Genomic DNA, 67,198 nt, shown 5'->3' on the forward strand with positions numbered 1-67,198 from the left:
TATTCCTTCATCAACTACTATCAACTCATACAAAGCCTATTCCAAATCCTAAGCTATCATGCATTCTAACATGATTAAGTTGATAGAAATAAATCATAACAAAGCCTTAAATCAATTCAAGATAGGCTAACATATCAAACAAGAATCATTGTATACAACAACAATTCAAGTCCTAAGAAATAATATACATCATCTAAAGTCTTGAGCATATAAGTAATACATCAAACTCATAGCCAACAAGTCTTAGTACATGTACCTACAACAAGATCATGTTTTTGGACTCAACTCTAACATTGACAGCACAAGACAGCACAAGAAACCATCTAAACTCGGATCATCACACTAATCTCCTCATCCCTTGTTCTTCAAGATCGCTTTTGCCCAGTTCCACTCTCGCCTATTGCCATGACACATACAACACAACAATAGCCGGATAACTCTGGTGAGAAATATATTTCCCAGTAAAAGCAACTAAGCATGCATATAAAACATATATCAAACTCATGATATACATAAAAACAATGCATGTTTTAAAACAAGGTTCACTAATCGAACTCTATCGTTTCATCGGTTGGGATCCCGAGAAGAAGATATCATAACTAACCACCGACTCTCTCGATCGAGGTGGGGCTACTTATCTTGCTTCTCTAGACTTTGAAGTCATTATATATGTAAATCAGACGCTAGGCTAAAACAACCACCCAGGCCATACATATACAATCCCTCAAATCGTCTAATCGAACGTTTCCGTTCATTTCAAAATCAAGAAATTGGTTTCTCAAGATGAATGCACATATAGAGTCAATATAGCATTCCTTAACACAATAGACTCATTCAATAAGTCATAGAAAACATATAAAATCAAAGAAGTATGTGATTTAGGAAACTCGATACAAACCATCTCGAGTTATAATCCCATTCAAATAGTAGTCCACTTTTACCTTACAAATGAGATGTTTAAGATGTCTTCTAGCTTGTCAAAATCTGTACAATACAATAACCAACCTATCTCAAAATTTGCTCAAGCTTCAACCAAACTTCAAGGCAAAAAGCTACCAACCTTGTTCTTTCTTTTATCGGTTTCGAAGTCGAGATTGTTGAGTTGAAGTGCCCTGTTTATGAACTGAAATCACAACATATAAACCAAGTAATCATCAGCTACAACCCAACAACATCTTAGTCCAAGATACAATAGCAAAACAGCCTCAAATCATAAGTTCGACGGCGTAACGGTTAAAGTCGGCAATCCCGAAACTCAAGTATAACCCTTCTATAATGATACCAGCTGAATTTCAATCAAAACCAGCAGAATATAGAATAGAAACGTTGCAATACTTGCTGAGAATTCATACAAAATGGATACAACAACCATCTTCAACCCAATTTCAACAAAACACAACATAGAAGTTCAATAACAACAATTCATACACAATTCTGATCTCTGTCATTTTTGAATTCCCAAATCATAATGAACTAAGAGAAAACTTACATCAATTCGAAGGACTTCTTGCAAGGATTTCAAAACACCTTTCGAAATCAAAATCGGATAACCGGAACTCAAGATATTGCAATTACAAGTTGAAGAAAATATTGAAGCTTTCCTTGTCCATCCCCTCGGTTCCTTCCTCTGAATATTCTGATGGAATGTGTTGTATCACACGTGAATACATATACAAATCACAATTGTCCAACAATTTTCAACTATTTGCACTTTGGCCCCTCAAGTCTTCAATAACTGCAATTCAGTTCTCAACTTCTCATTTCATTCAATTTCAATCCTAATCAATTTAAGAATATTAGAATTTAAATCAAAACTCCAATTATTCCCAAATTAATTATTCTCGGATTAAAATTAAATAATTTCGGGTATTACAATTCTCCCCCACTAAGATTAGATTTCGTCCTCGAAATCGCAAGTACGAATAGCACACAAGATATATCGGATAACAGAAAACTAAAGGAGAACTGACATCATTGAAACATCTCTGGAAATCGCTGTCGCATATCTGATTCCGTCTCCCAAGTAACTTCTTCAATACCATGACGACTCCACTGAACTTTCACAAGCGGAATAGTCTTCGTTCGAAGTTGCTTGTCCTTACGATCAAGAATCTGAATTGGCTTCTCAAAATAACTCAAAGTTTTGTCGAGTTCAGCCTCATCAGGTTGAAGCACATGAGATTCATCAGCAAGGTATTTTCGAAGCATCATGAAAGACATCATGTATTCCAGACAAGGATGGAGGCAAAGCTAATCGATAGGCAAGTTGCCTATTTTCTCCAGAATCTCATATGGACCGATATATCGTGGAGACAACTTCCCTCGCTTGCCAAATCGTACAGTACCTCTGAACGGAAAAATCTTCAAAAATACTCGATCCCCCTGTTCAAAAGACAAAGGTCGACGTCAGATATTGGCATACTTCGTTTGTCTATCCTGTGCTGTCTTCATTCGTTTCTGAATAAGCTTAACTTGTTCAGTCATATCTCGAATCATGTCAGGTCCAATGTCAGGTACTTCAGAAATATCATCCCAACACAAAGGAGAACGACATTTTCTTCCATATAAGGCTTCAAACGGAGCCATTTCAATACTCGATTGATAGCTGTTGTTGTACGAGAATTCACAAAGTGGTAGTGATTCTTGCCAACTGGTGCCAAAATCAAGCACTACAGCTCTCAACATGTCCTCCAAGGTCTGAATGGTACGTTCAGACTGTCCGTCCGTCTGTGGATGATATGCTGTGCTCAAGTGTAGCTGAGTACCCAAAGAACTCTGTAAACTGTACCAAAAATGAGATGTAAATCGAGGATCACGATCTGATACAATAGACTTCGGCACTCCATGTAGTCTGACAACTTCTCGGACATAAATCTCTGCCATCTGATCGTGTCTATATGTCATACGATAAGGAATAAAACACGCTGATTTCGTTAATCTATCGATAATCACCCAGATAGCATCACAACCTCTAGAAGATCGAGGTAACTTCGTCACAAAGTCCATGGAAATATGATCCCATTTCCATTCAGGCACTGACAAACTCTGTAACAAACCAGGAGGTTTCTTCCTTTCAGCTTTCACCTGCTGGCAATTAAGACATCGAGACACAAAAGCAGTGATATCAGACTTCATTGGTTTCCACCAATATCGAGTCTTCAAATCGTTGTACATCTTTCTCCCACCAGGATGAATACTATAACGACTACAATGCGCCTCTTTCAGTAGTTGTTGTCGCACATCAGAAATATCAGGCACTACAAGGCGATTGTGAACATAAAGAAGATCATCTCGAATCTGGTATTCAGATACATGCCCTGATCGAACTTTCTCAATCGAATTCTGCACATTCTGATCAAGTTTCTGAGCTTCTTTAATTCTCAAAAATATCTCTGGTTCAACTTGAATTTGATAAAGTCGCAGAGGTTGACAATTCATATCAAATACTAATCCCGAAAAACAACAATCTTCAATCAAATGAGATACACCAATCGTTGATAGAGATAAGCCTTTCGACTCAGTGCATCAGCTGCTGCATTCGATTTCCCCGGATAGTATTTAATCTCACAATCAAAATCTTTAAGCAAATCAAGCCATCTACGCTGTCTCATATTCAATTCTGACTGTGAAAATAAATATTTCTGACTCTTGTGATCAGAATAAATCTCAAATTGTTCCCCGTACAGATAATGTCGCCAAATCTTCAAAGCAAATACAATGGCGGCCAATTCAAGGTCATGAATCGGATATCTGGTCTCGTGAGGCTTCAACTGTCTCGAGGCATAAGCAATCACATGCCCTCGCTGCATCAAAACACACCCCAAACCTCGATGAGATGCATCACAGTAAACAGTGAAACCACCAGTACCTGAAGGGATCATCAAGACTGGTGCACTGGTCAGTCGCTTCTTCAACTCAACAAAATTGGATTCACAAGCTTCAGACTAGATAAAAGGAGCATTCTTCTGAGTTAACTGAGTAATCGGCTTCGCAATACTGGAAAAATCTTTAATAAAACGACGATAATACCCAGCCAAACCCATAATACTATGAATTTCAGGAACAGATGTAGGTCTAAACCACTTGATCACTGCCTCGACTTTACTTGGATCAACAGATATACCATCTCCGGATATGATATGTCCAAGAAACACAACCTGTTTCAGCCAAAACTCACATTTCGACAGTTTAGCATACAGTTTCTCAGATCTCAGAATCTTCAACACAGTTCTCAAATGCTCAGAATGATCAATCAGATTCTTCGAATATATCAGAATATCTTCAATAAAAATTATCACAAAATCGTCGAGATATTTCTGAAACACACGGTTCATCAAAGCCATAAACACAGCAGGAGCATTTGTCAGACCAAACGGCATAACTATAAACTCATAGTGGCCATACCTGGTTCTGAAAGCAGTTTTCAGAATATCAGAATCCCGAACTCTCAGCTGATGGTATCCAGATCTCAGATCGATCTTGGAATACATAGAAAAACCCTGTAATTGGTCAAATAAATCATCAATACGAGGCAAAGGGTATTTGTTCTTTACCGTTGCCTTGTTCAGTTGCCGGTAGTCGATGCACAATCTCATTGAACCGTCTTTCTTTCGAACAAATAATACTGGAGCTCCCCAAGGAGAAACACTGGGTCGAATGTATCCCTTGGCCAGTAAATCTTCCAACTGATCTTTCAACTCTTTCAATTCCACTGGTGCCATTCGATAAGGTGCTTTTGAAATCGGTGCAGTACCTGGCATCAGTTCTATGTGGAAATCAATCTCACTATACGGAGGTAGTCCTGGAATCTTATCAGGGAACACATCCGCAAATTCACTAACCACTGGCAATTCAGCCAGGTTCGGGCTAGTTTTCAAAATATCAACTGCATAAAAAATAAATCCCTCCGCTCCTTTCTGCAAAATTCGGGTCATAGATAATACAGAAATCAGAGGAATCTTAGCACGAGAACCCTTACCATAGAATTTCCATTCTCCAGCCATCTCAGGTCTGAATCTCACTATCTTTTGAAAACGGTCTACGGTAGCTCTGTACTTGTTTAGCATATCAATCCCAATAATTCAGTCAAAATCAGACAAACCAAGCACAAAACAATCTATCTCTATCTCATTACCGTCATACTGTAACAAACAATTCTTAACTGTCTGAATAGATATAAGACCTTTCCCCAAAGGAGAAGAGACAGATACTACAACAGATAATGATTCAATAGGCAAAGCATGTAAGGATGAAAATCGTGTAGAGATAAACGTATGGGATGCACCTATATCTATCAATACATATGCAGGATAACCTCAAAGAGAAAAGTTACCTGCAATCACGTCATCTGGTGCTCCCTGTTCCTGTTCCTCCGTCAGTGCAAAGACATGAGCCTGCTGTCTTTGTGGCTGACTACCTGTCTGATTCCCTCCTGGCCTTGGCTGTTGCTGTGGATGTGGTGGTTGAAAGGAATGAACAGAAGAGGCTTGCCTCGCAGGTTGAGCCACTGATCGTGATGACTTTGCACCTCGTGACTGTCCAGAACCTCTCTGAGGACACACCCTCGCAACATGGCCAGTCTGACATATATGGCACCTCCCAAATACACCTCGGCACTGATCGGTTGGATGACCTCCACCGCAATTGTTACAAAACACTCCTGTCTTCTGTTTCGTGCCACTAGAACTCGAAGAACTGCTCCCTGACTTCTTAAACTGTTTTCCTCGAGCTTGCAAATATCCTTTCTTGCCACTGCTACTACCACCACCTTCAAATCGAGGAGGTTGTTGCGAAATCGGAGCTGAGGGTTGTGACTGTCTCGGAGGCTGAGCGATATACGAAGCTCCTCGCTATTGTATCAAACCAGCTTCTGCTCCTTTGGCACTGTTCATAGCATCAGCAAAATTATTCGGTCGCCATGTGTTTACCAAAGTAAAGACCTCAGGAGTTAGTCCATTAATGAACTGATCAGCCATAGCCTTGTCACTATCATAAACATGTGGAGCAAAACGTAGCAATGTAGTGAATTTTGCAACATAGTCTTCAATATTTAAGTTTCCCTGCTTCAGGTTTGCAAATTCTGCACCTTTATCTTTGCGGTAAGACACTGGAAAGAAGCGTTGGTAAAACTCAGTTTTGAAGACATTCCACGTCAGTACAGTTCCTCTACGCTCCAAAGCTTTCTTGGTCGTGGACCACCAGCTCTTCGCAACCTCATGAAACTGATGTCCAATTAATCTGACTCTCCGCTCATCACCATAATCAAGCGAATCAAACAACATCTCCATGTCATCGATCCATCCTTCACATACAACTGCATTTTCAGTACCGTTCAGAGTAGGCGGATGGTATGATTGAAATCTTTTCAATAATGTTTCCATCGGTGTGGCAGTCATATTTGTCATATCTCGAGAGGTACTTCCCTGTTCATTGCTCGGGACTGCAGCTTGAGGTACTATCGGTGTTACCAGTGTCTGTTCTGGCAGAGAAGTATGAACTGTCTGCTCTGGCATAGGAGTAGGAACCCGTGGTCTAAGAGGAGGTCGTCCTGGTCGTCGAGACATATCTGATTATCAAAAGGGTTAGGATACCACAATCATCAAATCTATCTCAGTCCTCCTCTGATCATCTTACCTCTGATCAAGACTCGGTTCTGATTCAATCTTTAAAAAAAATAATCGAAGTACTCAACCACAACATGCTTCCAATCAATTCCGATAATCAGGTAGCATATCATAATTCATCAGAACACATGCCTCTAATTAGTTCAGATAGTCCAGTAAGCATGCGTCTTTAATCATCATAATCATACTTTCAAATAAAATAAATACAACATCATGTAATAAAATACTTGAAAGTAAATCATGCTAGCATTTACAACATGTAATTCAATCATGTAATTACATCATAGCATAATTAAAATAAAGAAGCAAGGAAGATGACTCGATCTACCCCACTCACTATCTATTCAGTCCAGAATTTTCTCGCTCTGATACCACCTGTTGTGACAACCCGAGTTCTAATCTCTCATGAATCAAATCATAATTAATAGACAAAGAATCAAAGTTTAAACAAAGTAAAAAAAAAAAAAAAATTTAGAATTAGAGCACCTCGCTCGATCGGGGAAAAGTTACCGATCGAGCGAGCACTTAAGCCCAACTCTCGGGTAAGTTCAAATGTGGCCTCGCTCGATCGGTCAATCTTCACCGATCGAGCGAGCACAAATTGCTCATGGTTCTGCTTCCAAAATTAAGGCCTCGCTCGATCGGTAGGAATCACCCGATCAAGCGAGCTCAATTCCCAGAAAATCCATCTGGTGCAATTTTGCTGTCAAAATGTGTTCCTTTATTCCTTCATCAACTACTATCAACTCATACAAAGCCTATTCCAAATCCTAAGCTATCATGCATTCTAACATGATCAAGTTGATAGAAATAAATCATAACAAAGTCTTAAAATCAATTCAAGATAGGCTAACATATCAAACAAGAATCATTGTATACAACAACAATTCAAGTCCTAAGAAATAATATACATCATCTAAAGTCTTGAGAATATAAGTAATACATCAAACTCATAGCCAACAAGTCTTAGTACATGTACCTACAACAAGATCATGTTTTTGGACTCAACTCTAACATTGACAGCACAAGACAGCACAAGAAACCATCTAAACTCGGATCATCACACTAATTATAAGCTTAAATTCTTGTACCAAAAATAGAGAACACACATACAAATTGGTTTCACTGAAGCTTAAATAACAGATTGAATCACCTTGAATTTACAAAATTTTGTCCTAATAATTAATTATTGTTGTACTTACATCAACCCCAAAAGCATAATCATGTAATAAAAATCATTCAACTTGTTTTTCAGCTATCCATGTTCATCAGATAATATACTCGTCGCAACCCGGGCTGGATAAATGTCCATCTTCACTGTCTTTTTATATGTCCATATTTCTTCTTTGTCACGTGCTAAACACTCAAATGAAACTACAAAATGCATTAAAAAGAAGTTTAAGAAAAAAAATCAAGAACCAAAATAAATTTTGGGAAAAAACGGATTTACCATAATCATTCAATTATTTCAGATGAATAATTATTCTACTGAAGCGGCCAACAATATAAACAGAAACCACATAGTAAATTCAAGAATAACAACATAAAAATTGAGATTAAACACATGAAAATAAATAACTAAAAAATAATTTATGAACCTTAAAATACTATTGAAGGATTTCGTGTAAGAACTCCAATGTGACAAACCGAATAAATAAATAAGTTCTTATCAAATTAAAGAACAAAATACTAGCAATTGTTGATAACGAAATCAAAGTCAAGCATTATAACAAAAATAATGAACTTCTGCATAATCATTCAACAATTTCAAATAATTTATAAAAGAAAATAAATAAATAATTTAAACAAAAAAAGTAACCACAATCAACACCAGAATGCAGAAACCGTCAAATAATTGCAAAAAAACGATATTTTGGTCGATTTCCAAGATGAAAACATATTTCAAAGAAAAAACCTTCAAACTTTTTTTGGGTTTCATATCCGTCTTCACCTACGACGTTTTTTTCTTCTTCGTAGTGTCTGCGACTTTCATACCAAAAAAAATTAAAGAACCACACTTTCAGCCACCAAATTTTAATACAACGCGTACTTTACATATAATCGTTTTAATTCAGTACTAGAATATAAAATTTGGTAATTAAATCGTTAAAATCGAGAACGATAATGAATTTCACGATTAGAATAGATGAATTACAGACCCACTCACATACGTAAAACCTAAATATTAGACATCAAATCTGTACTATACACACGAGATATGGAGCTCAAACATAAACACTACGATACATGACTTAAGGACCGACAACAAACTTCTGTTTGTTGTTGGGAATTTATTTATCATGTCTCTTTTATTTATCATTTCCCTTATTAAACTATATAAATGAAAAAATTTAATCACAGAAACAAAATTATATTGTTCAAAATTTCAAGAAGTTCAGGCGTATTTATTATGGTTTGATGATGGCAACTGAACAGGAAAACTGATTTGCCTAAGGGTGTAAATGAATCAAGCCGATTCGCGAGTTTTTCGGGCCAACTCGATAAATAATTGATTCGTATTCGAACTTATCGAACTCGAGCCGAATCCAAACATGTTTGAGCCTTTTTTCAAGCCGAGCTCGAGTCAAAATTATTTTGTTCGATAGTTTGCGAATAGTTCGCGAGTCTTATAATATTTTATTAATATAATATAATTATTGTTGCATATTTTTGTGCCCGCAAGTGCACGGTATTATGTTTTAATATATGATGAGTAGAGTATCGTTTCCACGATGATTAAAAATTTATATTCACACTAAATACTCTAATTAAAATAACCACAACGTTTTTTAGAAAATAAAAGTTTTAAATTCAATAAACTAAACTAAAATAAAATAAAATAAAATAAAATAAATCCAGAATTTCAAGGATGGCTTTAGGTACACGATCTGAGACGGGTTCGAGATACAAGATATCACTCGATTTTCATTCATGCAAATCATATAAATTGATTATATCATCTATTCAAATTTATAGGCCAAGAACACTTAATTGTTATTTACTGCCTCTCCTGAGCGCCGAGTAAATGTTATTATTCTAATGCTAATTTCGATATCCCTATCAGAAATCAAACAACAAAACAATTTAATCAAGTTCTATGGTTCACTTTTAATTACCTCAAAGGAACTTGTAGGCCTCCCAACCTCTACAAAAATCCTAGGTTGTTTTTTCCTATGATCCTATTCAAAATCTCCTCTCCTAGGTGTCAGATTTAAAATAAATTTAACATTCAATTTATGGCCAGTAAATTAAAAGGTGATCAAATCAAGAATATACAAATAAATTATTAAGAACAAATAATATTAGGAAAAATAATATTCAAAACATGAAAATCAAATCAAGATCTGTCAGTCTCTAGAAACAACCAATAAGTTTATAATTAAATAATTAAACACATAGACATATTCAAAAATCTCATAATAAATCAAGGCAGATAATAAAAATCACAAATTAGAGTTGATTCTCCGTCCCCAGATGAATGTCATCTGTCTTGTGATTCGATTATCCCTTGTCGTTCGCTCTCACGTCTCAAATCTGTGTCCCAAGCCTACTTGAATGCTTAGTTGTGTGTGGTTGTGTTGTTTGGGTGCCGCTTCTTCTTCCCTATATTCTTGTCAAATTCTGTGCGGCTCTTGTGCGGCGTCTCTCCTCCTCTATTGTGTCTTTGAAGTCCTTTTTATATGTCCTCAAAGCCCGCCAAATAAATCCCGACAAATCATGTATTTTAAAAACTCAAAAATCTGCACACTTCACACACAGAGCAGCGTGGGCACGCCCGAAAAAGAGAAGTGGGAACGCTGCTATTTCGGTTTTTTTTATTTTTCTCCCGCACAGCTCTAGCGCCTAGGCGCTACCTGTAGCTTCCTTTTCACCACCTGCGCAGCCTTCTTAAAAAATTCATAACTTGAGTTCTAACCATCGAATCGAGCTGAAAGTTTTACAGCAGATTTAAAGCATCCTAAAATTCATTATGAACGGTGGAGATCGGATTTGGATGTTTCAAATATTCCTAGCAATTTTCTGAAGTTTCTGATTCGTATTTCATCTTTTCGCTTCTTCTTGGTAATTTTCCTCTAATCCTTGCATCTCACAAAAACAACAACAAATACGCATAATATCCACTCGATACATCACAAAAGCCAAGTAAAATCATATATAAATTAAGTGCATAAATTGCACTTATCAAATCCCCCAAACTTAGAATTTTGCTAGTCCCGAGCAAAATAATAATGAGCAATATAGTCGGCCTCCGAATTTTTAAATTTCAAGATTCAATACACATGTCCGCTAATTTTTTCAAGAGTTCTCGTGTGTGTGTGATTTGTCAATCTTTTCTATCCTCCCCGCTTTCGATACACTAATGCAACAATTTTGTTTCATAGAATCATCAACTTCGCTCTCTAGTTTCAAAACACTCTAGACCAAGTTCAACTTCTACTCACTAAGATCAAAAGAACTTTTCAATTTATATCACAGTTTTTCATAAAATCTCCGGATTTTGCACCCAGTTTTATTTTATTTAGCCTCAATAATTACCCACAAACATAGTTATAACTAAATATAGAATTCGAATTTCAATCCCCTCGTCTATAGCCCGGATAGAGCATCAACCTCATTTTATCCGCAAACTTAGCCATGGATTGGTGATTAGGATTTCAATCCCGTTCCAGGCCCGGATGGAGTTGTTTTAAAAAAAATTCTCTCCGTTGCTTTTGCAACTTTTTAGATACTCATTAAAATTGCCTAAATCATATCTAAGCTCGTATTAGTATACTTCGATTTTGAGTATAAATCACCAAAGTTAAGAGTCGAATCATCCAATTCACGCATAAAATTACAAAGCTTTTCTAATCACTCGGGTCTAAACAATCAAGGCATAGTGCATATGAGTGAGAACTCAAGATTAAATATAGCTAACATTGACATTTTTTACACAAAATTATTTTCATCATAGGCCAACACAATTACTCATCATGCACTTTAACTCAAACTAACTCATAAAAAATTTTCAAAATGTTCAAAATTTTTAAAAAACCCCCCCCCCCCCCCCCCCCTCAAAAAAAAAAAAAAACTAAACTTAAAATATGCATTGTCCTCAATGTAAAATAAACAAATTAAATAGCAGAAGAATGCACGTACCTATGACTACGACCATCAGTAGTCTTCATCCTTTTCATCTTTATTTGCAACGCATTGGGGTATAGTAGGGGTAACACCACCAAACTTAATCTCCACACATTCTATAAAAAAATGACAAGGGACAAAAATTTAAGAAGTAAATACATAAAAATCAAATAAACAAAATAAATAAATAATACTAAAAACTCTTGGGTTGCCTCCCAAGCAGCGCTTAGTTTATAGTCCTCAGCCCGACTGCGTCTGCACTTTCAAAACATTAAGATCTATGAATAAACTGCAGACATAGATAAAACAAAATAAATTAATCCAATAAAATAATAAATAGACAAAAAAATAATAATTCTAAATCAAAATCAAGATCACTTGGTAACAGTATTAGTACACAATTAATTGAATCAATTCCCGGCAACAGTGCCAAAAATTTATTGCGTATTTTTGTGCCTGCAAGTGCACGGTGTCAAGTTTATGAGTAGATTATCGTTCCCATGACGATTGAAAATTTATATTCACACTAAATATTGTAATTAAAATAATCTCAATTTTGTTTAGAAAATCAAAGTTTTAAATTCAATAAACTACAATAAAATAAAATAAAATAAATCCAAAATTTCACGGATGGCTTTGGGTACACAATCTGATACGGGTTCTAGATACAAGATATCACCCGATTTTCATTCATGCAAATCATATAAATTGATTATATCATATATTGCAATTTATAGGTCAAGGAGACTTAATTGTTATTTACTGTCTCTCCCGAACGCCGAGTAAATGTTATTATTCTAATGCTAATTTCGATATCCTTATCAGAAATCAAACAAAAAAACAATTTAATCAAGTTATATGGTTCTCTTTTAATGACCTCAAAGAAACTTGTAGGCCTCCCGACCTCTAAAAAAACTAGGTTGTATTTTTCTATGATCCTATTAAAAATCTCCTCTCCCGAGTGCCAGATTTCAAATAAATTTAACATTCAATTTATGGTCAGTAAATTGAAAGGCGATCAAATCAAGAATACACAAATAAATTATTAAGAACAAATAATATTAGACAAAATAATATTCAAAACATGAAAATCAAATCAAGATCCGTCAATGTCTAGAAACAACCAATAAGTTTATAATTAAATAATTAAACACATAGACATATTCAAAAATCTCATAATAAATCAAGGCAGATAATAAAAATCACAGATTAGAGTTGATTCTCCGTCCCCAGATGAATGTCATTTGTCTTGTGATTCGATTATCCCTTGTCGTTCGCTCTCATGTCTCAAATCTGTGTTCCAAGCCTATTTGAATGCTTAGTTGTGTGTGGTTGTATTGTTTGGGTGCCGCATATTCCCTAGATTCTTGCCAAATTCTGTGCAGCTCTTGTGTGGCGTTTCTCCTCCTCTATTGAATCTTTGAAGTCTTTTTTATATGTCCACGAAGCCCGCCAATAAAGCCTGACAAATCATGTATTTTAAAACTCAAAAATCTGCACACTTCACGCACAGAGCAGCGCGGGCGCGTTACTCTTTCGGTTTTTTTTTTATTTTTCTCTCACACAGCTCTAGCGCCTAGGCGCTACCTGTAGCTTCCTTTTCACCATCTGCGCAGCCTTCTTGAAAAATTCAAAACTTGAGTTCTAACCGTCGGATCAGCTGAAATTTTTACAGCAGCTTTAAAACATCCTAAACTTCATTATGAACGGTAGAGATCGGATTTGAATGTTTCAAATATTCCTAGAAATTTTCTGAAGTTGCTGCTTCGTATTTCATCTTTCCGCTTCTTCTTGGTAATTTTCCTCTAATCCTTGCATCTCACAAAAATGACAACAAATACGCATAATATCTACTCGATACATCACAAAATCCAAGTAAAATCATATATAAATTAAGTGCATAAATTGCACTTATCAATTATATAATAAATATATACATTTCAAACTTTTTCGAATATTTCGAGTTTTTCGAAACATAATATACGAGTAATAGTTCGAATAGTTCACGAATAAGTTCGAATATTTCGAGCCGAACTCGAACTTTATTTTGAACCAAAATATTTAAAATTTTCGAATTTCGAATCGAACTCGATTATACTTAGTTCGAGCCGAATTCAAGCCTTAAATTTTTATCATTATTCAGCTCGATTCGATTCGTTTGCACTCCTAGTCATTTGCCCTTTAAGCTTCGAAGACAACACTTGCCGTGTCAAACTTTCTGAAAATGTTACTGTTTAACCAATTATTTTAACTTTCTGATATAATTAAATTCCCCTCATCAATTATTTAAACATGCGACAAATTGTAGAATATAAAATATAAGGCTACTAGCAAGGGGAAGATCCTTTACTACTAGCAATCACATCCAACACGTTATGCGAAAATGATGGATATGGATCATCACATACGAGAACTAATTGTAGAATATAAAATATAAGGCTGCTAAAGTAGAACCACTAAACAAGATATTTAAATAAAGAATGTAATGGATATTTACAAGAATTAATAATTTACACTGTCAAGATCTCCCTGAATCAAACAGGAAGGCTTTACACTACACCAAAACACTGTGAGGAAAGCCTTGACCCTACTCTAAAACAGTGAGTGTGTGTGTGAGTGTGTGTGTGTGTGTGTGTGTGTGTGTGTGTGTGTGTGTGTGTGTGTTGTCTTGCACTACTCATGTCATAGAAAGACAATGCAGAAAACTAGTTGGCTTTAAAGGCTAGTCCTGTGAAGTTGTAGAGTATTCAAATAACAGACGTTTGAATGGACCGGATTGTAGGAGAACCCTCAATCGGCTTGTAAGCTGGTAGATCAATGTCCACTGCATCGCCATCTCTGAATCTTTCATCTGTCTGACGACAGAGGCCTGAATACATAGAAGGGTTTTTAGGAAATAAAAAAAGTCAGAAATAGGTTGAGGTTAGCATCCACATTTCAAGGGGTTCCCCCAAACACTCCTAAACAAATCTCAAAGTTTTCTTGTACTCATCTCCCCTGCATGTTATAAGTTTTTCACTTGATGAGGAAAATAAGTGTGAAATACACTAAATACAGGGGAGGCAAATACAAAACACCCGCAAATTTTCAAATAGAAACTAAAAGGAAATTTGAGAACCTGAAGCCGCTTTCCCAGTTGAACTTCAACTTCTGTTCCGAATGAAATGTTGCTAGCAAGAGACTTGAGAGGATCAACGGTGGGGTCTACAGCAAGTAGACTTGGGATCTGTGGAGCATAAACAAGCCTCCACCTAGCTTGTCCAAATTCTCCCTTGCCCTCTATCCTTGGCATCAAGGTTTCGAGCGTCGCAGTCGCAAGTTTTTTGAATGCAAGCTGGCCATCACCTTCTAATATTGATTCCGCTAGTTGACTCTCAAAGACTCTAGCAGCCTGTTTAGTCAGAAACCATAAATGATGTAAAATAATTTCCTTTCTTTCAAAGACACTGATATCTGTCCTACACTTACAAAGACTAAATGAATAGCAACAAAAACAGTGTTTGCAGAGAGACGAAGTCAGATAGAGCCTCGAACATTCGACATGCCACATTTTTCTTCACATAAGGCAAGCATATGTAAAACATGCAAGAGGCCCGTGCAGCACGGCTTTAGAGTCTATCAGTCTGTATATCTTTAAGAAAATTTCCAAGCACGCAACCACTCGTGATTTGAACCTCAGACTTCGAAATAATTTAGTCTTCATTCGCTCCCATGGCATACAAGTGTGGACAGACTGTTGTAATGTTCACTAGAGTTAAATCCAGTCATATCATGTTATCATCTTTTTAATGTAAGCCAACTATAGTAGCAAAAATAAAATTCATGATTAAGACACCTGTTTAATTGTAGATAGACACTACTCATATGCCAACTTTTGAGCCTTATTCTCACACTAACCTCATTTTGGATCAATCAATTTATGTCCAAAGTACATAAAATTTCTCACAGTTCATTATAAATCTGGTTGCTATTTAGCATCAAAGTTACCTCAGTTGCTGAAAGGACGTCTTGCTCCACAGATCGTGTTGATGTCACTACCAACTTCTCCTGCCATTTGCTAGCTCGACTTTGAATTCTAAATTGCCATTCTGATCCTACCAGGGTTAAATCCAGCGTAGGATCAAGTCCATTTTCAGGCTCAAACTTTGCTATATTAAGATGCTCCCTTTTGAGCCGAACCTGGATTTGGAGCGCAGCACACAAACAATTCTTTTAACAAAGATCACAAGGATCTTAAAATGATCATATGACCGAAAAAGAGAAATCACTAAATTACACCAGCTAAGTTTTCACACAATAATTAAGAGCACCTGTGTTGCTACAAGATTCACATCACCGTTCTCAAATGTTAAAGTGCCTTTAGTTCTTATCCGTTTTGGATGAGCTGGGCCATTCAATTCAAGCTCTCCCCGTACAGCAAAATTGAGTATCAAAGGATAAACTATCCTCAGTTCTGGTCCAAGAGTGACCCTTAAGTCCGTCAGGCGAACATCAAGTTTAGGCTTTCTACTTACCAGCACTGTCTCTTTCTCAATCTCATCACGGTTACCTGAAAATGTCCAATATTTGGTATTTATTTTCCCATAGTTAGAGACAAAAGAGTTCACAAAATCAAACTATTACAAGCATATCTTTCCATATGAATTTCCAAAGCATTGTATCAACTTAAAACATTCACAGTTTTTTCCATTTTTTAAATTTTTCAGTAGAAGATAGTTTTACCCAAAGAAAAACTTATTTTAAACCCCTTTGGCTGAAAAAACACAAAACTTAAACTGCTCAAGAAAGACCTCATTGCTGCAAAATTAACCATAGGTATGAAATTAATTAAAGAGACTCAAACTTACCAGATGGTTCGTTGGATGAGATATTTGAAGCATCGGGTATAAGGTTGAGAAATCTTGAAATATACTTGGATGCAACCATGCGACTATAACCACCAGTTGGCAGCCTTGGTTCGTTTAACGTTTCTCTATTAAAGGGAGCAGCCCCACCACCCTTGTCATGTGGTAGATAAGCTTCTCCGTGGCTAATTTTAATATTTCCAGAAATGTTTGGTTGCATAATGGATCCAGTTATTTGCAACTGAGAGTCGACCTGTCCACTGTGATATCCCAACTTTCAAATATAAACAAAACAATGATAACATGGGATGGGAAAGGTACAAAACCCTTACCAAAAACAAAGGGAATGTATGCTTTTGTATCAGGTATATTCCAAGGTTCTTCTAAGAACATGAGTTTTTGAAAATGTATTGGAAAATGAAATGTATGTTTGGTTTTGATTTTGTTTCCATAAAAAAAACAGTAGAGGAATAATTTTAAGTTTTTATGATATAGTTTTCATATTATACAAGTAACTTTTAAAATATATTATTTTTTGCCATTATAAGCTAATAATGATGATGATATTGTTGGAGAAAGATGAAAATTTGAACGAAATGCAATGCTCGAGTAAGAAGGCAAAATAACTTTTTAGAAAATCACCCAACCCACCAAAAAAAAAGGAAAAGGAAAAACAATGAACCTAGAAAAATATGTTCAGTTTTTAATTTGTAAAGAATACCTCAAAGTATTCCTCGCGAGCACTTCCAAAACCTCACATTTTAAGTTAAGTTTGTCACTGAGAGATGCTTCGCTGGTTCTCAAGGGCAGATTCCCTTTAACATACAGTTTCCCTCTTCTGCTAACTCTGCCCTCCAATGAACTGATACGCAATCTATTCGAATTTACAAGAACTGTTCCTCCAAAATTGGTAACTGGCTTTCTAAGTACAGGTGAAGACACGGTCGCCCGGTGAAAATATGCAGATCCATCTAGCACTGGTTGTTCAACAGTACCCCTTACCTTACAAAGTACAGAGAAAAACATATCACAGACAAACCTGGCCAATTACACAAACAAGGATTCCTTGGAAAAGTAATTTCAATGCCTAATAAACATCCCGGAAATTTGCATGCCTCTGATATCATAGCAGGCTTTTATAATAAAAAGATAAAAAAATTTATACCAACCTGAAGCATAACTTCAGCATTGCCGTGGAGCCATTTAGCATAAGGAGATAATGCTGTTAGCAACATCATGCCACCATCTTTAACATCAGCATCAATCCTAACTTCTCCCGCATCCAGTATGTTCCAGTTCAAACCTCTAAGGCTCTCAGCCAACTGTGTGTCCCATACTTCTTGATTTTTTTCTCTTGATCCTTTTCTATCATTAGCCTCATCTGCAGGTACTTTACTTCTCTCAGTGTCCCAACCACGTATCCAAGTGGCTTCCTTTCTATCATTTTCAGTACTTTCTTCCTCAGCAACAATGTTTGGCACGAGTGTCAGAGGAATACTTCCTTGAAAATGTACGTGACCATTTTGAACATTGGGCTCAAATTTTGCGTTAAAAAGGAATCGACTGGATGAAGTTAAAGAAGCAACAATTTCTGCCCTCCCAAGATCGATACCGCCAACTGCCCCATCCAGGAGCCTTACTTGGACATCACATTCTGGTTTCACTAAATTTCCTTTAAGATCACCTTCCATGTGCAATATACCTCTAATGGGTGACAAAAATTGTCGCAAAGAATGAACTGCTTCTGTGGCTGAATTTTCAATAACCTGAACCAAAGTGGGGACTAAACTGACGGGGAAATTCAGAACAGCAAAATGCAAATTTGTTTTTGGCCCTAAAACTGTCCCATCTGCGTGGATTGTCGCATTATCCCTTTGGATAAAGATTTTTTCTAGACGCAAACCGTCATTATTACTGTACATCCCAGCTGCTAGAATACGCTGGGTTGTATATGTTCCCCACTCCCAATCTTCTCCATGAAAGTCAAATTCTGCCTAAAGGAGACAAAAATTATAAACCGATTAACAAGGATGGTCAAAGTCATTAAAGCATTGGATATGCAACTTTGAATTCAGGCACAAATTTTTATGAATTTTCCTCATTCTGTGTTGTATTGTTTTCCTTTGAACAAGCTATAGTTAATCAATAACACATTTCTATTCTTCAAACAATGTCATTCAGGCATTCATAGCACAAAAGGCGCAGAGACGTATACCTTTGTATCTCCATTGCCTCCTCCACTTGCATCTAGCGAACCACGCCAGCGACCTTTAAGCTCAGCCAAACCTGGAAGGTCATGATCTAGGACAATTTCGTATGATGAAGTACAATGACCGCGGATTTCCTACAAAAGTTTATACAATATTACAGTAATATAAATCAAACAAGTTAAATATGTGAAACCCCGAATTTTCGGATTTAAGAATTCCGATATAAGCATATTAAGATGAATGAATTTTGGGATAAGAATATAAAGATAGAAGGATTTTCGAGACAGTCATATCAAGATAAATATTTTTTAAGATAAGAAGCTTAGGCTTGTCAAATATCTCAAATCAAGAAAGAATCAAACCTTAAAGATAGAATCGTATTCAAAATTTGAAAACTAGGTATCCTAGTTGAACTCGATAACTTTTGTCGCCTATAAATAAAACTCAAAACTTTGAGAAAAATTGCACCCAAAAATTCTCCCAAATTTTCAATGGGGTAAGAGTGAATGGTAGGCGAAACGCTGCAGAAATTTTCTTCATATTCGAAAAGGCAGTGATACGTCCATAATCTATTTCCGGTGCTACAGAGATCCAAATTCGATATCCACCGTTCAGAGTATAGCATAAGATGTTATCAATATGCAGTCCAAATTTCAGCCCGATCCAACGTTTAGAACTTTGCACACGACCTTTTCAAGAATCCTGGTAAGATTCTACTCGAGAAAGAAGCAACTTCTGTTCTTCGTTTAGAAACGGATTCAAATAGCCTCCAAACCCGGTCTCCACCATTCACAATTTATATCACTTCCAAGTAAACATCCTAGCCAAATTTCATCTTGATCCGACAGTTCAATACGTCACAAACCTTTCTGCAAGTTAACTGATTTACAGACATGCAAATCCGAAAACTTCATATTACTTTTTCTTTTGTGTATTCTTTTGGCGGCTTGTTGCGGATCAAACTAGGGTGAGATACACTTTTGTTATTCTTAACACGGGCTCATTCCATATGGGCCAGATGCATTTGACTTTGACCATCTTCATGAGGAAACTCAACTACCGAGAAGAGCAATTTCGACCCCTTGTGAATTCGAAGCTACCAGCAAGTTTTGATCAAGTTCATTCGGAATACAGTAAGTGGGCTAATGTATTTTTTAAAGACAAATATGATTATGATTTAAAATTCGATCCAATCATGATATGTTTTGTCATGCTTCGTTTCCTTTTCTTCTACTCGTTATATTCCGAATTGATATCACGTTCCGAATTTGAAAAGCACTGTTAGGATTCGACTTAGAAGAGGAAAGGAAATTTTCGAAATATTATAAGTTAAGGCCCTGATGCGGTGGGTTCACAATAACCGTTCTATGACTCACCCCTTAGAAGGATTACATATAGGGGACTCATCAAGGGACTAATCAGTAAACCACGAAGAAGGAGATGAATTTTTGTGCTATCTATGTTTTATGTCTTGTTATGATATGTTTTGAAGCTTTGTTTCGAAATTTGTCCATCTCTTGTTGTGATCTTTGCAATGTTGTAAATGGCAGGGGGGCGAGGAGGTAGGCGGTTGAATTTTTTTAGCAATATTTTATAGGTAATTATATATAATCATGCAATGTAATTACAAATAGTCATAATTGTTTATGTAATATATGTAATTAATTAATGTTTATTCATAAAGAAGTTTTATACAATATAATACAATCTAAACAAAGTGCAAATAAATATATAAATGCAAACCAAAAAGATAATTAAGGTGGTGGCTGATGGCGACAGCGGCGGGCGGCTGGAGGTGATTTGAGGCAAGTGGTGGCTGATGGTAAGGACACTTGAAATCAAAACTAAATACAAAAGAGAGTAAGAAGTGTTTTTATTATATCTATGGTTTTTTAAATTGATTGACTTTGACTAGCTTTTAAAATTATTTAACTTTGAAATTTGACTGGGATTTTAAAATCATTCACCGCCTCGCCCGCCTCCGCCTCTTCGACCGCCTACTTGCCCGCCTCGCCCGCTAGATGGCCTCGGACCGCCTTAGACAAAGGCGCCCGGTCGAGGGCCTCGACCGCCCCGCCTAGGCGGCCGCCTCGACCGCCATTTAGAACACTCGATCTTTGTTGTGACATTTCTTATGACATGCCCTTTCGGAAATTCCGTATATGTACATGTAATCCTATTGTTCATGTGATCGATCGGTCCCCACTGGCTGAGTAACGACCATATCACTCACCCTTTATTTTCGCCCAGATAAGAATGAGATAAGAATGAAGAACAAGTTGAGAAGGACAATAAAATACGTTTCGAAGCTCGTGATCAAGAATAATTCAAGATCCAAATTTTGAGGCTACTCAACGAAAGAAATTTGGAATATTTGTTAATTGCTTTCTGCTGCCAATATGTTGATGCATTTAGCTTCCGCTGATGTATTTAGAGTAGGTCTTGTATTTTGAGTTGCAAGAACATATTGCATTATGAAATAGACTGGTTTTAGTTAAATTCTGTACTAAGAGGCTTGTTGTTTTTGAATTTTATTTGAAAGCAAAGTCGATGTCTCCAGCTCTGGGAGCGGGGGCATGACAAAATATATTCAGCAATTCCTCACTTGATTGAACTTAGAAATGAATTACCTCAAGTAACTTTTGAACAGTTTCAGCACATAATCCAACTGACTGCAAACTTTGAATGAAAATGTCCTGAAAAGAAAGATAGACAACAAAGGTTTAAACGCAAACAAATGTAATTGATGTGATGTCAACAAATGAATGCATGTCTCAGCAGCACATTTAAATATAAGCCTCATCTGCGTACAAGGGAAAATTTCCTAATAAAGGTTACTGGCAGACTGGCTCTTAAACAAATGTAATTGATGTGATGTCAACAAATGAATGCATGTGTCTGCAGCACATTTAAATATAAGCCTCATCTGCGTACAAGGGAAAATTTCCTAATAAAGGTTACTGGCAGACTAGCTCTTATATCGGAACTACGTTGGAGCATTTATAATTGAAATCGGCGACCGTCCCTAAAACTACTAATACTTTCATTGTGAGATCCAGATGTACTACGATTAAAAATAAGGATACCGTGGCTAAAATGGTTTTCAACAGCCAATCTCAAATTTCAGTGCCTACCACATAAACCAGAAGCTGATTACTTCAATTTTATCTTTACCGGTAAGAAAATTGATTTAATGAAATCGAACAAAATTCTCATAATAGATGAAAGAGCTCCTGAAATGGTATCTTGGGGATTCAAATATGCACCCGCACACAATTCACATTCAATAATCTTTAAAATTGGTCATCTGTAACAAGTGTAGCCTACAACCTTTGATCTAGATTGAACAGCAGGATCAGAACTCCGAGATAAAAGCCTAGCAAGAGGAAGCATCTCAGCAATCTCAGCTTTAGGGACCTCGAGTCTCATCCTCCACCTACCCATTGCAGAAATCATACTGCCCAGATGACCAGTCATTACTTTCTGGAACAAGCTCCCTTTTTCGTTCCCGGCTGTGCTTCGATCTCTTGATCCAGGCAACACATACTCTCCTTGCAGTTCATATTTGCTGTTGCTTTGTTCCAAAATAGCTCTTTCGACAGTAATCTATAACACACGAAATGCAAACCAAGGAGTTAACGTAATAACATCATTAAATTTATAAAATGTCAATAACTCAATAAGAAGAGGGAGGGGGGGGTGGGGGTACGGGAAGATGGGGAGAGGGAGCGGGAGAGGGAGAGGGAGAGGGAGAGGGAGAGGGAGAGATTCATTTGAAAAAGTAAGTTCAAACAAAGCTAGATGGTACTCACCACATCTCCACTCCATCGGGCAGCCACATCTAGAGCTTCTCCCAACACACCACTGAATTTTGGCCGCATGACAGATAGCACACCATGGCCCCTTCTTATCAGAAAGTTCAGCTGAAGTTCGGCCTGGAAGATAAAAGAGTGAAAAACTTAAGCTAACAGCAGACAAGCAATAATTTACCCAAAAAAAAAACAGAAAAGTAGTATAGGCTTTCAATGTATATTCTCCAGTAACACATCCCTCGCTAGTAAGCTACAGAGATCATCTTCAACTACTGAAAGATCAGTATTTCTACATATAATCATGCTACTTCGTGTTAATCAGAAACCAGACTATTTTCATTTGAGCTTGGCACCATAATAATCCTATGGCTCCAAAAACATAGCGAGACAGAAAGATATGCATCAAACTCTAAATACTTGTTCTTGAAAAAAGAAGTGGCATCAACCAGTCTTTAATTACTGAGTTCAAAATTTATAAAGCATCATTCAGTTCAAAATGCCTGCCGAATGGACCTTTCAACTGAAATTGTTGGTGTGTTAATTGTACCACATTGGTTGGGTAAATATTCTGGGAGTTTAATATATAGACAAAATCAATCCTCCCCCTTGAACTAACTTTTGGGATTGAGTATCCAAATCAACTTCTTAACATGGTATCAGAGTCTAAGCTCTACTGTTAAGTGTTGGACTGCCCATAGTTGGGCCACCCGTTAACATCTCCACGCTCCAGTCGTTTCATTCCTGGGCGTGAGATAGGTGTGTTGGTGTGTTAATTGAAGCATGTTTGGGTAGGAATTAAAATAGCATTTAACAAAAGTTATAGGGAGCAAAGGGAAGTGAGATGTTGGAACTTATTACGACATGTTTAGTCAGGACCCCAGAGTTTACCCTTGAAATCGCTCCACGAAGTGAGGCCAGCTCCAGCTCATCCAAGGGCAAGTGGCGGATCTGCTCACATGTAAGAGCACACATTTGCATCAATCCAGAGAAAAGAAGTGCATACAGCATAAAAAGCGAGAAGAAATGACAGAGTTACAAGCAAGTCATAATAGAGGCAGATTGAACCTCCAAATTGGCGGAATGAAATGGCCGATAACATGCTTTAGCTTTCATTTGACCTCTTTGCAAAGAAAAGGAGAGCAACTTTCCAGGTAGATTTTCTTCAGAAGTTGACTGCAAAGGTCCAACAATTTCAACCGCAAGACTTTCATCTGGCCTACCAGTAGCATCTAACTGCACCACCATTAAAATATATATAAAACAAGATAGATCAATCAATCCGGGAATTTGCTCTTCGTGATTGGAAAAGCATTTCGCATTTAATGCCAATCACCTACATTACGATTACGAACTGAACATAGAATCCATATGATGTTATGTGTTGATTGTTTCCAACTTCCATAAACTAGATTATAGATCATAACTGGCCATAGTAAAGTTATTCTGATACATTCTCTCATTGTGCCCACAGCAACACTTCAGCTATAGCGAAGAAACCAGAGAAATTTGGAAACTGCTACTTTTGGATTCTGAAGCATTTTGAACTACACGTGAATGCCAAAGTGTACTAAATATTTAACCAAATGTTAGTGAAAAATTTATAAAATGCACATAAATCATCAGCTTCAGCCTAATCCAGTGATCCGTATCTAGTTCTGGATGGAAGCTTATGGTTCTCAAATATAGATCAAAACCTTTTTTTTAAGAGGAGAGCAAAACATTTCTTAAGAACAGATTGAATACAAATAGATAGAAAATTACTTTGATATTAGAACATAAATTTGCAGAAATGATGAAATATCTGCAAGCATCTAAGGATGCAAAAGATATTCATTTAGGATACAGATATCTATGGGTCTTGTAGAATAAGATAATTAGATATTATTGATATTTGATATTATCTTATACTGTTCAGTTTTGTTTTGATAAGATAATTCAACCTTTGTAAATTAGATAGGGTAATATTTGATTTCTGATTTATTGGAGTTTGTTGTAAGCCTTGTAGTCTATTTAAAAGGTGTCTTGTAATCTCATAAATATATAGAAAATAAATTTATCACCAATTCTATATGGTATCAAAGCCAAACGGTGGTTCCTGAATTTCTTTTTCTCTCTTACGTTCAACATGTCAACTGAATCGCCCAAATCTCAGATCTCATCCGATGGATCCAAGATCAAAACATCATCTGGGCCAACTGGGTCTATTACTCCTCTTTCCGGGGGTGACCTCAATTCATTCCAAATTACAGTCCATCGCCTCAATGGCCGCAACTATCTCCAGTGGGCACAATCGGTCAAGATTGTGGTTTGTGCCCGTGGAAAATTAGGGCATTTAACAGGAGATCTCCCTGCCCCAGCCTCCTCTGATCCATCTTATACAACTTGGTTGTCCGAAAACTCCATCGTTCTTGCTTGGCTCGTGAATTCCATGGAGCCTCAAATTAGCCGTCGCTACTTGTGGTTCAACACGGCTAAAGAAGTTTGGGATGCTGCTCAGAAAATGTACTCCGACCTCGGAAATACCTCTCAAGTATTTGAAATTCGGTCCAAGTTGAAGGAAATAAAACAGGGCTCTAACTCAGTCACACAGTACTTCTCTGATTTGCAGGATTTATGGCAAGAATTAGATCTTTTTCTTGAGGACACGAAGATGTGTACTGAATGCAGCCCGAAAATCAGGCTTAATCTGGAAAAGGAAAGGGTTTTTGAGTTCCTCGTGGGCCTCAACCATGATCTGGACGATGTCCGAGGGAGGCTGGTTGCACGTGACCCTTTTCCATCACCTGATGCCGCTTTTGCAGAGGTCAGACGCGAAGAACTTCGCCGCAAGGTTATGCTCCCAGATGTTGTGCCACAATCTGTCTCTGCTCCTGAATCTTCTGTCATGGTGTCGCACAAAAATTATACTCCAGGTCAGCGTCTAACCAAGAGGCCGTGGTGTGACCACTGTCATCGTCCTGGCCATACAAAGGACAAATGCTGGGAAATTCACGGGAAACCCGCAAATTGGCAGCCGCGAAAAAAGTTTGATGGTCGTGGGTTGCATATCCAATCTGCCCCTGAACAGCCAGCAACTTCCAACATTTCAGTTTCGTTCACCAAAGAACAAATCAATCAGATTGAGGAGTACTGTCGCCTCCTTCGTCAGACATCACTCAATCCTTCCTCAAGTTCACCGGTTGGCTCATGCTCCGTTATACAGTCTGGTACAAACCATACCGCTCTTGGCTCTTGTCTCAACGAGTCTTGGATAGTTGATTCCGGTGCCTCTGATCACATGACTCGAGACTCTCGCATTTTTTGTTCATATACTTTCTGTACGAAAAACACTACTGTACAAATTGCAGATGGATCTTTAACATGTGTTGCAGGCATTGGTGATGTTGTTCTGTCCCGAGATATCACACTCAAATCAGTTCTCCATGTTCCTTCCTTGACCTACAATTTACTATCTATCAGTAAACTTACTCGTGATAACAATTGTATTGCCAAATTCTCACCTGTCTCCTGTGTATTTCAGGACCTACTATCGGGGAAGACGATTGGCAGTGCTAAACTCCACAATGGCCTTTATTACCTTGAGGATACTCCGCCAACATATCGACAGTCTTTGGTATCTAGTGTTGCGTCTTCCTCTGTTTCAGATGTTAGGGAAATAATGTTATGGCATCATAGGTTCCAACATCCAAGTTTTTCATATTTGCAACGTTTGTTACTGTCTTTATCTATTAATAAAAATTCTGATTTGCTACGTTGTGAATTTTGTCAGTTAGCAAAACATACTCGTGTTTCTTTCTCACCCAAACCATATACACCCACTGCTCCATTCTCTCTCATTCACAGCGAGGCCCTTCACAAATTCCTACTATTCATGGTAAAAGATGGTTCTTAACTTTCATTGATGATCATATTCGTATTACATGGGTTTATCTTCTACACTCCAAATCTTAAACTAGCACAATTTTTCAACACTTTCACAAAATGATAAAAACTCAGTTTAATACTCAGATTCGCACCCTTCGCACTGATAATGGTAGAGAATATTTCAATACCATTCTCGGCAGCTATCTGAAAGAAAATGGTATTATCCACCAAAGATGGCTTGGATACTCCACAACAAAATGGGATATCCGAAAGAAAAAATCGTCATCTTTTAGAAGTTGCTCGCGCTCTCATGTTTACCATGAATGTTCCAAAGTATCTTTGGGGGGATGCTGTCCTAACCGCTGCCTATCTCATTAATCGATTACCAAGTCGCCCTATAAAATTTGAAACACCACTGTCCATTCTTTCTCAATCATTTCCTCATGTTTCTGCATCTCAAAACCTTCCCATGAAAACTTTTGGGTGCACCACCTTCGTCCACGTTCATGATCACAACCGAAATAAACTAGAACCTCGTGCTATCAAGGCCATCTTTGTCGGTTATTCTCCTACACAAAAGGGTTACCGTTGCTATTGTCCCAATACACGAAAAATGTTTGTCTCATGTGATGTTACATTCTTTGAAGACAAGCCTTTTTTCATTCCAGATTCTCAAGGGTGGGACACTAATAAAGCTGGTTGGGATAATGCACCTCTTCTCAGAAATAATATGGAAACATTTTCTCCCTGTCCTGATCCTATCATCGTTAATCCTTCTCCACATGAACCCAACTCTTCAGAACATGTTCCCGTGTCAAAACAAGGGGAGACTCAACGCATCAAAACGAGGTACTAGTCTATTCGAGACGAAGACGGAGGATTCCTCAGGTAAACACAGATATTGTGGATCCTATGCACAGTCCAGCAACTGAACCGATAGCAGATCCTCAGCCAGGTAACACTCTTGATCTTGAAGTACCAATAGCCTTTAGGAAAGGAAAGGGATCGTGTACTCAACACCCTATATCTAAATTTGTCTCATATACCAATCTTTCCCCTCATTTCGTGCTTTTACCTCGAGTTTGTCTAGTGTGATTCTTCCCAGGTCAATCAGCAAAGCCCTTAATGTTCCAGAATGGAAAGCTGCTGTGCTAGAAGAGATGCATGCCTTGAAGCAAAATAATACATGGGACTTGGTCCAGCTACCTCAAGGGAGAAACACCGTGGGCTGTAAATGGGTTTTTACAGTCAAGTACCGGGCAGATGGCTCAATCGAAAGACATAAAGCACGTCTGGTAGCCAAAGGGTTCACACAAACCTATGGCACTGATTATTCTGAAACTTTCGCCCCAGTCGCCAAACTAAATACAGTTCGCATTCTTCTGTCTTTGGCTGCTAATCTTGATTGGGCTCTACATCAACTAGATATCAAAAATGCTTTTCTAATTGGTGAATTAGCAGAGGAAGTTTATATGAGTCAGCCTCCAGGGTTTGAGGAAAAGTTGGGCAGTCAGACCGTTTGTAAGCTTAACAAGTCTCTCTATGGATTAAAACAGTCACCACGTGCCTGGTTTGATAGATTTTCAAAAGCTATCAAGAAATTTGGATACAATCAGGGGGAAGCTGATAATACACTTTTTATCAAACACTCTGTGAAAGGGAAGATCACAATTCTAATTGTGTATGTGGATGATATTATTATCACTGGAGATGACAATCAAGAAATGGAGAATGTGAAACAAATGATGGCTAGGGAATTCGAAGTCAAAAACCTTGGAGCACTGAAATATTTCTTAGGAATGGAGATTGCCAGAACTAAGAAAGGCATTTCAGTTTCCCAAAGGAAGTACACGCTAGACTTATTGGAAGAAACAGGTATGCTTGGTTGCAAACCAAGTAAGACTCCTCTTGAATCAGGCAATAAACGACAAATGCTTGAGGGAAAAACAGTAGATGTTGGACAATATCAACGTCTGGTTGGGAAGCTTATCTACCTTTCACATACTCGCCCTGATATTGCATTTGCGGTTAGCCTGGTCAGTCAATACATGCACTCACCTCGACAAGGGCATTTGGATGCAGTATATAGAATTTTGAAGTATTTGAAACACACTCCTGGGAGAGGCTTGTTCTTTGCAAAGAATGATGATCGCCAAGTTAGTGCATTCACTGATGCTGATTGGGCGGGTTCCGTTGATGATCGGAAATCGACCTCAGGGTACTGTACAAAAGTTTGGGGAAATATTGTTACCTGGCGCAGCAAGAAACAGTGCTGAATCTGAGTTCCGAGCAATGGCACAAGGAGTATGCGAGCTTCTATGGATTAGGCGGGTGTTAAAGGAATTGAAGATGGATTGTACTGGTCCTATGTTTCTTTACTGTGACAACAAATCGACAATCAGCATAGCTCACAATCCAGTACATCATGACAGGACAACATGTTGAAATAGATCGACACTTTATCAAGGAAAAATCGATGGAAAAATTCTTAGTATTGAATATGTGCCTACATCTCATCAGCTTGCTGATTTGCTAACAAAGGGACTGTCAGAATCCACTCATGATTTTCTTGTTGGCAAGCTTGGACTCATCAATATCTATAGCCAAGCTTGAGGGGAGTGTAGAATAAGATAATTAGATATTATTGATATTTGATATTATCTTATACTGTTCAGTTTTGTTTTGATAAGATAATTCAACCTTTGCAAATTAGATAGGGTAATATTTGATTTCTGATTTTTTGGAGTCTGTTGTAAGCCTTGTAGTCTATTTAAAAGGTGTCTTGTACTCTCATAAATATATAGAAAATAAATTTATCACCAATTCTATAGGTTTTAAAACGTTTCCGCAAAAATTTAACACAAATTACATAATGCTTAACTTATGCTGAGTTCCAAATGGTGATACCTCATCAAATAAATTCGACAATTCAAAAAAATAAAAGGATGCCATTGAACTTACTTTCACTAAACTGTAAACAAGCAAAACTAATCATCAGAATTACTCATAATAAACATCATAGTCAAAATTTGGCGCTTGTAACATTGATTGAGCAATGAGAAAAAGGGAACACTGAAGATTGAACACATCATTATAAAGTCAACGATTTGGCGTATTTTTCTAGTTAGCGAGTCAATATTCTAAATTCAGGTTCGATTGTAAGAAACTGTGATTGGAAACAAGAACAGCACAAGCCACATATCAAACCCAATGCATCATTGAGATCCTTTGTTCAACCCCCAACAATTTTTATACTTCTCCATACAGCATAAGCACGATTTAAAAGTAATTACAAATTTCATACTTCTCTGATAGATTAATCACACTCATCCACCATCTTCATGAGCTAGAAAATCAAACAACGAGAATCATTCAAGCCATGCATCAGTAGAGACGAATAAAACATCTGAAGTTTAACTCGAAGACGCAACAAGAAGGAAAGAGGCACACCTTGATACCCTTTGATGTAACGCTCAACACTCCAGCCAACTGAGGTGCCAGCATCAATTGATTGAGTTTAAGACCAGAGATTGAAACATCACCAGAAAGACTCTTTGCATTTTTTTCGCCTTCCAATGGAGGCAATTCGATAGTTTTATCGGATTGCATAACTTGCTCATCAACACCGTGGCAAGTTTCCTTCACCTTTCCTTGAAACTTAATTCTTCCAGTAGCTTTCAGATGCACAGGCCTCAGAGAATCAAAAGCATAGGGAGAGACCAAGTTAAAAAATTCAAAATTGCGCATTCTTAGATCTAACTCCACTCCTTCCACGGAGAAAGGAATGGCAACTGTTTTACCACATTCTCTCCAATTTAACTGATTGTCATCAGGATATGAAGTTGAAACTTTTGAATACAGCTCAAATGCAGCTGACGAAGAATTGATAGAAATGTAATCATGCGAAATTATCACATCTCCGCGTGCATCAAAAAGTGATCCTTCAGCTCTAGGCGCAATCCATTTGATGTCAAATTTCCTACATTCTTAAAAATGGTCTATGAAAAGATTTCCATCCAGAAATGCACAACAGATTTCTTCAGACAAAATCAATTTGTATACATCACAAGTATAAGAATGTTGCAAGATATCTTACGGTCTTAACAATGAGCCAGAAACTTGTGTTTCACCATTCAGATCTTCTAATTTAAGGGGCATTGCTTGATGATAACCAGGTACATATCGGCGCATAATTCTATCAAAATATAAATTCCCTGAAAAGTTAATGTCCAGTGCTGTGTCATCAACCTCACCCTGAAACAAGAAAGCACATTTAATACCATATGGAGTAGGAATACAAGTCAGGGCTTCATGTGACAAATCACTTGACAGATTCCATAAAGAACAATAGAGTATAGAATGCTTTTTATCTCTCTGTCACATTATATGGCCTGATAAGTTGATTTGTCAAACTATAGAATATCAAGTCAAACAGAAAAAAGAGATATAATTGGGCTAACGCATTAGGCATCAATCTGTTAACGATAGTTCAATCATTTATATTTCATCATTTCGAAAGAGATTTTACTAAGCCAGAGCTAACTTGATGAACTAACCTGAGCTATGGATCTATTTTTCCTTACAAACGAAATTTTAAAACTTAAGGTTTAGACATTCGACTAATAACAAGTATTCAATCAAACTGATAGAACCTAGTTTATCTTCTAGTCAGCTAAAAAACCTCTGGACAAATCCAAGCATTCCCCGCTCCACGAATTTCACCTCCATCAACTAGTGTAGCTCTGATTCCATAAAGGTCCGCAACCTGAATGCACAAGGAGAATTCCAGATGAAAAGGAATGTGGAGAGAAAATGCTGAAGCAGACTCTTTTTGAACCATATAAACTTTCTTTCAATAAACACTCACACAATTATCAGTGTTAAAGGTAAAATTAGCAGATATGTAAGAGAATGGAATACGGTCAATGGCTGCCACTGCACCAGCCTCTTTATTAGTCATCATTGCCTCGTGTGCAGCGGATTGAGAAGTATCAACAGATGAATGAATAAGTTTTCTCGATACCAATGCACTCCCTACAAATATAGGCGCATCCAATGGACCTTGACAATTGAATACGGCTGTTACTGATCCAGCCAACTGAAATAATTACGGTTAAGCGAATAAAAATTAACAAAAGTGCTTATCCAATCATAGTGATAGGGAAAATAAGTGAAGATAAATAACTCAAGAAGATTTAATGTCAAACTGCTTAAGAAATAATTTACCAAGCAAAACTAAAAGCATGAGAAAGATCGTCATTATGAGAGGAAAAGTGACAAACGTGAGGATAGTTGCATAATAAACATCGAAACAGCTTGCTGCATAAAATATTACGTGTGGTATGCATGCGTGAAAGCACATAATACATATCTGACTTCATATCAGAGGTAATTATTGCTGTAAGTTTCTGGTTAGATCGAGGCGGATCCATCAGTGGTGGCACTAATGCCAGATTAATGGTATCTGCGCTGCTAGCTGTGGCGGTAATCGGTAAGGTAATTAATATTCAAGAAGCTGTAATTTAGGTTGGTGATGGCTTTAAATTTATTGTGCATGCAAACAAACTTATATTTCCAAGACAGTCAGATCTAGAGAAAGATCTGCACGGCAGAAGTATGCACAGAGTCTCAGACCGATTATCTAGAGAAAAAGGGAGACATACTGGAAACAACAAAGGCTTCATCTTGAAAGACCTCATCAAAGCATTGACTTCTACCGATGGAACCTGAAATACAAATGACAATCCTTAGAAAGTCGAGAATTTAACTTTTAACTAAAATTAGAAAGCAATAAAAGGAAAGCGTGGCATTTATCAAACTTGTTGGTTTCTGTGGAATTATGTGGCTGGCCATCTGGGCAGATCCCATAAGGATCATTTTTCTTTTTAATAAAGATTGTGATTTCTGCTTTCCTTAAGGTTTAGGTTATATTTTTGGTTAGATAGGATTTTATTTCCTTGTTTGTAGGACTGGAATTATGGAGAGTCACCAGCCTGTGGTGTCCTCATCCTCTATTTAATTTCATGTACGCTTTGACAGAAATAAGTTGACTTTTTCATCTCGTTCTATAGTTTCAGAGAACAACAATTCCAGAAATTTCAGAAAGATATGTATGATTCCTGCTTAATTATCGGATAACTATGTTGTCAAGGTGAGCATTTAAATACCTGGCACATTAGGTGATATTCACCTTCCTCAGGATCAATGCCAAAATCCCCGGATGCTTCTAAAGGAATATTGCCAAACCAACCCCTAGCATTGGGTAAAAATATTCGCTGGGCGCGGAAAAACAAGCTTGCTGATATATCCTATGAAAAAAGGTAATAAAAACGAAGATAAAAAACAAAACAAAAAAACGGAAAAAAAAATAAGAAAAAATTTGTTGAATTTTAAGCTGTGACACAACCGAAAACTTCCTATTTCAGCTCTCCTAGTGGAATGGGCTTCCATTATACACAAAAATTCTCTAATGACGCTGAATTGCCAAATCAATTATCTAATAACAGAAACAAATAAGTCATGAGGAAGATTCTCCATGCAATTCAAACATTGATAAATCATTGGTACAAAGCACATCATGCTACCGATTCAATGCTCCATCTGTATATAAGGTAAGACAGAAAAAGCTACCTTGTAGTTCCACATCTTACACTAAGAATGAAGAAAGAGTTGAAATTCCTTCGACCAACCAAGAAAGCAAAGAACAGTGTTGGTACAATATTATGAACAGAAAGGCATAGAACGGTGTTGCAACTGAAGAACAGATTGTGCTTTCTTTGAATTTGTTAAAACCTTTGAAATGTTCAGTGCTGTAACTGTTTTTTTGTTTGACAACCAAATAAACTAGAAGGCATGAAGCTAACTGCAAGTGCAAGAACAGCTCGTGTTTCCTAACCACCACATTCCTACAAAACTTACAAACTTGGTAGCTAAAAGATATCCTATGAAGAATATGACTGACATTGGAAGAAAATTTGGTCAGAGAGATGCACAAAAGATTAAGCATAAAAAAGCGATACAAAAGACGTACAGAAAACTGTGAGGGGGCATCATAGATGTGAAAGGCCAATCCTGTTACATCTAGCTGCCCATGAAGGTTGGGAAATGTTTCTCCTCTCGACATGCAAATGTGAACCTGCCACAAATTCAAGGTCGGGAATTGTAATAGGTAACAAAACTTCATATTTTCTTTTTCAAGATACCTTTATGCTTGACCAATAGGAGAAATAAAAGGCATAATAAACAAAAAGGTTATTGAAAGTGAAATATTGAATACTCTGATGCAGCTAAAAAGAAGAACTATTGCACGAACAAATGTCAACTTCACTAGATCTTGCTTAATCTGTATTCATTTCTAGACACATAAATAAATATCAAAGTGCGGGTTAGAGAAAAAGTTGTCAGTTATGGAAAAAAAACATTATTGTTCATAATTATTCTTTTTTGCAACCATCTGAGTGTATAGAGTATTGCCCAATATACTGCCTAATCTAAACTACGTGGTACCAGAGCATCGTTGATCCATGACCGAATACGGCATGGTCTCGTCTGATCGCTCTTCATCCTCTTCTGAGGCTACGGCCAAACCTCCACCCACAACTGTAATGGCTGATAATAATTCCTTTCCCATCACCACATAAATTGACTGGGCAAAATTATTTACAATGATACCAGTCGGTGATGATGTTCGTTTGCGGCAAAGGGAAGAATGATTATCTCTCAGGTTCGGCCACTTGCCCCAAAATGGATTATTCAGGCTTCAAGACCTGGAGATTAGAAAATAATATGGTGATGTCATGGCTCATCAACTCCATGACAAACGAGATTGGTGAAAATTTTCTACTCTACCCTACTACAAAAGATATTTGGGATGATGCAAGGGACACTTATTCCTGCAAAGAGAATACTGCTGAAATCATTGAAATAGAAAGTCTACTTCACGATTTGTAACAGGGAGATTTTCCAGTCACCACCTATTTCACATTACTCACTCGCTATTGGCAACAACTGGATTTGTTTGATGTCTTTGAATGGAAATGCCCAGATGATGAGGCCCAATACAAAGGAATTGTTGAGAACTGTTACAGATTGTATATATATGTAGGAATTATGTGATATGATTCTCCTTGATTGTAGGGATTTGATTAGTCTATTTCCTAATATAGGCTGATACTCTGTATATATATATGTGATGAGATAGATGAATAATAATACAAGTGATATGTATTCTTTCTCAATATACGCTGTAATTTAGCATGGTATCAGAGAGCTAATACAAATTATAGGAAGAGTCACTTGCCGATCTGCCAGTTCTTAGATTCCGGCCATCGAAATCCCTGCGTGTGAATCGTGATTGAGAGATTCGAGACCGGTGCGTCTGCTGTCAGAAATCTTTTCGGTTTCGTCAGCATCAGTTCAGGTGTGGGACCTTTTACGCAGAAGGTTCAAAGTTTCCTTTGACTCTTGCTGCCCTTCGGTTATATGGCTGAGAAGAAATCTGTAGTTGTGTCTGATGTTGTTCCTGTGTTCTCAAAAATCACGGAACATAAACTAAATGGCTCTAATTATCTTGATTGGAGTAAGACAGTTCGTCTTTATCTGCGCAGCATTGATATGGATAAGCATATGGTTGATAACCCACCTACAGATGAGTCAAAACAGACATGGTTGAAAGAGGATGCTCGATTATTTTTACAGATACGAAACTCCATCGACAGTGAGGTAATTGGTCTAATTAATCACTGTGAATTTGTGAAGAAACTAATGGAATATCTGGATTTCTTGTACTCTGGAAAAGGGAATATTTCTCGTATTTATAAGGTGTGCAAAACCTTTTATCGTGCGGAAAAACAAGATAGGTCTCTTACAACCTATTTCATGGATTTTAAAAGAACTTATAAAGAACTCAACATGTTATTACCATTCAGTGCTGATGTAAAAGAACAGCAAAATCAACGTGAGAAGATGGCCTAATGAGTTTTTTGGCCGGGCTTCCACATGAGTTTGAGACAGCTAAATCTCAGATTCTCTCCAGCTCTGAGATTTCATCTCTGCAGGATACTTTTAGAAGGGTGTTGCGCACAGAGAACTCTCCACCTGTTGGACTTAATAGTGCTCTTGTTAGTCGAAATAACATATCTGAATCTGGAAGATATCAGCACAAGAATGGTGGTAAAGGAGTAGGGTCAAGCAACTATGACAAACATTTTGACACTCGAGGACAGGAATTTCGTGGTATTGTTTGTCATTATTGTCATAAGCCGGGACATATGAAACGTGATTGCGGGAAATTGCAGAATAAGAAACCACAGTCAGCCTACATCGCTTCCACAAATGGCACTTCAGAGCAATTTGTCACGGTTTCTGCTGATGAATATGTCAAATTCTCTCAGTACCAAGAGTCATTAAAGTCCTCATCCACCCCAATTACCGCCATTGCTGAGTCAGGTAAACCAAATGCATGTCTTGTTTCTTCATCCACGAAGTGGGTCATTGATTCTGGTGCCACAGATCATATGACAGGTAATTCTCATATATTCTCTGCATTTCAGTCACATAGCTCCAATTCTACAGTTACTTTAGCAGATGGATCAACCTCTCATGTTTTAGGATCTGGCAAAATCACTCCCACTCCTTCGATTTCTTTGCATTCTGTCTTAAGCTTACCCCAGTTGACTTTTAATCTAATTTCTGTCAGCAAACTTACTCGTACCCTCAACTGCTCTGTCTCATTCTTTCCAAATTACTGTCTATTTCAGGATCTTACGACGAAGAAGATTATTGGTAAAGGACATGAGTCAGGAGGCCTCTACATTCTTGATACACAATTACCGAAGTCCATTGCATGCTCTGGAATAACAGCCCCTTTCAAAGCTCATTGTCAATTGGGTCATCCTTCTCTACCAGCTCTGAAGAAACTTTGTCCACAATTTCATAACCTATCCTCATTAGATTGTGAGTCATGTCAGTTTGCTAAACACCATCGTCTTAGCTCAAGTCCAAGAGTCAATAAACGAGCCAGTGCTCCCTTTGAATTAGTTCATTCAGATGTTTGGGGACCCTGTCCTGTTTTGTCTCAAACTGGTTTCAAATATTTTGTTACTTTTGTTGATGATTATTCTCGTGTGACATGGTTATATTTGAGGAAAAGTCGTTCTGAATTATTTTCTCATTTCTCTGCCTTTTTTGCTGAGATTAACACTCAATTTAATGTTCCTATTCAAACATTGCGAAGTGATAATGCTAAGGAATACCTATCAGAAACTTTTCGAACTTACATGACTAAACATGGCATTCTCCATCAGACCTCTTGTGTCGACACACCATCTCAAAACGGGGTTGCGGAGAGAAAAAATAGACATATTCTTGAAACTGCTAGAGCTTTGTTGTTTCAAATGCATGTTCCGAAACGTTTTTGGGCTGATGCAGTTTCCACAACTTGTTTTATAATTAATCGTATGTCATCATCCATCCTTCATGGTGAGTCTCCTTACCACGTCCTCTTTCCGACTAAGCCCCTGTTTCCCGTGGACCCTCGAACGTTTGGTTGTACTTCTTTTGTTCGGGATATTCGTCCTCATGTTACAAAACTTGATCCAAAATCTTTGAAGTGTGTTTTTCTTGGGTACTCTCGGGTTCAGAAAGGATACAGGTGTTACTGTCCTCATCTTAACAAGTACTTGGTGTCGTCTGATGTCACTTTTCTGGAAAATACACCTTTCTTTCCATCTGTGGACAGTCCTGGTCAGGTAGAAGATGATGATCTGTTAATCTATATTGTCACATCTTCTATTTCTGACCCTACTGAATCTGTCCCCATCAAGCCTCCCATACAACAGGTTTATTCTCGTAGACGTCTTCATCCTACTCCATGTCCTGCACCAGCCTCTTCGTCGGTAGATCCAATTTCAAGTGTTGATATACCAATTGCTCTTCGTAAAGGTAAACATCAATGTACTTATCCAGTGTCATTTTTGTATCTTATAATCACTTATCATCATCCTCATGCTCCTTTATTGCTTCTCTCGATGTTATTTCTGTTCCTAAGACTGTTCATGAAGCTCTGTCACATTTTGGATGGCGTAGTGCTATGATTGACGAGATGAACGCACTGGATGATAATCATACTTGGTCTTTAGTCAATCTACCTGTAGGTAAAAAGGCAATTGGATGCAAATGGGTGTTTACCGTTAAAGTCCATCCAGATGGATCTGTTGCTCGACTAAAAGCCCGACTTGTAGCTAAAGGCTATGCCCAAACTTATGGCGTGGATTATTTTGATACTTTTTCTCCTGTTGCTAAACTTACTTCTGTCAGATTATTTGTTTTCATGGCAGCCACTCATGACTGGCCGTTATATCTGTTAGACATCAAAAATGATTTTCTTCATGGTGACCTTCAAAAGGAAATTTATATGGAGCAACCACCTGGCTTTGTTGCTCAGGGGGGGTATGGGAAAGTTTGTCACCTTCGAAAAGCCTTATATGGTTTGAAACAAAGCCCTCAAGCCTGGTTTGGAAAATTTAGCGAGGCAATTGAGAAGTTTGGAATGAAGAAAAGTAAGTCTGATCATTCTGTGTTTTATAAACAATCTGTGGTGGGCATCATTTTGTTGGTTGTATACGTGGATGGTATTGTCATTACTGGAGATGACATTGAAGGTATTTCTGCTCTTAAATCATTTCTTCACAACCTGTTTCATACAAAGGATTTAGGGGTTTTAAAATACTTCTTGGGTGTTGAGGTAACAAGAAGTAAGAAAGGAATCTTCTTATCCCAAAGGAAATATGTACTTGATTTATTGACTGAAACAGGAAAACTGGAGGCTAAACCATGTAGCACTCCAATGATTCCTAATCAGCAGCTCACAAAAGATGGTGAATTATTTGAGAATCCTGAGAGGTATAGAAGATTGGTTGGAAAGTTAAATTATCTCACTTTAACTCGTCCAGATATTGCATATCTGGTCAGTTTTGTAAGTCAATATATGGCTTCTCCAACCGTTGATCATTGGGCAGCTGGTGAACAAATTTTGTGCTATTTGAAACAAGCTCCTGGACGAGGTATCCTGTACAGCAACCATGGTCATACTAAGGTTGAGTGTTTTTCAGATGCTGATTGGGCGGGATCCAAAGATGATCGAAAGTCGACATCTGGTTATTGTGTCTTCGTTGGAGGGAATCTAGTTTCATGGAAAAGCAAGAAGCAAAATGTCGTCTCACGATCGAGTGCAGAATCAGAATATAGAGCCATGGCAAAGGCTGTGTGTGAGATAATGTGGATATATCAGTTTTTGTCTGAAGTAGGCCTTAAAATCTCAATGCCAGCCAAATTGTGGTGTGATAATCAAGCGGCTCTACATATTGCTTCCAATCCTGTCTTTCATCAGCGAACTAAGCATATTGAAATTGATTGTCATTTTGTACGTGAAAAGATCCAACTAGGTTTGATCACTACAGGATATGTAAAGACGGGAGAACAACTGGGAGATATCTTCACAAAAGCTTTAACTGGAGTTCGGGTTAATTACCTTTGTAACAAGCTGGGCATGATCAATATCTATGCTCCAGCTTGAGGGGGAGTGTTACAGATTGTATATATATGTAGGAATTATGTGATATGATTCTCCTTGATTGTAGGGATTGATTGTAGGGATTTGATTAGTCTATTTCCTAATATAGGTTGATACTCTGTATATATATATGTGTATGAGATAGATGAATACTAATACAAGTGATATGTATTCTTTCTCAATATACGCTGTAATTTAACAAGAACAAAAGAGTTTTTAAATTTCTGATTGCCCTTAACACTCAATTCGATGATCCCCGTGGACGAATTCTTCCAATCAAGCCCCTTCCCAGTATTCGCGAAGCCTTCTCTGCTGTCCGCCATGAGGAAAGTCAACGCAAAATAATGCTGGGCTCTGCTCCTCCATCTCCACAGGTGGAAACATCAGCCCTTGTTTCTCATCGTGCACCCCCTATTTCAACAATGAATCTACAGTGGCTGCTAATTGGCAATTCTCAGCCCTCCAATAACACACGCAACGGGCGACCACGGTGTGGCAAATGCAAAAAACCCAATCACACTTTGGACACATGCTGGAGGATTCATGGTAAACCGGCAAACAAGAGCCATCCCGACGTGCAAACGCTGCTGTTGCTGAACCTTCTGCCACTGATCCACAACCGTTCAGTAAGGAACTTACTGAACAACTTGATGTGCTTCATAAACTGTTTGGACAGGCCCCTCCATCAGCAACTTCTTCGGTTATTGGGGCTGGAAGTGTCGCACATCAAGGTATCTTTTCTGCGGCCTTATTGTCTCAACACATTTTATTCAATTCTTGGACTGTTGATTCCGGTGCTTTGGAACACATGACTGGAAACTTGAAGCTCTTGCACTCCTACAGCCCGTGCCGAGTTACTCACTCAGTTCGAATTGTGAATGGGTCTTGCTTCAAAGTATTCGGTTCAAGAACAGTGCATCTTTCTAAGGACTTTTCCTTACATTCAGTTCTATATGTGCCAGATCTTGATTTTAATCTATTGTCAGTCAGTAAACTAAACATACATCTTAAGTGCCCCACTAAGTTCCTTAATGATCCATGTGTTTTTCAGGATTTGGCACCGGGGAGGACGATTGGAAGTGCTAACTATTGTATGGGCCTTTATCTCCAACAGATGACGTTTCCTCCAACAAACCAGCCTGCGCATCATGCTTGTTTTTTGCTTCCTTGTTCTGTTCTTGGGTCAAAATAACGATGGTGCGATCTTGTTATGGCATTATCGGTTAGGCCACCCGAATAGTCTGTATCTTGAAAAAGTTTTTCCATTTTTTATTTAATCATAATAAAACTTATTCCAAATTGTTTCAGTGCGATGTTTCTCAATTATCTAAGCACACACACAACACCTTTTCTCCACAACTATAGAAACCATCCCAACCATTTGCAGTTGTTCATAGCAATATCTGAAGTCCATAAAAAATCAAGAATATCACGGGTTCACGCTGGTTCCTTCAATTTGTTGATGAATATACGAGAATTTCGTGGGTCTTTTTTATGAAAGATAAATCTGAAACTAGCCAACTGTTCAGAAACTTTAATACCATGATCCAAACTCAATTCTCAGCCTGCATTCGAGTTCTAAAATCAGATAGAGCCCAGGATTATTTCAATTCTAAATTCAGTGAGTACCTCAAAACCAAGGGTTATAGTTCACCATGTGTTGAAATGCCCCAACAAAATGGTGTTTCTGAACGTAAGAACCGTCACTTACTTGAGGTTGCTCAATCCCTTATGTTTACACACAATGTCCCCCCTTTTTGGGGTGACACTGTCTTCTGGTCTTCCCCGCAACCTACCTCATTAATCGGATGCCTTCTCGTGTTCTTAACCACAACACCCCAATCCAAACACTTCAGACTTCATACCCTACTACTCACCTCATCCATACCATTCCCCTCAATGTTTTTGGTTGTTCTACCTTTATCCACAATTATCAACACAATCAGGGAAAACTTGAACCACGAGCCATTAAATGTATCTTTCTCGGGTACTCTCCTCACCAAAAGGGAAATAAATGCTATTCTCCGGTCACTAAAAAATTTTACACCTCCATGGATGTAACATTCTTCGAGAATCAGCCCTTTTATCTCAATTGTTCCATTCAGGAGGAGCGTATATCTGAATCTCAAAATTGGGAAGACAATGCACCTGCTGCTCAAAACTGGGAAGACAATGCACCTGCTGCTCAAAACTGGGAAGACAATGCACCTGCCTTTCCACAGTTGGAACCACATGATCCTGGACTTTTCCCTGAATCTGTTTCAGCAAGCAATAACACCACTCAGCCCACATAGATTATTCCAAAAACACTTCCTGTTGCACCAGATTCTGCACCTACGACCACCAATTCACCAATGCAGGTTTATTCTCTGAGGAAAAGGCATCCAAAAGAGTGCCAACAGCCACCTGTACAAAGTCAGCCTATTCACCGGAGCAAGAATCTATCGAAAATACTGCAGGTACTACTGATTTTGATTGTACTTCTCCTATAACTGAGCTTGTTGAACTTGACAACAGGCCTATTGCATAGAGGAAAGGAACTAGATTCTGTACACAACATCCTATATGTAATTTTGTATCTCTTGAACATCTATCACCTGTATATCGTGCCTTTGTGTCTTGGATTGGATCAGGTCCAGATTCCTTCAACCATAAAAGATGCTCTTCAAAACCCAGGATGGAAAGCCGCAGCCATTGATGAGATTAGAGCATTGGAGAAAAATAAGACATGGTACATCACTGATCTTCCACCTAATAAACTTACAGTTGGATGCAAATGGATATTTTCTGTTAAACACAAAGCTGATGGAAGTGTAGAACGACAAAAAGCACGACTAGTAGCAAAGGGATACACTAAATCATATGGGATTGACTATCAGGAACATTTGCTCCAGTGGCCAGACTCAACACCATCAGAGTCTTACTGTCAGTAGCTGCGAATTTAGATTGGCCCCTGTATCAGCTTCATGTCAAGAATGTCTTTCTTAATGGAGACCTCGAGGAGGAAATTTACATGGATATCCCTCCTGGCTCCAAAACAGAATCAACCAACAAGGTATGCAGATTAAGAAAGCATTATATAGACTAAAACAATCACCTCGAGCCAGGTTCAAACGGTTCACCAATGTTCTGAAAGGAAATGGGTACACTCAGTGTCAATCAGACCATACGTTTGCCAAACATGCAGAAAGAGGTAAAATCATGTTTCTCATTGTCTACGTTGATGATATTGTCCTTACAGGAAATCAGAAAGATGAGATGGCTAATGTAAAAGCACTGTTATCAAAGGAATTTGAAATGATGGATCTGAGACTCCTCAAATATTTTCTTGGAATGGAAGTTGGTGGATCATCTCTTGGGATTTCAATTTCACAAAAGAAGTATGTTTTGGACCTACTGAAGGAAACTGGTATATTGGGGAGCAAACCTATGGACACACCCATGGATGCAAATGTGAAACTTGGGGAGAAAAAAGACGGTCCGTTGGTTGACAAGGAAGATACCAAAGACTCATAGGAAAGCTGATCTATCTCTCACCTACATGACCAGATATTGGATTTGCCGTAAGTGTTATCAGTCAATTCATGAATAGTCCACCAAAAGATCACGTGGATGTAGTGTATCGGGTACCAAGGTACTTAAAAGGAAACCCAGGAAAGGGACTTCCCTTCAAGAAATCCTTGATAAGAAATATCAAAGTCTATAGCGATGATGACTGGGAATACTCTCGTGCTGATAGACGCTCTACTTCTGCCTATTGTACATTTGTGTGGGGGAATCAAGTAACATGAAATAGTAAGAAACAACCGGTGGTGGCTTGTAGCAGCGCAGAGGCAGAATATAGAGCATTGCCAAACGGAATTTGCGAAAGAGTTCACATATTAACTCGTATATAATATGTCAAACGGAATTTGCGAAGGAGTTCACAAATTTGTTAGTAATCCGCTCCATGATATTACATGGAGAAACTATCAAATTTACCTTCTACGATGGCTACTTCACTGGCTACGTGTATTTGGGATTGTCAACTACTTTATTCCATTCCTAGACCTTACTTCAATTTGTTTGCTTCTTTGTTCATTTGGGTATATAGATTGCAAAACGTTGCTTTCACTTGGTTCAGTGTGATTGATCATCAGTTTAACTTTTCAATCTTGTTACTTTCTATCTTAGGAAGTGTTGGTGTCTTAGTTTGTGTCCCACATCGGTTGGCTAAATAACCTAGGAGCTCTTTATATAGACAAGAGCAAACCTCCCCTCTCGAGCTAGGTTTTGAGGTGAGTTAGGTCCAAATCAATGTATCAGAGCCCAGGTTCCACCGTTATGTGTTGAACGGCCCACAGTTGGCCTCACCCGTCCCATAGTTGGCCACCCGTTAATATATCCACGCTCCAGTCGTTTCATTCCTGTGCGTGACAGGGGTGTGTTGGTGTCTTAGTTTGTGTCCCACATCGGTTGGCTAAATAACCTGGGAGTCCTTTCTATAGACAAAGACAAACTTCCCCTCGTGAGCTAGCTTTTGAGGTGAATTAGGTCCAAGTCAATTTCTACCAGGAAGGACAAAAATTTTACGCTGAATTTTCAACTAAAAATCCATGCACCTGTGATGTTGATATTGTGGTATATTCACTTCATCATATTATTTAAGAAATTACAAATTCAAATTAAACATTGTTCAACGTGAGATATACTCATAACCTGTAGTTCATTTTTCTTAACTTTTGTAATTAATATTTCTATACTATCTAATTATCTATATCTATACTATTCTATACTATTAAATAAAGAATGTACTTGGGTCTTGGTATGGTCATTTCTAAATGGCATTCGATCCTTATCTCACTAAGCAAAATACTTTTCAAATGACAATACTACCCTCATCCCAGAAAAGAACTACACATCATTTTTTATAAAAGAAAAAAATGCCACAATATGCACACATTAATTTCCAAATTATAACAAAATAATTGCAAATATTTTCAATACAAATTGTTCCTAATCTGAATATTAATTTTAACTCCATCGATTAACCATAAAAAAACAAACAGTGTAGGCATGCAACACGCTGTGTTTACTAGTTTTCAATCAAAGTTGGGTGCATTCATCTTTTTTAAGCGCACATCGTAATGTTGTTTCATATCATTCATCAATTTGAAGGTTGAATAAAAGGCAACTGAAAAAAAAAATTACCATTATAGAATGCAAATACTTTTTTGCACTATTTCAACTTCTTATTGATATACCAGCATTCTAATTTCTAGGCACAGATCCAAGAACCAAGACTATACCAACTTTTGTAAATTGTGGGTCACTTCATTAAATGGGCTTAGGTCAAATTTTTAAAAAAAATTCGACCGCTCCCTTATCCCTAAATCTTCCGTAAATTGATGCATACTTTACATTTAATGAAATTTAACGGTCAATTGTGTTTATGCAAATTGAAATTACTTTCATTGATTGATTTATAATATACGTAAATCTACTCAAGGGAAATTTCAAAACTACAAAATAAAAATAATATTCGTGAAACGATCAAGAGTATGACATCAGCACTTATTTTTCCAAAAAAAGTTTATTTTCTTCTAATCCAAGGTGAAAGATAATGAATTTAACAAAACTATACCGGCAAATCAGAAGTTGAAATATCATCGCTAACAAATTCAATGATACAGTGAGAAAATTATATGAGAACACAATTTAGAGATCCACACTATGTATTGACAAATAATTTTGAGATAAATTGTCGATATTTAGCTATTGAAATCCCTTTTTAATTGCTCCTCAAACATTCCTGGCCGCACCGAGCTTAAGGGCACAGCTTTCTTCAGATCAAACTTGTTGCACAACATGTTAAAATTAGGTTACGAGATTTTATTTGATAATCTAAAATTTAATTTATTAACCATCTCAAATTTTGTTTATTGGTCATTCTTTCTCGATAAGGGACTTTGACAAATTGATACATACATGTAAATATTAACATCGTATTATCAACACATTTTCTTAATTTACATAATTTAGAATGTAAATTCACACGAGAAGCCTGTGTTTCTTGCTAGTTAAACTAATGGTAATTGTAAATATCTATATTGTCTCTACGAACTCTACTACTCTATTAATTATCTACTATGATATAAAGCAACATAAAGGTCTTAGACTAACCACTTTTGGTATGGCTTATCACATCAATTTTTCTTCTTTTTTTTTCAAAATTTTCTTAACCTCATACTTGATATTTAGAAATCATTCCATGTACTTATTAGTAATTTCCAAATTTTCATTAATTTTTCCCACTTTTTTCTCAACTAGATACAAATGTTAACTAAAGCATCTATTTAAAATATTTTCTTTTGTTAAAAATCAAAACTAAATCAATTATTTAAAATATTTTAATTAAATTAAAATATATTATGCATATGCATATAATATTCATACTTAATATACACGCAACACGTGTGCACTTAATCTAGTATGTATATTGCAAGAGACTGTGTGAAGTTTGAAAAGCACCTCGCCACTAGCTCTGCCTTTATTCCATGTGATTGGAAGATCCAAAATCCTCTCAAAAAGCTGCACAAAAAACTTGGCTATAATTTACCAAAACACAAGGGGAAAAATAATGTGATGTACTTTACCGGAATGAAGAAATTTGAAACTTTCAAATTTGCATGCCATTTCTGCTCACTGATATCAACATAAACATCTGTTGACAACCATCCACCATCTTCCATGATCAAACCCGATCTCCACATTTTACAATTTCCACTAACTTGCACATGCACACACCCATATTGGTTTTGAAATTTAACATGTCCACCAGAAACTTCTATTTCCCTATAAACAATAACAAATTCAGCTGGATTAAGCCAATATACTTGGTGTAAGAAACCTTGTCTATACAACGACTGACGATCAAAGTAAGACTTGCATATAAATGGAAAAACCAGCCCTCTAGTAAACCACAATCTTTCAGACTTTCACAAATACAACTGTTCAAAAACTCATTTTTAAGAGCATGAATTTGATGCAGAACAAAAGTATGAAACTAAACAAAAATAAGACACTAAGATAACTGAATGCCTTCAAACATCATTCTTATTTTATATAATAAGATTACCGAATGCCTTACAACATTAAATTTATTTTGTATAAGTAAAACAACACAACTAAGGTTTTTAAGAAATCAAATGATTTTTAGTCAGCATCTAATTCAACTAAGACTGAACCAGAGAACAGCCTAATCGGTCAAACACCCACAGAGCAAAGCTGAGGAACCTAGAGATCAAGTCCTTTGGTGATGGGATGTGAGGCAAAAGGGAACTCAAATATGTTTTTAGCATGGGTAAACCTTACCTTGGTTCTATAAACTTAGCATGGGTAAACCTTACCTTGGTTCTGCATCACCATATGCAAGTAGCATGAGGGTACCACCTTTAAAATGTAATGAATCGAGTATAACCGGAATCATCTTCTCAATTCCTGAATCATTTTCTGAATCAATATCATCAACTAGTTCCATGGACATATCATCAAACCTCATAAAGATCTCCGACTTTAATCTCTGCAAAGGATTGACAAGTAAAGCAGACCATGCCTCACCAAAATTTTTAGAGACTGAAGATAAACCAGAATGTGAGCTCAAGAGAAATTGCTGAAGGTAATGTGGCATCAGACTAGATTCACTGCATGCATGACTTGCTTGAGCAGTCGAGATATCATTTTGTGGCTCTTTCTGTTCCTCAACTATTCTGACATCTTCATTTCTAGCCACTGTGCCTCTATTAGTATCCCCAGCTTCCAACATTTCATTTCTTGCAGATCTTATCTTGGTGTCTATAATTCCTAGAGCATTTGTAGGTGATGAATATTCATCACTGGTGTTTGTAGCCACACTAAGTTTATCTAGAGTAAAAAGAAAGGGATCTCTGAGGGAACTTAAACTGTTTGTGAGGCTCCTAGCCTGCCCATCCAAATTTACACCAGAAACAAAATCTTTTTTCAACTGGTCCTCCTGTTGAGAGATTACTTTGCTACTCGAAACATTCTCAGTAACATGGACATTTTCATCATCAATGTCAATCATTTTTCCACTTTCAAACTTGACATCCTGATGTTCCGCTCTCTCTTCTCCTTCAGAATTCATTGAATAATTGGAGGCAACCCTGTCATCAAAACCTTCAGATTCATTGGTTGAATTTTCACACTTCTCAAACAATTGTCTTTGGAAATATAAATGGGCTGCAGTCGCACTTCGCTCAAGAAGCCTTCGTTTAGATGCAACACCCAATATAGACAAATCTTTGTTGACGGCCTTCTTCTTGAAACGACGCCTCATAGGTCCGGGCAAAATTGTGGACCAAATGCTCGTTTCTGTGGAAGATACTTTGGATCCAAAAGATTTCTCTAACTCAGCATGCTTCAAATCATACTCCGCTCCAGCTTCCGTGCAATGATGATCTCTCCAGTGCAGTTTCTCGTCCATGTAAAGTAATGGCTCTGAAGTCGCAAACCTTTCGGGAAGACTCATACTCTCCTTCAAATTATCATCCTCAAGTTGAACATGATCACATTCAGAAAGTATATAACCTTTTTCAGCAGATTCTCTTGCTCTATCATCTCTTTCGGTGTCCCATCGAATGGCAGCTTCCTCCTTTGCAATCCTCCTTGTTTTTGTACGATAATCAATTCCTTCTTCAGCAGACAAGTGCCTGTGGGGGCTGCCTTCCGAATAGGGTAACCCCAACCAAGTGAAGTTCTTCTTTTGCACTACCAACAAACTTGGATCCGACAACACAGCATCAACAACAATTTTTCCCCTTCTAAGACTAGCAAAAGGACGAATCCGTAATTTGACAGCGGACGCCTCACCACAAGAGAACTCTTCACTATGAGGACCAAATGAGCACGACTCTAAAGTAATGCTCAAAGGTGAAATTCTTCGAACCCTACCGAAATCAAGCTCCCGCTGAATTTGGTCACTCAGCATGGCACAAACAGAAGGTAACAGCTTGCCTTCTACGTAATTCTTTACTTTCAACTGCCCATACCACACAAGTAAACATAAACCAGATATCACAGTGAAAAGGACAGAGCATCTGAACAAAAAAAGTCCCTCTTTCCAAACAGGAGTAATAGACTTGATCAATGTCTTGCTTCGAATAAAAGGCTCTTTCACGGAATTAATCATCCAACCACTCCTTAATTCTAGGTTCCTCCACAATAACTCGACATGTTTGCCATAAAAGTGAGTAAATTTCATCCTCTGGAAAATCCAATCACGTTTCTTAGCACATTTACATGTTTGAAATTTTGAACCTTTTCTGAAGGGTTTTAAATTAATTCCATCCAGACAAGCATAATCTCCTTTATTTCTCATATCGAAAACATTGCACTTACGGGGAACCCCAAGAACTGGGCTTTGAAGTTTCGCACTGAGTTTCTCCATCTAATCAGCTGAACTTCTTTGCGACTCATTAGCAGAGGGAAATTGGGGTAGAAGGGACCAGAGTAAATGGCGAACCTTCTTTAATTGGCTAAACACAAAATTCTGACTAAGAAAATGTAAAAGTCTGGCTCAAAAAAAAAAAAGAAAATGTAAAAGTCGAAATAAATATTATTATTAATTAATATACATTTAAAATAATTTATTATTAATTATTGATTAAATTAAATAAAACCCAACCCTAACAATATATACCCAAACTTGGTCATTGTAGTGACCCGATCCGGAATCACATGCTAATCAAGTTATAACGTGCCATAAATATCTTAAAGCGTAATAAACAATTAATAACCTGTGGAAACTCAAACGATTCAACAAAACAACCGGCGGAATACAACTGGTATCGAAATCAACTGTTATACAACCCGATCGAATGACAGTACTAAAAATCCACAAACGAGAACCTGGTACAGGACAATCCCAACATCGCTGCAGCTCAACGACCGCTACCTCCCGGTCGGTCCAACCTAAGCCCTGTCCCGTGGAATAGGGTCTTCAGAACTAAAAACCGAGGATGTGAGCTAACAACGCTTAGTACGAAAGTATGAGTATATATATGCTATGAATGCTAATGCCAATGAACGGGTACCGAAAACCTATCATGGTAAAAACACTGCACATCAAGTGGCGTCAAGGTATGTAGCACGATGGTCCATCATATCAAGAGGTGGCTCACATACCAGAAGAAAAATGTTGATATAGGTAACCTAACCACGTAATCCAACGGGTCCAACCATCCACTCAATATCTCAGGACTGAACGACCCCACTACAGCTTATGTCAAGGTACAAGCTCAACATGATAAATGCATGCAGCATAATGATCGTGACGTAATATATGCACATAAGTCACGCTCGGAAGCCCTCCAAAACCACTAAAACGAGAGAGAAGAGTGATTTTGTGAATGAAAATGAAGCTCTCAGCACCTATTTATATAACGATCGGAACTACCGATCCCACGTTTGGAGCTTCCGAACGGACTTCGGAGCTTCCGATCTCTAGCCACCAAATGTGTATCCTTGATTGGAAAACGCATTGTTGTCAACGGAGTTCGGACCTTCTGAACTGGGGTTTAGATCTTCCGATCTATCTCACGCCAGTTCACCAATCAGAAAGCCCATATTTTCTTATCCCAAGACGATCAGACCTTCCGATCGTGAGTTCGGAGCTTCCGAACTCTCCTTCGGTTCGGTACAAAAGTTCTGACCGTACTGATCAGTTCCTCTTATTTCTGATAAATTCAGACAATAATGCAATCCAGGGTTGAAATTCTTTGTCAACAATAGTTGAGTCTCAACTACTCTCTTCAGACAGATGGAATTCCTGAAATCTCGACATAACCATTATTGATAAATCCCAACATATAAGGAATTTTGAATATCAACATTCTAAGTGGAGCTGATAATTCCTTCAAGGTACTTTCATCTTGTAACACCTAAAATTTCTTCTATGTTAAACTGTATGCATAATTAGGAGAATTTAGTTATTTTAAAAATAAATTAAGGTGGTTAAATGACTTTTATGTGACATATTTATGTGTTTTAATTTAATTTATTTATGACATTTAACCCGAGTATTTTGAGAGTTATGGAATTTTTAAGGAAAAGTTGATTTACGAGCGCGTAGACGGGACCGTGTACGAATGGAGTAAAAATTTTTATTGAAATTTATGTCTAATGTTTTTAAGAGCCCAAAATAATTATTTTGAGATTTAATTTATAGAAAATAATTAAAAGCTCATTTTTCAACTAGTTAGGCCGTTTTAAGAGCTTTTATGGCATTTTTAAGTTTTGGTCTCCTATTATTTCGAGAATTTGTGATCTTTAATGTCTAATAATGGATGTTGGGCTAATGTTTAAATTTTTAAAAGCTCATACCCAAATTCAATTAAAATCCCATGACCCAATATATTTAAAACCCAAATCAAGCCCTAAATCCTTCATTTCTTCTTCAACCTCACACACCCATGTTTTCTTGGAGAGCAAGGGAGTTCCCAGCTGCTGATCACACTTGCACACTCTTCACAAGTTTTTGAATAAAAAATTTCAAGGTTTTGGGCATTTTCGGATGTTTCGTCGCAAGCTTCACACTCGTTTCCCCCATTTCTTGAACAAGGCATGTTCTTCCCCTTCTTGCTCACCCATTTAAATCATATAATCCTCTCTTTTTGATGATTAAATTGTGTTTGTGCATTTGTTTGTGGATATGATAGCTCAAGTTTTAAGTTTCCATGCATCATTCATGTTTTTATGCAACATGGCTCGATCTTCTTCTTTGCTGGTGACGACTGATCGAGCTACTGCTACCCCTGGTTCGGTGGTCTAGTTGGGTCCTCAGGGTCATGGTTTGTTGGTGGTGCACGGCCTAGAGGGGGTGAGCTAAGTGGCCAAAGGTTTCAGGGGTTGTGTGCTTGAGGTGGTTCACAGGGTGTTGGGCTGTAGAAAGGGCCCTCGACCGAGCCATGTATAACATGGATCGAGCTAGGGCTGGCTCAAGGTGGTCCGGCAGGACCTTGGGGTGGTCTTGCTGGCAGGGCTCCAAAAAAGGGTGGCCGGACCAGGGTGGCCGTGGGTTGGAATGTTGAGCTGCGTGAGTTAGGATGGGGCTTGGGTTGTGATTTCGGGCAGCCCAGGCAGGGCTCAGGTAGTTGGGTTTTTCGGGTCGGGTCAAGTGTATTTGGATCATGTGTTATGGGTTTGGGTTCGGGTTATTTTATTTCGAGCCCTAGTAATTTAATTAGGAGCCCAAGTGTTAATTGAACTTAAATTGTGTAAATAGGCCTAAGTTGTTTAAATTATTTTAAATTGGGCTTGGGTGAATTATTTAAGTTATTGGGCTCAATTTATTTATTGGGCTCAAGTTATTTATTGGGCTTAATTAGTTATTGGGCCAAAATTGTTGGGCCAATTCTATTGGGACAAGTTTGTTGGGCTAATTTTATTGGGTTAAGTATTTTAATTGGGTCAATCTAAGTCTAATTAGGTCAATTTATGTATGATTGGGCAAGTCTAAGTATTTTTGGGCCAAGACAAGTGTTAATGGGCCAGTCTAAGTTTGTTGACTTTAGTTAAGGGGCAGCAACTCGATCTAGCCTGTGGCAAGTAAATTATTCCGTAAATATATATTTAAAAGATATATATGTATATTTTGATATCAGTATGATTTTTATGGAAAATGAATTAACTATGTATTTACGGGCAGGATTTTAAGGAAAATGATATTTTTAAGTTCATGATTCATGCATGTATTTTATGATAAGATTATGTGCAGTAGCCCGTAACCAAAATCAGTAATTAAGAAATTAATCATAATTACTTGGGAAGAGTTCGAAAGCTCCGAAGGTGAGTTCGGAAGCTCCGAACAGGATCGGAAGCTCTGATGCAGGATCGGAAGCTCCAATGGTATTACGTCAGGCATGACGTGTGGTTGGATCGGAAGCTCCGATCACCCCTATCCGAAGTCAACAAGTGATATTTTGACACGTGGCAGATCAGGATCTTCGGAAGCTCCGATGGCAGGATCGGACGTTCCGATCGAGGATCGGAGGCTCCGATCGTTGTCTATAAATAGAAGGCCGAGAATTCACTTTCAATTGCCAATTCCGGATTTCCTCTCTACTCTAGTCGTATTCGAGTTGTTCCAGCCTTCCTAGGCTTGACCCGGGAGTCGTCGAGGCATTCGTTAGTCGTAGCGGAGTTGTGCCCAAGTTCTGGAGGCATCGACATCAAAGGGCTAACGAGGGACGAAGGTATAGCTTTTGCTTTCTATAAATATTTAGGAGTATGCAATAGCTTAGTTAAGGCTTTTAGAGCACTTTAATGATAGTAGTATCATTTGGCAGTGTAGAGCAGACTATAGGCATGGACCTAGAGTTGGTAGAACTTGCACTGATTTGAGGTACGAAAGTACTGTTCGAGATATCCTGACTGAGTATGCATGTATTATGTGACTGTATGGTTTATATGTCATTGATTTATGCTGCATTCATTTGCATATTGAGCAATCTCCTTCGAGATGTTTATTAGTAGGGTTGTACCCTATCCTGTTAGTGGATGGACTTCCATGGCTTTGGGTCCGGTAAATCCACTGGTATTATGGTATGGGAGCCACCTCCTGAAGCGACGGCACATCGTGCTATATACCAGGGCCCGGTCTGTCTCTGTTATCTGATCCTTGACCTCGAGTTTATAGGGAGTTCACTTTGCATGCATGTATACTCATACTCTCGTACTGAGCGTTTTATGCTCACGTCTCGTACTCTGTGTTTCTGGACACCCTATTCCATAGGGCAGGTTTGCGATTGGATGAGGCGAGTGGATCCAAGAGGGGCTAGGCAGTGGTTGGTCAGCTGGAGCTTTGCCTAGGTTTTATTCTGTTGTTATTTGTATTAATACAGTTGTTCGATATGGTTGTATAATATTTGGGTATTTACAGATTCCTTTACTTGGGATTGTATATTGTATTTGGTTTCCGCAGTTTTATTCTGATATCCATTTAATTAAGTTAATTGCATGCCTAAGTTCTGTTTAGTAGGTGATCCAGGTAAGGGTCAGTACATTTATGGTATCAGAGCATGCAAAGTATTCTTGGGATTTAGATTCTACATAAAGATAACCGTTTGGTTAATTTTGCAGATGGCAGATCGTGACGATCAGAGTTCTCATGGCAGTATTGGTGGGCGTTGGGGTGATGCCGACTGGGAGCCTCGTCGGGAACGCCGCCATCATCATCGAGATGAGGACCGTTTCAGTGTGTGTCGATTCTTGCAGATGGGGCCTAAGCCCTTGGTTGGAGGTGAGTCTCCGGAGGATGCGGAGAACTGGTTAGACCGCATGGAGACGACTTTTCAGACTTTCCAATGCACTGAGGAGCAGAAGATGGAGACCCTTTGTTATCTTCTGGATGGACGTGCGTGCAGGTGGTGGAGGTTTACTTCTGCACCTTTTGTTACGGCGAGAGGAGTGGCCACCTGGGCCGAGTTCCGCACAGCTTTTCAGAAGCTGTATTTTCCTCCTGCACTCCGTCAGTCGAAGGCGGGCGAGCTACTGAGTCTGCGACAGGGAGCCATGTCTATTGATGAGTATCAGCAGAAGTTCTTTGATCTGCTATCTTATTGCCCCGAGATTGCCGACAGCTCCGAGATGAAGTATAATCTGTTCCTTCAGGGCCTTAACCCTGAGATCCATGACCGTGTGGCGGTTGGTGACGACATGTCCTACGAGGGTTTGGTGAGCCGTTGTCACCAGGCGGAGGACAGCATTCGACGGAACAGGTCTTTCTCTCAGTCGAGACCTGCTAGTTCTTTGGGTCCCCGTGCCCAATATTTCAAGAAGTCTGGATCTACTTCTTCTTCCTCTGGCTCTGCTGGTGTTGTCCATTTTGGAAATAAGGACAAGTGTAATCACTGTAGGAAGAACCATCCAACCGACCGTTGCCGTAGAGCTTCTGGAGCTTGTTTCCATTGTGGAGAGACTGGTCATATCTGGAGGGATTGTCCACTATCTGGGGGAGGTGGTTCTGGTTCAGGATCTGGTTCTCAAGCCACCGTTCAGCAGAGGTCGCAGGGACAGCCTGCTGGGAGTTCTCATTTGAGGCCACGAGCTTCTGGCCAGGTGTTTGCCCTGAGACATGATCAGGCAGTGGAGGAGAATGAGAAAGTCATCGCAAGTACATTTCTGTTTTATGGTATACCTGCTCTTGTACTTATTGACACTGGTGCATCTCATTCCTTCATTTCTGCACGTTTTGTTAAGAGGCATAAGTTACCATGCATTGCACTAGATGTAGTGATGTCTGTTTCTACTCCGACGGGCCAATCTGCTTTGGCTAAGCGTCTAGTGATGGGTTGCCCTTTAGAGTTCGAGGGAAACATTCTGTTAGCGAATCTCATGGTTCTTGCAATGGACGACTTTGATTGCATTCTGGGAATAGATATGTTTACTACCTATTGAGCTTTAATGGACTGCTATCAGAGATTAGTACGCTTTTATCTGGAGGGGAGTGATAGCTGGTTTTTCTATGGAGAGACAGCGCGACCCCCGATGCCTTTGGTATCAGCTTTGAGAGCCTGTCGAGCTCTACAGTCTGGCGGGGAAGGCTACCTTATCTATGCAGTAGATTTGTCCGCTGAGAGTATTGGGATAGAGAGTATTCCTGTTGTCTATGAATTCCCAGATGTATTTCCTGATGAGATTCCGGGTTTTCCTCCTGTTAGGGAAGTCAAGTTTGGCATAGAGTTGATGCCGGGTGCTTCGCCTATTTCTCGAGCACCGTATCGTCTGGCTCTGTCAGAGATGCGTGAGTAGAAGAATCAGCTACAGGATCTTTTGGACAAGGGGTACATTCGTCCTAGTGTATCTCCTTGGGGAGCTCCTGTTCTTTTTGTGAAGAAGAAGGATGGGTCGATGCGGCTGTGCATTGACTATCGGCAGCTGAATCGAGTCACTGTGAAGAACAAGTATCCGTTGCCTCGTATTGATGACTTGTTTGATCAGCTGCAGGGCACTTCAGTTTACTCCAAAATTGACTTGAGATCTGGGTATCATCAGTTGAGAGTCCGTGATCAGGACGTAGCCAAGACTGCATTCCGTACTCGCTATGGGCATTACGAGTTTCTAGTGATGCCATTTGGTTTGACTAATGCGCCGGATATATTCATGGATCTGATGAACCGTGTCTTCAGGGAGTATTTGGACAAGTTTTTTGTGGTCTTCATTGACGACATCTTGGTGTATTCGCGTAATACGGAAGAGCACGTTTCTCACTTGCAGTTGGTACTGCAGACTCTTCGGGATGAGCAGTTGTACGCCAAACTGAGCAAGTGTGAGTTCTGGATGGATCGAGTGGTCTTTCTTGGCCATATCATATCCAGGGAGGGGATTTCTGTTGATCCAAGCAAGATTGAAGCGGTGCTTAATTGGTCGCGCCCGACGACGATTGCTGAGATCCGTAGTTTTCTGGGTCTAGCAGGGTATTATCGTCGCTTCATTCTGAACTTCTCTCAGCTAGCTCGACCCTTGACGCAGCTTACCCGCAAGGGTGTGGATTTCGAGTGGTCCTCCTAGTGTGAGGAGAACTTCTGCGAGCTTCGACGATGGTTGACTTCTGCGCCGGTGTTGGCATTACCGTCAGGATCTGGAGGGTATGTGGTATACACTGATGCTTCTCTTCAGGGGTTAGGTTGTGTCCTGACTCAGAATGGGCATGTGATCGCATACGCTTCTAGACAGCTGAAGCTTCACGAGGACAACTACCCAGTCCATGATTTGGAATTGGCAGCCATTGTGTTCGCTTTGAAGATCTGGCGTCATTATCTGTATGGCGAGAAATTTGAGATCTTCACCGACCATAAGAGTCTCAAGTATTTGTTCACTCAGGTGGAGTTGAACATGAGGCAGAGACGTTGGATGGACTTGCTTAAGGACTATGATTGTGAGATTAAGTACCATCCGGGAGCTGCTAATCTCACTGCTGATTCTTTGAGTCGCAAGGTGCGACTATCCGCACTTCAAACTTGTTCGATGTCTAGTGCGATCAGTGACTGTTGTACTTCAGGATATGCTTTCAAGTATAAGAAAGATATGCAAAGTATCCAGATGTTTGCGATATTATCTGAGCCAGCTTTGTATTCGTGGATTCGAGATGCTCAGATGTCTGATTCGAAGACCCAGCATTTAGCTCGTCTAGCTAACGAGGGTAGCTCGTCTGGATTTCATTATCAGTCAGATGGATTTCTGTGTTTGTCTGGTAGACTTGTGATTCCGCAGGATGTAGAGTTGCGAGAGGAGATTTTGTCTCAGGCGCATCGCACTAAGTTGAGTATTCATCCTGGGAGCAACAAGATGTACAAGGATCTACGTACTCGTTTCTGGTGGAAGGGAATGAAACGCAATGTTTATCAGTTTGTTTCGAGATGTTTGGTGTGTCAACAGGTCAAGGCAGAGCACCGACGACCTGGAGGATTGCTTCACAGTCTGCCTATTCCTGAATGGAAATGGGAGTTTATCACAATGGACTTTGTGACCCATTTGCCGGTATCCCCGAGGAACTGTGATGCTATCTGGGTTGTGGTGGACCGACTCACCAAGTCAGCGCATTTCATTGCCTATAGCCGGGAGTACAATGTGGATCGTATGGCTCGGTTGTACATTCAGGAGATCGTTCGACTTCATGGAGTGCCTGTGAGCATTGTCAGCGATCGAGACCCCAGGTTTACTTCTAGATTCTGGGGGAGTGTTCAGTGTGCGATGGGTACTACTCTCAGTTTGAGTACTGCCTATCATCCGGAGACTGATGGTCAGTCAGAGGGCACTATCCGTACTTTGGAGGATATGCTTAGAGCGTGCGTCATGGATTTTGGTTCAGCCTGGCAAGATCATTTGCCATTGATCGAGTTCGCGTACAACAACAGCTATCATACTAGTATTGGGATGACACCTTTTGAGGCGTTGTACGGGCGACGTTGTCGTACTCCACTCTTCTGGGAAGAAGTGGGGGAGAGATAGGCTGAGGGACCGGAGTTTATCCAGCAGGCGGTAGACATTGTTGATCAGATCAAGAAATGGATTAAGACTGCATAGGATCGTCAGGCCAGCTATGCTAACACTAAGCGTAGGCCTTTGCAGTTCGATGTCAGGGAGAAAGTGTTTTTGAGAGTGTCACCTTTTCGCAAAATTCTCAGATTTGGCCTTAACGGCAAATTGTCTCCCAGATTTATCGGTCCGTTTGAGATCTTGGAGAGTATTGGCGATTTGGCTTATCGACTAGCTTTGCCACCGCATCTTTCCAGTATTCACGACGTGTTCCACGTATCTCTGTTGAGACGGTATGTGGCGGATGAGTCTCATATTCTGCAGCGGTCTGAGGTTCAGGTGAGCAAGGATTTGACCTATGTTGAGAAACCTATGAGATCATGTGTGATGCAAGTGACTATGCAGTTGGCGCTGTTTTAGGCCAAAAAGTTGGAAAAGCATCGCATGCTATATACTACGCTTCGTGTATCCTGAACGATGCCCAACGGAACTACTCCACCACTAAAAAGGAGCTTTTAGCTGTAGTTTTTGCATTAGAAAAATTTTGCTCTTATTTACTTGGTGCTAAAGTCATTGTTTATTCTGATCATGCAGCTCTTCGCTTTCTGATGGCAAAGAAGGATGCAAAACCAAGGCTGATACGATGGATACTACTGTTGAGCGAATTTGATGTGGAAATTAAGGACAAAAGAGGGACCGAGAATCGAGTTGCTGACCACTTGAGTCGCCTAGTTCATGTTGATGAGGAGCTGAATTTGCGAGAAGAATTTCTTGATGAGCAATTATTTTCAGCAAGCGCCGAATTACCCTGGTATGCAAATATTGTGAAATATTTAGTTACTAATGGGTTTCCCTCTGAATTTTCAAGGGTGCAAAAGGACAAAGTGAGAAGCGATGCCAAGTATTATGTGTGGGATGCTCCATACCTGTGAAAACACTGCGCTGATCAAGTTATACGTCGATGTGTACCCACGAGCAAGGTAATCCCCATCCTTATGTTTTGTCATTCTTATGCATGTGGTGGCCATTTTGGAGCGCAAAGGACAACAATAAAAGTGTTAGATTGCGGATTTTTCTGGCCATCTTTATTTCGAGACGCTTACGTGTTCTGTAAGTCGTGCGCTCAATGCCAAAAGACAGGTAATATCTTCCAACGTAAGGAGATGCCCCAACAACCTATTTTAGTTTGTGAAATCTTTGATGTTTGGGGCATCGACTTCATGGGACCTTTTCCTAGTTCATATGGGTTTTTATATATATTGCTTGCTGTGGACTATGTCTCGAAATGGGTGGAAGCAAAGGCCACCCGGACTGATGATTCTAAAGTTGTTGCAGAATTTATCAAGCACAACCTTTTCTCAAGGTTTGGGATTCCACGAGCTCTCATCAGCGATAGAGGCACACACTTCTGCAACCGAACTGTGGCTAGTTTGCTTAAAAAGTACCATGTGACGCATAGGATCTCCACTGCATACCATCCACAATCCAACGGTCAAGCTGAGGTCTCGAACAGAGAAATTAAATCAATCCTAGAAAAGACCATAAATCTGACAAGAAGGGACTGGAGCTTGCATTTGGATGATGCTTTGTGGGCGTATAGAACCGCATTCAAGACGCCGATTGGAATGTCTCCATATCGGCTATTTTTGGGAAACCATGCCATCTGCCAGTGGAATTGGAGCATAGAGCCTATTGGGCTATAAAAAACTTTAACATGCAGATGGATGAGAGTGGCGAGCACCGAAAGCTGCAGTTGCAAGAATTGGAAGAAATCCGCAATGATGCTTACGCCAGCTCCAAGATTTACAAGGACAAAACAAAGGTCTTCCACGATAAGATGATCTCTAGACGGAACTTCAAAGTCGGCCAAAAAGTTTTGCTTTATCATTCACGACTTCGGTTGTTTCCAAGTAAGTTACGTTCACGTTGGAATGGACCGTTTGTTTGTTGTAATTAATGTCTTCCCTCATGGTGCAGTCGAAATTCAAAGCTTGGACACATCCAAAACATTCAAGGTGAATGGCCACCGGCTTAAACACTACTATGAAGGAGTCCAAGCGAACGTAGGAGGAGACGAGCATGATATCACTCTACATGCTCCGCCAAATGTCGACTAAATCGCGGCAAGCAGTCGAGCTATAGACTGACTATAAATTTAGCGCTGACTGGGAGGCAACCCAGTGTTTCTTTCCCTTTTGTTTTTATTTGATTTTATTGTTTTTGGTTTACTTTTGCATTCTTTTGTTTTTCGGAAAATTTTGGAAAATTATAAAAAAAAAATTTTTTTTTTAGTATTGTGCGCTCGATCCTGCGTATTCACGCGATCGAGCGCACGTTATTTCACTAGTTCTCTGCTCGGATTTTTTTAGGGCACGATCGATCCTGCGTACTCACGCGATCGAGCGCGCGGTTTGAACCCAGTTCTCTGCCCCCGCTTTTTATGAAGCGCGCTCGATCGCACGAACTCACGCGATCGAGCGCGCTATCCTGGGCGTGTTATTTCTTCCCTTTTCTTTCTTTCCCCCCTCACTTTTTCCTTCCCCCTTACTCGGTTTCCCTAGAACCCTAAACCCCCAATTTTCGAATTTTTCCAATCCTCACAAATTTCTCTTCATCCATTGCAGGCATCATTCCAAGGATTGCAATCATCATCCTTTCTCTCCTCTCCACTTCTCCAGCGCCTGATTTTGCTCAGAAACACCGGCATTCTTAGTGCATGCCAAGTGTTCGATATATTGCCCCGGTCAAGTTTCTTGCTCTTCTAACACCATTATGGGCCCGAAGCGCACTCGAGAGCGCGGTGAATCTTCTTGCCAAGGAACAAGTGATGCCCACGATCCAATCCACCCAGCCGGCCAATTCGTCAACCAAGCGGCTTGGGAAAGATACGATCATGCGAAAACCCATCGCTCCCCTATTATTGAGAGGGGTTTTGACATAGAGGCTTACGACAGGGATCTGGCCAACCAAGTCGTGAATCGTGGGTGGGCAAAATTTGCTCGACAACTGTCTCCGACTATTGTCCCTATTGTGAGGGATTTTTACGCTAATGCTGCAGAGCGCGCGGATAGTAAGGCCTTCGTTCGAGGCATTCTGGTTTCATATGCGCCCCAAGATCTGAATAGCCTTTTGGAGATGCCCGACGTCGATGATAGTTTGTACCAGAGCATAGCTTTTGCCCCGGATTTGCACGAGGTCATTCAGCAAGTATGCATGGCAGGGGCTGCCTGGCAGGATCCGGTTACATTCAAGTGCATTAAAGAGAAATACCTGCTGATGGATCCGGCCACTTGGTACATTTTTGTAGCCCGCCATCTGATGCCCATTTCACACATGAGTGAAGTGCATATTGAGCGTGTTGTGCTCCTCTATGCTCTTGATCTCAATCTGCCAGTCAATGCGGGCCGAGTGATTCACGCACAGATGCGGCATTCTATAGCTACGAGGACATCGGCTCTTTTTTTTTCCAATGATCATCACGCAGCTATGCTTGCGTGCCTGTGTGCCGCATCGACCCGATGAGGAATGGCTGCCACCCATGCGCCCCATTGACAGTGCAACCATCAACGTTAAGCGTGACTATCGGATGAGCCAATTCATAGTGGACGATCGCTTCGTGCCGGTTCCCGATCCAGTACGCCATCCGCCACTCCCCCGCCAAACTACTACTGTCACTGTTAGGGAGTTGGCCCACCAGGCTCAGTATCAAAATGCCTTCAATGCCGCTGTAGCCTCGAATTTTCAGGCCTTGGACTTCATTTGCCGAGGCATTGCAGAGCGACTCGGGATCAATCCTACCACGTTTCCACCGGCTGTCCCATATCCACAGCCTTCCGACTTTCAAGGCGCCAATCCTGTCATTCCTCCCGAGCATGAAGAGGAAGACGCCGCCGGCCATTGAACCAGGGGAGTTTCGCTTTACATTTTCGCATAGCATTTTGTTTAAGTTGTTAGGTTGTGTTTATGTTAGCATGCATTGGGGACAATGCTTAGTTTAAGTGTGTGTGTGGGAGGGGAGGGGGGGGGGGGGGGTTTGCATTGCATGCATTTTGTTTCTTTTGTTTGTATTGCATTCTCATGCATTTTGTTTCTTTTGTTTGTATTGCATTCTCATGTTGTGTTATTACATAGTAATTTGTTTTTGTCGGTTGTGTTGTTTGTGTCTTGTAATGCATGAGTTGGGGATGAGATTTTAGCCTATGATGAGATGGTTGAAAAAAAATGATGAATTTTTTTAAAAAAAATTTCACTCTTGATCAGATTTGAGAAACTGTAGGTTGTTTGTTGAATAATCTTAAGCACACATGTTTAACCGGTGAAATGTAGCGATGTATTAGATATCGTGATTGTCTGTTGGACCATTGCACGACAATAAGTGTTTGTGGAACTTGATAGTGCTTGAATTTTGATGATTTCTTTGATGTGGCATATACTTTATTGGGAGCACCTAAATTATTTTGTTTTAAGAAGGAAAATCAATTTTTGGAAACCAATTAAGTCCATCCGGGTTGCGAGCAAGATTTTTGAAATCCTATTCATCTTGTTTGTGGCTAAGTTTGCGGATAAAATGGGGTTACAAATTTGAAAAATTTTGAAATACAATTCCATCCGGGCTTGAAATGTGAATGAAATTCTATTCATTATTTCATAGCTAAGTTTGCGGACCTAATGGGATTGTAGTTCCATCCGGGCTATAGACGAGGGGATTGAAATTCGAATCCTATCTAGTTATAGCTAAGTATGCGGGTAATTATTGGGACTTTAAAAATGTCTGGTGCAAAATCCGACGGTGCGTAATTATTCTCAAGAAAGTTGTGTTGTGTTGAAGGATTGTTGAAAGGAGGGTTCTTGATGGTGAGGCTTGCACTAAATTGTTATAGGTCGGCGAACAGTCTTTAAACTTTGTCTTTTGAAGTTGCATGTAACTGGGGTAACATGACACACACACATGTTCGCATTCGACTGAAGGTGTATCATTGATGATTGAGAGTAGCTATGAATTTGTTTTAGATGGAAGTAGTTTCTCTGAGGCTATGTTGTGCATGCTCATCTTTGCTTATGTATTTGTTGTTTCATTCTGTTTTTGCATGACTTGCTCAAGGGCAAGCAAGGATTAAGTGTGGGGATATTTGATAGTTGTGTTTTGTTTGCATATTTTGTTGTTATTTTGTTAGTAGTTTGCATGCATTTATTTGCTTTTGTTCATATTTTATCTTAGTTTTGTCTTTTGCATGCATTTACATTCATAACATACTCCCGGGTTTAATATGTAGGAGATTTCAAGTTGAAGGAAAAAAGGACAGATTGTTGGTGAATTTTCACGTGCTCGATCCACGTACTCATAGGATCGAGCACGACATCTGAATTATGAAGGCAATGGGCACTCCATTTTTCGTGCGCTCGAGCAAATGTACTCGCGTGATCGAGCGCGGTCGAGAGAAGTTTCAAAAGAGTGAGATCGCATATTTTGATGTGCTCGAGCGGACGTACTCATGCGCTCGAGCGCGCTAGCCTGTTCGGGAATTTTATTTTAATTTTGGAAACTTTGTTATTTTGGACTCTAGGCTTTATTAGGTTTTTGAATTCCGTTTTTGAGAGAATTATTAAATTTTAGACATTCTCTCTTGGCGGCTAGGTTTTATTTTACATCTCTCTTTCAAGTTTTCTTCTCTTCTCTTGAATTTTTGTTGATTTTGTGATGAATCGTTGTAGCTAAACTTTTATACTTGGTTGAGGGAGAAGAAACCTTGATATAATTTATTCATGAGATTTGATTTGCAGTGTTTAATTCTTGTTAAGTACATATATTTGATCTGTTTGATTTTATGTTTGTATGCGAGATTTTAGGATTGGCCATCTTAGGATTTTGTTTTACAAGCTATAGCTAAATTAGAGTTCAAATCCGTAATTGTTTGAATTAACTAATTTGCGAAGCAACTACGTTTGATATTTTCTGCTGTTGAATTTATTAAATCGTAGGATCAAGTATTGATTAGGCTAAATACAACCGCTGGTGTTTGTGTTGTCTAGGTTCATCAGTTTTACTAGTTTGAATGCTACCGTAAATTTAAATCTAGATCGCTGGAATCCGGGTTAATTTATTGGTAAGGTTTAATCTAGAATGCTGTTTTCTAATTAGCTAAACTTAAGGTGGAACATGAATTTGGTTTCCAATGATGAATATTTGATAGGATTAATTATTTTTAGGGAATCGATGATTGAATGAATGAATATCAAGGGTGTAGTCGACTGATATCAAGTCTCGTCTCTTATTAATTTCTCTAGTTTAATTTTCAATTTTTTATGCTAATGATCATATTTATTCTAATTGTTTGAAGTTTTCAGTAGTTAATCTCAAACCTCAAAACCCCTTTTTGTTTATTAAGAACATAATTAAATTTACCTTTCCTCGTAGGAACGATCCCTACTCACACTACTACATTTTTCATTGTTTAATCTGAGTTGGAGTTAATTTGGGCGTGACACAACTAAACGCTACCAAATTCGCACTTTGAGATCTTCGCATAAACTGCAGTCAAGACAACAGAAGTCAATTAGTAGATAAAAATCAAATAAATAAAACCTCTAAATTAAAACTTAGACTAATTGGTAACAAGACTAAACAAAATAAAAAATTACTCCCCGGCAACGGCGCCAAAAACTTGTTGTGAAAAATACTCGCAAGCGTACGAGTGTCAAGTTTTAATATAGTGATAAAGAGAGTGTCGATCCCACGAGGAGTAAGTTGAAAATATTCAATACTTGTAATTAAAATAGTCTTAATTTTATTTAGAAAATTAAACTTTAGAGATTTGCTGAAAAATTAAATAAATAATGAAGTTTAAAAAATGCGCACACACATAATCCTTAAGAGATTTTCAATCAAGAGAAATAGTCTAGAGGTTCTGATTTCACCTGGTCTCGACAATATTCATTCCTAATTAATCTATTTTCATGAGTTCATTTCAATTATTAACCAAGAGCACATAAATTATACTATTTCCCTCTCCCGAGTATCAAATAGAGTGTATCAATTACAAATCGATTCCAATATCCCTATTAATAATCTACTTATAATGATATGTGTAAAACAATGTTCTTTCTAGGCTCTATTAAAGTTATAAGCTCTCCCGAGTCATATATACAATTAATAGTGTGAATTATATCGATCCTATTCTAAATCCCCTCTCCCGAGTGCCGGATTATAAATAAATATGACAAATCAATTTATGGCCAGTAAATTAAAAAGACTTTCAAAACTAGAATCACAATTAATTTAGAAGAACTCAATTCAATAAAATCAACATTTCATAAATACGTCTTGACTAGGCTACATCAACCTTTAGACATAAAAAGTTTAGTTCATAGTAAAATAACAAAGCCATAGTCTTTCTTCCGTGTCCTGTTGAAAATATCCGTCTTCGTTCCAAGTATTCTTCAATCTCAAGCTCTTAAAATTCTCACAATGTTTTTCTCTCAAAGATATTGTAGTGTGCGATGGCTGATGGTGTCTATTACGTCTGAAAAACTCCCTTTTATACTCCCTAAAAATCGTCCAAAATCTACCCAAAGATATCTCAAAGTTTCCATAATTACAAAAACACTTCGTCAAAATTCTTGCAACGCGCGGGCGCTCCTCATAAGTCACGCGGCCGCGCATAACACTCTGTCCCACAACTCCAAAATTCTCAAACACGTGCGGGCGCGTGTAATGTCCGGGACAGGCGCACATACTTTCTGCCTCAACACTCTAAAAACACTTCAGGAAGCGCGGGCGCGCATACTGCTCAGGTCCTTCTTTAGTTTTCCTTCAAAATCTTGGACCGTCTTCGCTCGTTTTGCCTCTTCCTTGACTCCTTTGACTCCATCCATCATAAATTCAGTATTTTCTTTATTTCCTAAAATCCAACACAAACAACAGAAAATTTCACGTAATTTCGCTCGAAACCAAACAATTATCCAATAATATCAATACAAATTAAGTGCACAAAATGCACTTATCATTGGTCGATATACCAGTGGTTATAGAGTTTGCTGACGATTGTTCAGGATGAGATTCCAGTTTTGATTCCGATTCGTCATATCGAATTCAACATTGAATTATGTCATGCCAATTGAATTGACAAACACTCCTGCAGTGTTCTAGTTCTTATGAACCTAATCTGTTAGACGTTGTTGGGATGAAATTGTGATTATTTTTATCGATGATTTTCTTATCTATTCAAAGAGGCGTACTGATCATGCTGAGTATTTGAGAATTGTCTTACAGATTTGTGTGCCAAGAAGTTGGATGCTATTCTATCGACGTCTGAATTCTGATTGGATCCAGTTGTTTTTCCTCGATCATATTCTCTGGAACTAAAATTTTTGTTGATCACCTCAAGACCAAAGCTGATATGAATTGAGCTAGATCGTCATCTGTACCTGAAATTTGAAGATTTTTGGGATTATCGAGTTCTATCGCAGATTCTTTGAGGGATTCTTATCATTTGTTAAGCCGATTTCTCATCTAACTTCAAAGAATGTGATTTTGTCTGAACCGAATCTTATGAAATCAGTTTTATTGACCTGAAGAAGAGATGGTTTAGCGCTTTAGCATTCTTTATTTCTTCTGTACTGATGATCTTACTGTTCTTTGAAAATTTCTTATTGAGATTGGAGGTGTATTCTTATTTAGAGGAAGTACGTGATAGCTTAGACATCGAGGCAGCTAAATCCGCACGAGACTCAATTGTCTGATTCCTGATTGGAGCTCGCAGTGATCTTACTGTTTTGGAAGATTTGATGTCACTTTATTTACAAGGAATTCCAAAATATTTCTGATCTTAGAAGTTGAAGTATGTGTTTCCGCAGTCTGAACTGATTATGAGACAGAGAAGATAGTTAGATCTGTGGAAGGACTTTGACTGTGTAATCTAATTCTATCCGGGGAAGTTGAATGCAGCAGCTGATGCTTTGAGCCGAAAGATATATTCTTATTTTATCTACTATCGGTAATTATCTTTGATTGATGATTGTTGTGCATCCGATTAAGAATTCGAAGCAAATAGGAGGTCTATCAGAATTTTGCTTTCGAGCCAAATCAAAGTTGATTGGGAAGATCGAGAGCGTACAGAAATCTGATTCAATCTTTCAGAATTCTATAGGAAAGTCAGAACTGGACACAATCTGAGTTTCAGATGGCTGAAAGATATTCAACATTTTGAAGGAGTAGTTTTGGTAGAAGCAGATGAAGAATGATGTCACGAGGTACGTATCTCGATGTTTTGAACTGTCAGCAGTCAAAAGCTAAGAGAGAACAACCTGGTGGTCTGTTGTACAGTTTATTCTGATTCAGAATGGAATAGGGATCATGTTTCGGCATATTGGTCACGAAGCTACCGATCAGTCTGAGATTGAGATACTGTCTGAGTAACGATTGAATGATTGATGAAATATGCTGCCGTATTCCGTACATAATGAATCTCAGAAATGATCAGATGATATTTTGTTAGATTGCATGATTTGCCTAATTTTGTCATTTCAGACAAAGATCCTCGATGTAACCTTTCTTTTGGCATAGTTTTCAAAGAGGCTTTTGTTGTTCGATTACATCTGAGTATAGTTTAATATCCTCAGAACGACGGACAGTCTGAATAGACGACTTGGATTTTAGAGGATATGCCGAGCTGTAGTGCTTGATTCTGGCACTAGGCGACGAATTTCGCTAACTCTTATGAAGTTCTTGTACAATAAAACTATCAGATGATTATCTTGATGACATCTTTCGATGAGTTGTTTGAGCAAAAATGGAAATCTCATTTTTTTTGGGATGATTTTTTTTTTTCTGAGTCACCTGAATTGGTACAAGGTATGAAACGAGGTTTGGATGGACAGATGAAGATTTTTCAGACGAAAATGAAGATAGCACAGGACAGGTAGACAAAGTATACGAATTTCAGACGCAGATCTCTGTATTTTGATCAAGGAGACCGAATATTTCTGAAGAGGCTTTTTCAGATATGAGAAGTGAGAGAAGTAGTCTCTGAGATTGATCGATTCTCACTAGAGTCTGGAGATGATAGGCGATCTTGCCTACAGACTTTCATTTGTTCCGTCTCTTTCTGGTATTCGATGT

The 67,198-nt window shown here is 38.7% G+C and overlaps 1 protein-coding gene across 1 annotated transcript; it reads right to left on the bottom strand.

Moving 5' to 3' along the window:
• Positions 1-14,221: 14,221 nt before the first annotated feature.
• Positions 14,222-48,581, bottom strand: LOC140893229 (protein TIC236, chloroplastic). The gene is made up of 23 exons (XM_073302296.1): positions 46,437-48,581; positions 45,684-45,882; positions 45,559-45,618; positions 33,508-33,612; positions 32,645-32,785; positions 32,141-32,203; positions 31,345-31,575; positions 31,159-31,242; positions 30,574-30,731; positions 29,928-30,456; positions 23,679-23,846; positions 23,502-23,561; positions 22,614-22,736; positions 22,132-22,407; positions 21,432-21,497; positions 18,807-18,935; positions 17,761-18,585; positions 17,313-17,593; positions 16,595-16,851; positions 16,058-16,296; positions 15,735-15,926; positions 14,866-15,138; positions 14,222-14,616 (listed from the first exon to the last, which is right to left on the bottom strand). The coding sequence occupies exons 1-23, from the start codon at positions 48,491-48,493 to the stop codon at positions 14,470-14,472; spliced, it is 6,663 nt and encodes a 2,220-aa protein (XP_073158397.1). The 5' UTR covers positions 48,494-48,581; the 3' UTR covers positions 14,222-14,469.
• Between the last annotated feature and the right edge of the window lie 18,617 nt (positions 48,582-67,198).

This window comes from Henckelia pumila, chromosome 3, assembly GCF_033568475.1.
Source record: "Henckelia pumila isolate YLH828 chromosome 3, ASM3356847v2, whole genome shotgun sequence".
NCBI classification, from domain to species: domain Eukaryota; kingdom Viridiplantae; phylum Streptophyta; class Magnoliopsida; order Lamiales; family Gesneriaceae; genus Henckelia; species Henckelia pumila.

Coding starts and splice junctions, on each gene's coding strand:
- LOC140893229 (XM_073302296.1), bottom strand. CDS start 48,493: ATGGAGAAACTCAGTGCGAAACTTCAAAGCCCAGTTCTTGGGGTTCCC. Junction 31,576..32,140: donor TGAAGCCTTTGTTGTTTCCA/GTATGTCTCCCT, acceptor TAATTATTTCAG/TTGGCTGGATCAGTAACAGC. Junction 30,732..31,158: donor ATGCTTGGATTTGTCCAGAG/GTTTTTTAGCTG, acceptor TTCTTGTTTCAG/GGTGAGGTTGATGACACAGC.